The sequence below is a fragment of the Gossypium hirsutum genome, chromosome A04, assembly GCF_007990345.1.
Source record: "Gossypium hirsutum isolate 1008001.06 chromosome A04, Gossypium_hirsutum_v2.1, whole genome shotgun sequence".
NCBI lineage: Eukaryota > Viridiplantae > Streptophyta > Magnoliopsida > Malvales > Malvaceae > Gossypium > Gossypium hirsutum.
The window spans coordinates 13,060,586-13,120,114 of record NC_053427.1 but is presented as its reverse complement, the minus strand read 5'-3'; the positions used below and the strand labels follow the sequence as shown (position 1 = coordinate 13,120,114).

Sequence of the window (59,529 nt, the reverse complement as noted above, 5' to 3'; positions counted from 1 at the left end):
GGATACTTTGAACAGGTATGTACTTAACCCTCGGGTTGAAAACTCAATATAACAACAATATGGTAAGATGATAAATGAAAATATGATATGAATGTCTTGGTGATGATTATGCAAATGATGTTTTATGTTTGCTTATATGGTTATGTTACTTGCTATTTGCATGTGAACTTACTAAGCATTTATGCTTACTCCCTCCTTTTCATTCCTTGTAGTTTTGACAAGTCAGCTAGGAAATCGGGAACGGTCGGAGGCTCGCTCACACTATCCGTATACCATCTTGGCATAATGGCTTGTATATTTTGGGTATGGCATGTATAGCATTATAATCATTTTGTATATATGGTCTTATGATATGGTTATTGAGTGGTATGGAAATAAGCTTGATAATGATTAGCCATTGGAATGGCTAATCATGATCATATTTGGAGTTATGTATGTCAAATTGCTAGCTAATCTATGGAAACCATGAAATAGATAAAATTTACCATAAAATAGATTCAGACAGCAGTAGTGATGTGAATTTGAAAAATCACTAAAAATAGTAGAAATGGAATTAAATGATGAATAAGATATGTAATCGAAGCTTGATGAGTCCATTTTCATATGAAAGAAACAAAACAGTATATGAGTTATATTTTGTGAGATATTTAAGTTTTGGTGGAACAGGGTCAAAGTGATCTCTATATCCCCTGTTCTGACTTTAAAAATTCACTATAAATTGTAAAAGAAAACAATTAGGAGTTTTGTTTTACATGTATGAAATCCTTATTGAGTCTAGTTTTATAAGAAACAAACATCATAGTCATTGAAACTCTGTACAGGGAGATATCTGATTCGTAATACACAGGGATCAGAGTAGTCGAACCCTGAAATAGGGGAGCCTTTAACTAATAAACTGTACTAATTGGCTAGACCAAAAATTATAGAAAAAAATTAGTAGATAGATATATGAGTTTAGTTTCAGGAAACATTTACGGAATTGGATTTTGAGTTTCGAAATTTGAGATATGAATTTTTAAGCGACTATAACGCAGATTGCCAGCTTGTCTGGAAGTTTTAAAAATAAATTGTTTGAGCTGTTAAATTGATGAATTAAGTTTAGTAACACCTCAAGCTTGACTCTGGCGACGGTCTCGGGCGTGAGGGCGTTACAAACCCTAATCCGGCATCGAACACAGGTTAGGGGTGTTCATTCCCAAACTATTTTTAAGCTCCCATAAGCTCGGTTTAAGGACCGTAAGTGTAAATTTGCTATGAATGAGTTGTAGTTTGAATATTAGGTATTTAATTTATAATTTGAAAGGTTTTATGGTGTAATTTGTTTCGTTATGTGCCATAATACTTTGAAACCTAAATCCGATGAAGACGGGTTAAGGGTGTTATATTATGCTTTTAACTCACTAAGTTTTTGAAGAGTTTTGTTGGCCAAAAGAGGATGTCATGAGGAGCAAAGCCAGGAATACACCAAATTTGTGGCAAGTTGGGAAAATTTGCATACAAAGGATCTGCCATAGTAATTCGCCAGTTAGAGAATTGGCATATTCGTAATTAAGAAAGATATAAGGGTTTGACGATCTGAGTTTTGTCTGTGTTATGTGAAAATGAAATCTGAATTATCAAGTATCCACTTTATCTGAATAGCTCTATGTTTCAATCTGAAATTGTATGGAATAGGAAATGTATGTCATCTGGGTATTCTTGAGTTTTTTAATAGAGGTGTATAGGAATTCTTCTGAATAATGTGAGTAGTTCATTGTCAGTAGGGGAATTAGTTGGCTTTGATCTATGGTAATAATTGATTGGTAGATGGATAGTGATAAACTCAGTACAAATTTCGCCAAAGAAAAATGAGTAAAAAGGTATTCGCCAAGGATGAGAGTCTGTGAATAGCCATTTTGAGATGAAGGAGGATCTGTCATTCGAAGAGTAAAATGGTAGGAAGTCGGCTCTATATGAGTATCCTTTTGGAGAAATATCTCTGTCGTTTTAAAAGATAAGGAAATGTAATATTGTTTCAAAAGATCTGAAGTTAGCCATGAAATAAATCGAGAGCCTATACGATAAGTATAACTGATGACGTATTTGCGTTTATATGTCTAATGCATAAGGAAGTTCGCCGAAGATAGATTGGTCAGCCAAAATATGCATATCACACTGATAAAGCATGTAAGTTTTGATTATAGTGGCCTAAATTCATCCGGCCCAAACAAAAACCAAAAAATAAAAAGTCCAATAATACTAAGTCCATTTACAAAAATAGATTGGCCCAAATACAAAAAAAAGCCTGAAAGCCCAAAACCTAATTTTTTGTTTGGAAACCCTAGCTAACTCTAAGCCCCTCCTGCATCCTAGCCTCGCCACGTCGGCAAGCGTGATGTCTGACACCTTCTCTACCTCCATCGCCATTGACTTCAGCCCCACCACCACCTGCAAAAAGATAAAGATGACAAAAAGAAGAATATAGGGAAACAAAACAAAGACAGTGAACAAACAAAAAAATAAAGAAAGAAAAAAAATAAAATTGTACTTTGATTCGGCTATAAAAGCCAAACAAAAATAATATGTATTTTACACACCAGAGATTAATAGAATACAAAAAAAAAGTTCTTAAAAAGGTTGTTCCTTTATTTTTATTTTCGACGCAAACATAAAAACAAACAAACAAACAAAAGGTTAAGTTTTTTTTACATGTCTCTGTTCGCGCTATCGTAGGAACCCATCTCCGACTCGAGAAGCCTCAGAATCCCCTGGGGTTCCATTGAGGACCTTGTCGGAAAGGGAAGAAACTGAAAGGTTTCTTTCCTTTCAGTCGGATTTTGACCAAACTTTTTGGGGAATTTTAGCCTGGATCAGGGTTCCATGTGAAAAGGGGGTCAAAAAGGGTATTTTGGAGAATTTTCGACCGATGATCGGTGGCCATGGCAGAGCCATGATAGCCCGATGGCTGAACATAAAGGAGGCTCGAGAGAAAAAAAGAGAGAAGAAAAGTTTTTTTTTTAAAACGAATGAGAAATGATTTTTTTTTTGAACTTTTTGGCTTATAAAGGGTCCTGGTACGACGCCATTTTGGGCTTGACTTTCAGACGCCCAAAACAATGACTTTTGAACCTGACCCGATAATCCGACCCAAACCCCTCAAGATATGCGTGTTCTTAAAGGGAAGGGTCAACTTGCCATTTTGGTCATTCCGCTTTTTCTCTATTTTCCAATTTCGTCCTACAGTTCACTATTTTACTTCTATTTTTTCCCTTTTATTTTTTTCTTATGCAATTTAGTCCCCTGACCCACTATTGACCCACTGAGGGAATGGCACGTGTAAATGTGGTTGAGATAATTGCCCTCTAAGTCCCTGTATTTTTCTAAAGTATTGTCATTTTATTTCATTATTTATATTGTTATTTTGTTAATACCATAATTTTGTCATGATCATACATTGTATATATTGCTACATACACTTATCCTTTTTTTGGCATAAGCGCATAAAACAATAATTTAGGACCGAGTTAATACTCTTTATTTGGGAATCTGAGAGGTCGTGCTCCTAACTTACGGAGTATGATTTTCTCCTTAAATCGAAGTAATCAAATATCCTGTTTAAAATGAAAACACATAGAATTTAGGTAATAATCAAATGGCGATTATTATTGTTTTCGAGGATTCGAGACACCGTGCCCTAACTTATAGGGCATGATCTTTTCTTCTCGATTAACTCAAAATAAAGCCTTCTCTACAAAATTTAATTTAGTTAGTGATATTTTAATTAAATAACATCATGCAAAGTGGGGATCGTATTTTAAATGCTCTTCGAATTTTCAATTATCAACGTTAGGACATCAAGTAATCAACTAGATACCAATTTTGGGTATTATGAGAGTATTAATCTTTCCTCATACGTAACCAACTATGATCAAAATAGTAACACGCTGATTAATTATATAATTTATCCAGCTATTTATAAACAAGTAACATGATAAATATTTAACATATTAATTGGATTTGGAAAGAGGATAAAAGTAAGAGTAGTAAAGAAACAGAAAAATAAATCCAATATTTGCTTATATTCAAAAAGAAAAATGCAATACATGTACTCTTTACAATTGCATGAGTAGTTATCCTTTTACGTAGAAACATTTTTACATCTCTCAAGTTGTCTTGCTTTTGCTGCTGTTCTTCATTTATCCTGCCTTAATTACCGGTCTCTACTCTGTCTTCTTCCTTTGTTCCTCATCTTCATTCTCCGCGTTAACGAGCTTCCTTTTCATGGCGGAAGTTTCAGTTCCAGATTGATTATTCAGAAATCGGTTGATAGTATCTCTAAGAGTCATATTAGGAAGAATATCATCAACCACTATTCGTCTTCTGCAAACACAGGTTTCCATTGAAACAATGCGATCTCTCACGCATTTTTCACAGAAACTAGCGAAACAGCACATCGTCAAAGCAGCATCTTCCATTACTTGTTTGCACAAAGGGCAGTGAAGTTCGAGTGGTACTATCGTGGACTTACAGCTACTCGAAGTTGTTGAAATCGAAGCGTACGAAATCCCAGAGCTTTTAGAACTCGAATCGGATGTGTTGGAAGCCCTTTTACAATCAAATTTAGGGTCACCATTAGTAGGACAATGGTGAATATAATGTTCACCCACATTGGGTCGATGCCAGACATAACTCTGCGGCGAAATTTTCCGCCACTTCCCCAAGGTTTTAACAGATAAAATTTTAAACCCATGGTCGATTTTGGTTTCTTTACAATGGGTATCTCCTGGTTTCGCAATTGAGTTGTTGGAAATAGAAGTAAAATCAAGTCCGAAATCATCGAAATCGAAGCCTTGTTCTTGAAGCTGCTCCTTCACAAGAATAGATGGTGAGTTGCATTGGATATTAGGTTTTTCTTCTCTGCCGATAGCGACGGGTAATCCAAGCGGTCGAGGAACACGACAGATCAAAAGGAAAGAGTTTGTGAGGATCAAAGAAAAGCCATTGGCCAACTTTTGATCGATTTTGGAATCGGATATGAGTAAATCGAAATCGTTGCCATTACCGTAGCGTTCGGAAGCGAAGATTTGGTGTTTGAAATCGGAGAGTGATCGGAGAGTGAAATGAAAGGACCATCGATGGGAAGGGAATGGGAATCTTTGGAGCTCTTGAACTTGTAATACACCACCGCCATAGATGGAACAGATGAGTAATGTTTGATCAAAAAAGAGAATTGGTGTTTTCTTTTTTCTCGAGATGTTAGAATGAAACTTGAATTTGGTTTCACAATTTATAGGGAAAAAAAGAGGGAATTTGGATAACAAGATTTTCATTACCATTTGGATAATAGGTTGGTTTGTCTAAATTAATTTTTTAACTTTAGGTTTGGTTGGGTTTAAAAAATGAGTTTATTTTCTTGTTTAAGTTTGATCAAATTTAAGAAAGATAAATTCGGGCTCCATCTAGCTTGTTCATATTTGATTTTTTTAGATTTGTTTTGATTTAAATAATTTTTTTATAAAAATATAATACACTAAATGTATTAAAAAAATGTTAAAATAAAGCTTAGACCTGTTCATAGGTCGAGTTACCCGGCCCGGCCTAAATGCTCGCTTTAAAAGTGGGAGGATTTTAACAAAAATATAGGTCTAAAAAATAGGCTTGGGCAAAAAAAAAGACTCATTTAAAAAATAGGTCGGGCCTCAGTTAAGGCATTTTTGGCTCGGGTCCGGCCCGAATTCAAAAAGGACAAAAAAATCTGTCATTTTTGTTGTTGTTTTAATGCTATTTTCTTGTTATTTTCTCTCTATTTTGTGAATATTTCACTATTATGTTCAGGGATTTAAATTGTGGTTGCAGTCGTGTTTTCAATCGCGTTACGTTTATCGCGGTTGGGGACATAACGGATGCTATTGCGATCACTGCGGGCACCGTGATCTTAAATTTTTTTAAAATTCGCACAACTTATGGTAAAACATAATAATTATAATTATAATTATAAAAAGTCACTTTTAATTATCTTTAGAGTGTTTTTTAACACTTATGAACTTTTAATAATATGAGAACACAAATTTTACAATATTAATTATTCTTAAATTTATTTACGAATTTTCTAAGAATATTATATTAACTAATAACAAAGTAAAAGAAAGTAAATATTAAACATTCATCATATTTAATAAGTTTGAAAGTTTTTATAGATAAAATAATTAAAAATTCATACATGAGAGAGGTCTTTAATATTTCTTGAGAGCTTTGAAGATGGTAAAGATATCAAAGCATTTTATATACTGTTAAAAGGAAAAAAAGGAATAGATAAATGTATAGATTCTCATTAATTATTTATATTTCCTACTAGTTATTCTCACTCTCATTCTACTTTCATATATAGTTTAACATGCTTCAATTTTTAATTATCTTTTCATAAAATATACTCCATTCATTTATCTATAGATCTATTTTAAATGTTTTAATATCATTATAATTAAAAAACATTAACAAAAGTTTTCTTTAAAAAAACATACCTTACAAATAGTGGTAGTGATACAATTCAGTTTTAACCAATTAGTGGAATGACCAAGAGGATCAGATGTAACACCTCAAATTTTGGGCCTAGAGGTTCTGGGATTTGAGTATAGGGACAGTGAAGAGGCTACACATATGAGTTTAGTTGCGCATTTTAGTGGTAGAATGGGCCTGTTGGTCTGGTGGTTGAGTGAGTGTTAGCAGACCTCAAGGTTCTAAGTTCGAGTCTTTCTGTGGACATTTTGGAAAAGGTTTTATTTATTTATGTTTTAAGTTAAGATAATTATTTTATTAATTTTGCTTATTATTATTATTATTATTATGGTTATCTTTCTTTTGCACGTTCATTTCTGTTCTTCTTCTTCTGGGTTTTTGTTTCTTTTTTTGTTTTCTTCCCCTTTATTTTTGAATCGATAGTGTTGTGATGTTCGAAGGGCTTTGATTTTCAGCTTATCTGTCATTTTCTTCGTCGTTGAAACAGGTGTGGGATTTAAACTCTTACTACACTATTTTGTTTTTGCAAAGTTTGTGTTCGGTTTTGCTTTATTGTTTGCTATTCGTGGGTTCTGGGTTTTTAGTCAATGGAAGTGATGGGAAATCATCACTTTCTGATGGTTATTGATAAGGCAATGGTTAGGAACGGTTTGGGTGGCCAAAACGATGTTTTAGGGCTGTTTTGGAGTGGTTTCGTGACCTCTCCAGCGGCCACACGGGCGTGTGTCATGGCACACGGCCTTGTGGATTTGGGAACTAGGGTTTTTGGATGAATTTTGGTGCTACACGACCTGGCCATATGGGTGTGTGGCCGATTTGAGGATTTTTGTTGGAAACCACACGGCCGTGTCCATTGGACACACGGCCGTGTGACTGATTTGGGCAATTAGGGCTTCCACACGGGCGTGTGTTATGGGACACACGGCTATGTAACTAATTTTGAAAATTAGGGTTCCCACACGAGCCTATGCTTCGGGACACATGACCATGTGACTGATTTGGGGCCTAGGGATTCAACACGGGCGTGTGTTATGGGACACATGGCTGTGGCTAGTGGCCACACGGGCGTGTGACACCTTCACACGGCCGTGCTTGCCTGTACCTTATTTAAGCGAATTTGGACAGTGAGTTACACGACCTTTCAAACAGCCGTGTCCCTACTTCACTCGGACGTGTGCCTCTGTCACACGGCCGTGTACTACCCTTCACATGGGCGTTTGGACCCCCACAAGGCCTGAATTGCTGCACCCGAGTGTGTGGCCCTAACTCGCCAAATTCTGAATTTAAGTCAATTTGATTGCAATTGCAAATCAATGTGTTCCTACTTCAACTAAGCTTGACTGAGGGTAATCGTGACTCTAAATTAGGTTGGATTTGTGTGATACTTGCGATTGATTTCGTGAATAATTTGTTACTGAAATGGAATACATGAGTGTACATCTTTCTGACTGATTGAATGTGATTGACCGTTTCTGAATGACTGCTTCTAAATGATTGTCTAAAATTGTACTCTGAGTTGTTACATTTGCATACATCCATTTGCATAAGCCATCTTGGGTTGGGATGTTGAAGAGAAGGAAGATTGATTTGATCTGGCAGTTCAATTGCATAGGTGATCATCGTTGTCGGGCAACCCAGGATGACATCGTATAGACGGTATAGCAGAATGCCGCATTGCACCGTACTGCACGTACATTAGCTACGCTACGTACTTATATATGATCTGGCAGTTCATACTGCATGTCTATACTGCGGTATTCCACATTGCACCTTACAACTTATACGCTGGCATTGCTGTGTAATATATGAGACTTGTAGTTTATCTGCACACTGATAGTCCTTAATACCCTGAGCGTCGCGGACAATGCTGATGATCATTGTTGCCAGGCAACCCGGGATGACATCATATGGAGTGCAGGGTTGGATGGGCTTTTCGAGGTCCTACTTGGAGTGTAAGGATGGGTGGGTTGATTAAATCCCCACAATAAGGGCAGGGTTGGATGGAAAGGTGTGTTGGCTGGTTGGGTGGGTGCATTTTGTAACTCATCCGCACTCATATGCATTTGATTGAATCTGATTGATTGAATGTGTTACTGTGACTGAATGTGACTATAGTGTTTGTCTGATATGTCTGACTGACTATTTGTGAATGATTGATTAACTGAAAGGCACTCGTGCCTAATAGAATTCTGTAGACATGACTACTACTGTACTGAGATGGGTTAGGGCCTAAAAACTGGTACTGATTCTGAATAGGGCTTAGGCCCAAACTGTGACTGTTGAGAACTACCATTACTGTGTCTGACAGAGCCATATAACTGTAAAGTTACATATGGTCTGTATTTGTTTTAATCAGTCTGTAAGTACGTTCTATTTCCAAATGGCTTCTAGTTTAATTGGTTGATCTCACACTGAGCTCGAGTAGCTCACCCCCTCTTCTCTTTCCCCTTTCAAGTACAGATTTGGAGTCTGGATACTGGACTCAGTACGCGGAAGTCTCGGTGGAAATTAGTTATAGGTTTCTATTTTTACGTTTTAAATTGCTACTTGTTTAAGGTTGTATTGTAAAGTTTCATAATACTGTGGTACAGTTACTGTTTAGAACTTTTACTCATACTTTTATTTTTGTTAAATGCTTTGATTTGTTTTGAGATAAACAATTTCGAAAATGGGTTTTCAAGCAACTCATTTTATGGTATTTTCTCACGATCACTTCGGTGGTCAATGTAGCATTCCGAATTCGGTCTAAACTCCTAGGCTGGGTTTGGGGTGTTACATCAGATCTTTCACATTCATTTTAAGAGCATTGGAGGATGCATTTAAGGCTAATATGGCACACCATAATTAGGAAATGGTGGATAATAACCATATGGTTGTGGATAACCATGTGAAGGTTGAAAATATGAAGGTTGTTCCGGTGGATAAAAACCTTAAGCGCTAGTAGATGAATCACTATACCCAAGGTTACTAGAACTCGATCTCCTACCAGATGAAGAGCCTATAGAAGTATGCTTCTTGCCTTTTCCTTTTGATGGAGCTCTAGGTTCACTTCTATCTCTCCTATGTTCAAGAAACATATTTCCATCAAATTCTAATCTATCACGGAAATGTCCACTAATGGTACCAACCCCATATTCTCTTCCATATCGACTAGAAAACCTAATTTCACCTTTATCACCACTATGTCCATCATCATCATCAATTGGACTTAAACCACCACCATCGAGTCCATCGCCACTCTGACTTGGCATTGCACTAGAACTTGAAAAGGACAAATTTCTTTGTTGAGATTGATCAACATTCATTTCATCATCAGAGGTATCCACAGGCAACACAACGACATTTTCACCATCTAATAATGAATTCTATTTCTCTTGAAGCCATTCTGATAGTGGATCAACATCTTCAAAGATATGATCAAGGCTGATAGGATTAAAACTAGCGTTTATATCAACAATGTTTATTCTTTTTTATGCCTTATCTGAAGCCTCATATTATAGTAGATAAATACTAGTTTCTCAAGTTTTTTATACTTCAACCTATTTCTTGCCTTGGTGTGAATATAACTAAATGTGCTCCAATTTTGTTTGCTATTTGATGTAGAAGTTGTTTGACTAAGCACTTTAATTGCTAATCTTTGTAACTTAGGAACACATGTCTCATATATTATCTACCACTTAGCTGCATAATCTTATTTAAATTTCAAAATAACTTCAAAATGTACAATATAATTAAATAATATAAATTAAATTAAATTAAATAATTTAATTAATTATATACCCGGATTCATTTGCTCCAAGCTCTTTGTGCTTGTGGAGTACCTAATGTCTCATGTCTATCTCTAAATAGTAGCAATTGCAAAATAAAAGATAGAGTAAAAATTAAATGAAAACAATAATTCCATTTCAAATTATGTAACTAAGTTAAAAGTAATAGTACTTGAATCTAACTTGATTAACCATTATGACTTGAGTATCAAGAGAAGGTTCTAATATTTCAATTACTGGTCTTGTACCTTCTAAAGTTTCTATTAGTACATTCTCAAAATGCTCCACCCCAAATTGAAATTGAGGATTGAGAAAATAACCTAAGCATAATTATAATAATATCATCATCAAATAATAATAATCTAAAGCTTAAAATAATACAATATAAAAATAGTTCTTAATTATATGAAACATTTTATCTTACCAGCTGAAGGTAAGTCAGAATGCATAAAATTTCATCTATTGTCAATAATCTTTTCGTACTCTGTGAAATATCTATAATCTTGTTGAATTGCTCATTTAGCTCTATCAACAACCTCATAAATAAAGCTCATTGTTGGTTTTTCATCACCATCCATAAGTTTTAATACTTTTACTAGGGGCTCGTAAACTTTTATGAGGTCATTGATTTTCTTTCCAAAAATCTGTTCCCAAAACAATTTTTTGGCTTCATAAGCAAGCCCTGACTTTTGCTATCCCCAATTTGATTCTTTAAATTCCTATATATTCATAAGAAAATTTTTAAAATAATATTTAAGTAATTATATTAACTAATTATAAAATGCTAACCTTTGAATTAAACATTTCTCTCAGACCTTGTTTTTGCCTTGTTATCTCTTCAAGTTGAATGAAATGAGTTGTAAATCGAGTAAGAGCAGGTCAAAGTATTTGCTTCCATTGTGTATACTTCATCAAATCAACAATCCAAATGTGATTGTATATAAAGCAAGTCACTTTCTTATCCTCATCTAACACTTTTGCTACACTGAGATTTTTCCCAATATCTTTAAGGCATATATCTAAATAGTGAGCTGTACATAAGGTCCAATATAGATGCTTTCTTTTCAACATTAGGTTTTTTTTTCTAGCGGCTTTCATTGTTGCCTTATTATTAGTCACTATTTGGACAATGTAACATTCCCTAATTTCTTTTACAACTGAATCTATCAAACTGTAGTAGAATTCAACATCTCTACTACGAACACTTGAAACATCCACAAAATGTCCAAAAAATGGTTCCTTTATTGCAATAAACAAGGAAATTAATTATGTGCATTTGATTCAAATTGTTAGTCTAACCATCACACATTAGAGTTGCACTGAATTCTTTCCAATGAGTCTTCAATCCATTTTTCATCAAAAAAGAGAGAGTTTTTAGTCAATTTACCCAATCACGAACTCGTTGATACTCTAACTCCAAATACACATCTGAAACCTCATAAGATGTTGGGAGTTTTGCATCTTGTCCAACTTCTATTGATACTTGAATTAAGTTGTACAACTATGGAGAGCTTGCTAATTGAAAAGGAAGTCATTCATATATTAAAAATTTAGATACTACTTCACCTATCTTCCTGCGTAAAGTATTTAAAAAAGAGCCACTAATCTTTAGTTGCTTTGAGCTTTTGCTTCTCGCCAATTCAGGTATAGGTCCTTTTAAGGTAAACTCAGACTCACTTGGGATGGATTTACTTGCTTTTTCTCCATGATATTCTCCTGCTGATCCATGATAAGATAGCCCTTCTTCATAAATATTACTCCAACCACTAGCACTTCATTTGAATTCTTCCCTTCTATGCCACTCTTGTTGTGATTGAATACTTTTTCGAGTTGCTTGCCTTATAGCAGAAATCTCATCAATGAATTCCTTGTATTCATCCTCCTCTCCTCTTAATTGGGATAAGAATTCATTTGTTCTCTTTTTTTGTCTATTTTCTTTGTGTTGCTTTCTTTCAGTATATTCATCGTACTTTCTCTAATGGCGCCTCTTAATAAAATAAAAATAATTCACACTTTATATTATTATCAATTATGTATAATCTTTATTGATAAATTTACAATAACATTTAAAAATAATAATAATAAAGTATCACATACTAGTAATATTAGGGCATGGTGCAACATTGCTGGTTTTATGAGCAATGTGCTCTTTAAATCATGTTATTCCTCCTTTTACAACTTTACCACAAAGTTTACATACAACATTGCCTTTCGTATTTGGCATTGGAGTTCCAAAGTGCCAACCTATATCATTACTTGGTGCACCCTCCAATCCTTTAGTTGGGAACTCTTCATGTGGTGGCATGCTTTATTTTTATTTATATACAAGAAACATAAAATTATATTTAAAAATATAAACAATTCATTACTTATATTATCAACAATATAATACAAAAAAAAGTAAACATCACTAACATTGAAAAATTAAATTTATTGCATAATCCATAATTTTTTTAAAAAACAACAACAACCCATCGTAACCCATTATTACCTGGTCACCCAAAACCAAAAAATAAAAAATACAACAAAAAGTTCCCCAAATCCCCTCAGGGTCCAACCCCCTTCGTCTTCTTCTATCGTAAGGCAGAGAGCAAAAAACAAAAGAGGAAAAAAAATAGGTTTTCTTTTCAAGATCTATCCCTTCTTTCTCCATTTTTTTTTCCAATTTCTTTAAACTTAGGCCACCATTGATTCCTACCAAAATACCCAAAAATATAAAGATGATTTGCCAAGATTTTGTCAAAATTTTCTCATCAATCTTTGCATGTTACAACAAAAAGAAGCAAGAATCAAGACAAAAAAAAATTCAAGTACTTACTTGAAATTTATAAATTTTTGAAAGTGCAAGTGAGATTTTGTTTAGAGATTTTTGTGATTGTGTTGTGATTTTGTTTGATTTGGAGTTTAGACAGTGAAATTTGAGAGTGAAAGTTTAGAGTTTGGACCGCTTTTCTATTTTTTGAACAAATTTCTTGTACCCATAAGTCGATAGCCAATTCATATTTTTCTATTTCTTTTGGATTGCTTTTTCTCATTGATTTTGGAATGCTTTTTCTTTTTTTGATTGAAAATTATTTGATTTTACAGGTGAATAATATATTCCCTTTGTCTTATTATATTTCTGTTGGTTCTTTTTAAAGGAGTAGGATTTTTTTAAAATTTTACTATAATGGAACAATAACGAAAATAACAGCCCATTATTGTCGTAATTAGCCGTTACCCGTTAAATTCCAGCCGCAATCCACCGTTATTGGTGTGATTCTGCTTCACACGGCTATTTTTGGCAGTAGCGGTTTCGGACGCAATCACTTCTGCTATATAGAGGCCACTATTTGACCGTTATTTAAATCCCTAATTGTGTTACTACTATTTTGTTGTTATTCTTTAGAGATTATATAACACTTGTTTTATTGTTAATTTTGTTATTATTTTAGAGTCATTTGTTTGTTAAGTTGCATCTATCTTGGTGTTATTTTGATGTGTCTCACGTAACTAACTAAAAATACGACAAAGGCAAGTGCACCTATCGATAAATAGTATAGCTACTGTGAGTAGAGATATTGTATCCACGAGAACTAAAAGTATTAATAATTACCATTTTTCTATTATTTAGCTGACAATTTAGAATGATGGGTTTTAAACTAAAATTACTAAATTTAACTAAGAACTCAACAGAGAATGAATTAAGAAAATAATCAAAAGATACAATCCTATAAAAAATCCACCTAGACTTCATCTATTATTATGAATCTGTATTAAACAATTTATTCACTTAGTGACTTGATCCCTAGAAATCGCTAAATTATGCTAATATCTTTTTTGAGAGTAAGAGCAACTGACTCTAGGTTAATTAATTGAAATCTCTTTCTAATTAAAACCCCTATCGTCGTATTAATTTGATTTATGGAATCCCTTATTAGATTTTACTCTAATTCGATATATTTATGTCACCCTATTTTTAGGATTGCATGCAACTCCACTCAATTATGCTAGATCTACTCTTAAATAGAGACTTTTCCTCCACTGAATTAAGCACATTAAACATGAATTAATATCCCGAAAATATTAAAACAAGAAATAAGCACACATAATTGAAAACAAGAATCAAGTATTTATCAAGTAAAATAGAAGTTGAATAATAGAATTCATCATGGGTTTCATCTTCCCTAGGTATCTAGGGAATTAGTTCATAATTCTATATGAAAACATCTAAGGTCAGAAAACCACAAGAAACAAAGAAACTCATAAAAACTTCAAAAGAAATTAAAAGGAGGTCTTCGATCTTGGTGGGAATCTACTTTAGAGTTAGCTCCAATGGTGTTCTTTGAGTTGTTTTCTTCAATATTCTCTGATGGCTCTCATATCTCTTCTTCTATTTGGTATTTATAGACTTTAAAATGCTCAGAAAGCCTAAAAATTGCGTTTTCCCACGTGTTTGGGAGGTGAATTGCAAAATCGACACGGGCTGACACATGGCCGTGTGGCTCACAGGGGAGTGTGTCCAACCCATGTTGGAAGGCCCAGCCCGTGTGGCTCTTAAAATCTACTGTTTTTTTATTTGTTATCATTTTTCGCTTCTTTTGCTCCCAAATGCTCACCTAAGTATAGAAACATGAATTCAAAGGATTAAGAGCATCAAATTCACCAATTTGCATAAATAATCATCCAAAAATGCATTAAGAACGGGATTAAAATATGCTAGTTTTATCATTTATCTAGTATCCCTAGACTTAAGCGTTTGATTGTCCTCAAGCAAAATTCTCAACTCACATTAAAGTTAATCTTTCTCAACTTGTAATTCTCATCAATAATGTTTCGAAATAATTCACAAATAATCATGCATTGACAATTCAACTAAAAGGGCACTAAAGATTCAAAAAATCCAAGTCGAAAATTTTTAAAGCACGAAAAAATAGGTATCTCCCCTTATCTAAGTAATTACCTTTAATTCAAAATCGAAAAGAATTGACATCCTTACTAAAGATTCGCTCAAGGCAATCAAAGTGTTTAAGGCTCAAGAAATAAGCACTCAACAATCGAACAAGAAATATCATTACCATAAGCTTGCTTGAAAATCAAATCTCCACCACTATAAAATGATATGACACATCAATCAAAAGGTCTTTAAGATGTTGTAATGAGACTTAGGTTAAGGGTGTGGAGCGGCCAGAAAAGTTGGTTATAATCAAGATCGAGTTGATAAATTACTAGATAATTAGAAGAAAAATAAACAAATGTTGAATTAAAAACAAGTGCATCAATCAAGAGTATTCAAAAACAAAAACGAGCTTCTTCTCAAAATATGAATTTAACTATTCAAGCTCAATCAACAAATAACTAATTAATAATCAGTATTTTTTTTATCTAGAACAATGAGAAATAATTCAGAAAAAAAAAGAAAAAAAAAAGAGCATAGTTAGGCAACTAACCAAAGCAAATCTCGACAAAAAGGGATAGTCAATAAAACAGAAAAGAGTAACAACCAAATCATCCAAACTCACTCATATTTTAGGGAATGTTTCCATTTTTTTTTTCTTAACTTGGGGCTGGTTATGTTTAGCTAAAGAGGTGAGTGAAGAGCATTGTGGGAAAGACAAGGTACAGGCTTGAGGAGGTAGGAAGCAGATTGGGAAAATGTTTGTGAGTTTTCTTTGAATTAGTTTCTATTTATTTCATTCTCAAATTTCTATTAGGTCAACGTTGATGATTCGGTTTTGGGTTAATGGTTGGAAAGTACTTTAAATATGCATGGCTTTATGCTGTCTTGTAATGGCTAATTTTGGTTATTATAAATCATAAGTTGTCTAAACTGGTGCTTAGGTGCTGTCCATTTTTGAGCATATAATTGCTGTCCAAATTGGTGCTTAAATGCTGTCGATTTTTGTACAAATTAATGCTGTTCGAATGTTGTTACTGCTGTCCAAATACTTGTGAATTAATGATGTATGAATATTGCAAATCAGTGCTGTCCGAATGTTGTTACTGCCGTCCAAATGACTGTGAATTAATGTTGTCTGATTTTATTTTATTTTTTTGAAATTAAAGTTGTTGGAATGCATGATAAATTGAAGGGTTGAAGCTGTCTAAAATAGGACATGTTTGCTATGATCACCGAGTGTAAATACTTGTTTAATTGGAGTATAAATGTTGTCTAAAACAGGGTAGGTTACTTATGTTTTGTCGTATTTAATTGCTTGTGCAAATTTGTTAAATTCACTGTCCTAATGTCCCGTCATTTATGTTGTTTTATTAGTCAATAAAGCTATCCAAATGTGCTAAATTCACTGTCCAAATGTGCTGTCAATTATGTGGTTTTATTTAATTAATTAAGCTGTTCAAATGTGTTGATTTTCACTGGCCAATTGTGATGTTGTTATGCTGTCATATTGTGTGATTTAGCTGTTGTCCGAATGGAGGAATAATTATTGATTTAAATGCTAAATGTTGCTGTTGTTTATTGACTTTAACTGCAAAATGTTAAGTGCTGCTGGAAATAAAATAGGGGTTGTCCGACTGCTGAAATTTCGGCATTTATCTTTTGGTTATAATGTGTCTCGCCCCTGCTATACATAGAATTATTTATGCTGATCATATGCCTAAACTTAGCTATTAATGAATATTAGTTATGTTGATGATGGGTCCAAATTATGCTAGTTTCGGTTGCATTTATGCTGTCAAAGTTGAGAACTATTAATTGAGATTATTTCCCGTTTAATGCTTGTGTTATTAGGTTTGAATGGTGTTTTTTGGTGCCAATTAAGACATGGTAATAAAATTTGTTTTGGTATAGATGAATTGTTGAAGAATTTTGGCTTGTTTTATAGATCTATGAGGATACCTAAAGGTCACCATTAGGGAATGATTTGAGTTTAAGCATGAAATTTTATACTTAATGGTTCAATCATGCACTACACGACCTGTGACCCATGTTTAATCCTTGTTTGTTTATGGAGCTGCTAGATTTTAAGCCTGATTTTGTTTGCAAAGAATGATTTATATGAATGTAAGCGATTATTCAATGTTTAATTGAATTTTTGGAGTTTACAGGTCAGGAATTTGAAGATGAATATGTGACAACTAATCGGTATGACTATAAATGCGATTTGGAAGGATTATGTTCTTATAATATAATTTAACATATTAAATTGCTTACGTACCTTTGATTTTATTTTATTTTATTTATGTCTTTACATAATTTATGTCATATTATAATATTAGTTATAGAAATGCAACTGAGTTAATTGCTCAATGTTCGGTTTGTTTTCCATGTGCAGATTAGGTTCAATCATGTGCATTCTTATCAGCATCCATTAGAAAATCCCACTCATTGAGTGGGTGAAATTTTTGTTAATCTGGTAGGCATGCACCTATAGGATTTTATGTTATATTAAACTTAGTTGGAGAATTATTACATAATTTGAGATGTTTTATAAATAGGCATGTATGATAGTTGATAATGGTTTATATCATGTATACGTTTGGTGTTGATGTTGCTATGCAAGTATTTAGATGAGGTTATAATACTTTAGATGTGAATCGGTATATATATAATTGGAATAGAGGATGCATGAATTGAAATAAATAAATAGGAAATAGTTAAGATATTGGTATATTAATTATGACATGGCTATGTGTCTAAATGTACAATTTGAGATTTTTTTATGGAACGAATGATGTTGGTTGCTCCGGCAACAAATGTGATATCCCGTTGCTCAGACTCGGTGATTGGGTCGGGTAATTAGGTGTTACATTTTGGGCAAGGTCTAACTAAAATTTTAGGCCCGTTTGTTAGGTTCAAGTCAGTCCCAGCCCGAAAAATGTGCCTAAATTTTTGCCCAAGCACAACTCGAATAAAAATGCTAAAACTTGGGCCCTGCCTGACTCGACTTGTTCGTATTAATTTTTAAAAAATATAATACATCAAAAATACTAAAAACATTAACATAAATGTTTCCCAACAAATTGAAAATAAATTTTAAAAAAATATGTATACTTAAATAACATTAAGATAGATGTAACTTAAAAAGGAAATGCCTCTAAAATAGTAAAAGAAGTAACAATAAAACAAGAGATGTACAATATCCAATAACAACAAAATAATGATAATATAATAGTGAAATTGTAGCAAAATAGTGAAAAAATAATAAGAAAATAGCAACAAAATAGTAAAAAAAATAACAGTTTTTGTTTGCATACTCGTGCCGGTATAATTTGTTGAGGTGAGAGTATAATTTGTTGTCACCAAAGGAAAAGTCAATGGCTTTACAATTTGTTTGTTTTAGTAAAAATATATGTCCGTCCAGTGTGTGGAGGAATTTGGCGGTAAAATAAAATAAAATGTGATTGGTGAAAAAATTTGGTAATTAAATTGATAGAATTTAAAAATATAGAGAATTAAATTTATTAAAATTTTTAAAATTAATTAAATTGATAAAGTATGTAAATATTGAGAATTAAATATGTAATTATAAGTTTATAACAATTAAAAAAAAATCATATAAACATATACAAGAAATGCCATAATTGGATTTGGAAACACAAGAAAAGAGTAGAAAAAGAAACAGAAAAATAAATTCAATATTTGCTTATATTCAAAAAGAAAAATGCAATACATATACTAACTATTTTACGTACAGCCTATACATTCAAACATTTTTACTTCTCTCAACTTGTCTTGCTTTTGCTGCCTTTCTTCATTTATCATGCCTTAATGACCGGTCTCTGCTCTGTCTTCTTCGTCTTTTTCCTTTGTTCCTCATCTCCATTCTCTGCGTTAACGAGCTTCCTTTTCGTGGCGGAAGTTTCAGCTCCAGATTGATTATTCAGAAATCGGTTGATAGTACCTCTAAGAGTCATATTAGGAAGAATATCATCAGCCACAATTTGTCTTCTGCAAACACAGGTAGCCATTGAAACAATGCGATCTCTCACGCATTTTTCACAGAAACTAGCGAAACAGCACCTCGTCAAAACAGCATCTTCCAGTACTTGTTTGCACAAAGGGCAGTGAAGTTCGGGTGGTACTGTCGTGGAATTACAGCTACTCGAAGTTGTTGAAATCGAAGCGTACGAAATCCCAGAGCTTTTAGAGCTCGAATCGGATGTGTTGGAAGCCCTTTTACGGTCAAATTTAGGGTCACCGTTAGTAGGGCAATGGTGAATATAATGTCCACCCACATTGCATCGATGGCAGACATAACTCCGCGGCGGAATTGGCCGCCACTTCCCCAGGGTTTTAACAGATGAAATTTTAAACCTATGGTCGATTTTGGTTTCTTTACAATGGGCATCTCCTGGTTTCGCAATTGAGTTGTTGGAAATAGAAGTAAAATCAAGTCCGAAATCATCGAAATCGAAGCCTTGCTCTTGAAGCTCCTCTTTCACAACAACAGATGGTGAGTTGGTTTGGATATTGGGTTTTTCTTCTCCGCCGATAACGATGGGTAATCCAGGCGGTCGAGGAACACGACGGATCAAAAGGAAAGAGTTTGCGAGGATCAAAGACGAGCCATTGGCCAACTGTTGATCGGTTTTGGCATCGGAGATGAGTAAATCGAAATCGTTGCCATTACCGTAGCGTTTGGAAGCGAAGATTTGGTGTTTGAAATCGGAGAGTGAAATGAAAGGACCGTCGATGGGAAGGGAGTGGGAATCTTTGGAGCTCTTGAACTTGTAATACACCACCGCCATGGATGGAACAGAGGAGTAATGTTTGATGAAAGGAGAGAATTGGGGTTTTCTTTTTTCTCGAGATGTTAGAATGAAATTTGAATTTGGTTTCTACAATTTATAGGGAAAAAAAGAGGGAATTTGGATAACAAGACTTTCATTAACATTTGGATATCAAGACTTTCATTAGCATTTGGATAATAGTAGCTCGGTTTATCTAAATTAATTTTTTTACTTTAGGTTTAGTTTGGTTTAACAAATAATTTTTTTTTAATTTGATCCAATTTAAAAAAATAAATTCGGGCTAGCCTTTTCATATTTTATCTTTTTAGATTTATTTTATTTAAATAATTTTTTTAAATATAATACAATAAACGCATTAAAAACTCTAAAATAAAAATTTTCTAACACATTAAAAAAAACTATTGTAAATAAAATAAATATTTTATTATATTAAAAATAAATATAATAATTGTTATATTGTATTAAATATAATTTTTAAAATTTTATATATTGGGTTGGGTTATTTTGTTTGGTAAGCTTTTTTAGGTTTTGGGTAATGAATTTTATTTGTTATTGGGTTAGTGATTTAATATATATGTATGTATATTGTTAAACTAAGACTTATTTGATAATATGTTTTGATATAACAAATTAAAGTGTTTTTGAATAAAAGTTAAGTTGAACACATTGATAAAATCAATTTGAAATGGTTTCAATTAAATCAAACATTTTTAATCATGTTAAAACTGTTTTTAAACAAGTCAGAATTGTTATACTTTTTAGCCTGGCGTATCGATAGTTTTGAAGATATCGATACTAATTCTAAAATCGATACCAAATTGACATTCTATTTTCATGATTTTTCAAACAATGACAAAAAGTATTGATACCTTTTCAAAAAGTATCTATACCTTTTAGCAAGTATTGATATCTCTGCTCCAACGGTCATTGAAATCTGCATTGATTAAAAAAAATCGATACCCTTTTAGTATGTACCGATATTCGATGTTGCAAGTGAATTGAATGAACTGGTATTTCAATACCAATGGCTATATTCAATTCATCAACAACCACAACAGTTGGAAATCAATTAGACATTATAAATACCATCTTCCAAAGGTCCTACAACAACATGAGACATGTGTAAAGCTTAAAGACCGATCAAAACATCCTAAGAGCTTAAATTATTTCATACCTTTTCTTCTGAACACTTGTGAGCTTTTATTGAATTCATTTAGCTAAAGTGTTCTTCTTTGTATTAGTGCTTAATTGGCAAACATTTTGATCTTGGAATGGTTACTTCTTAGTTTACTTATTTGTTTTCTTTGAGAGAGGGTTAATTCTTAAGGTTTGAGTAGAAACCTTAAGGGAGTGCAATCTTAAGATTTTGGGGCATAAATCTTAAAGGAGTTGTAAGGTTAAACTTTATCCTCAAAGGTTACCAAATTAGTGAATTTGGGAAAATCTTTAGTTGTGGTAAGCTAAGGTAGTGGAGTAGGCAATTTGGGCCGAACTATTATAATTCATTGTGTTCTTTGTTGCCCAATTTTTATTGCTTCCACCACAACATCTCAAAGGCCAATTCAACTTCCCTATCGGCGATCTCAAGTTGGTCCTTCCGAACTAACATATATATAATTATTATTTAATATACAATTAATATAATTATTTTTTATAACATAATATCTTTGGATCGAGAAAATCTTGCCCAAGATTCAGTCCATATAGAAAACGAACCTTAAATTTTACCCAAACTCATTTTTAGGCATTGTATTTTTGCCCAAACTCCCTCAGTTTTTGAGTTGGCATTCAAGCTTGGACAAATGACCTGACTCATGAGCAGGTGTAATTTGGAGTATACAAAAGATAATTTAGTCAATAAAATATAATGATTTTTTATAACATAATATATATGATATAATATAGTAGCATTTTTCACAAAAATGGAAAGTAACCATTTTTTTTTGTTTAAAAAAGGAGCATTTTAGACTATTACATGATAATTAATCTAGGAATAGATAAACCGGTAAGGTCTTCATGCAACACATTCAGAGCAAAATCAAGGGTTTTAGACCAAAGGTGAAAGCAAATGTCCATTCCTTCTACAACCTATGCTAAACAATCAACAAGCCTATTGTATTCCCAATACACATGAGTTAAGTTGACATTCCAATCATACCTCAACAAATCTCGAATCATATTTACAGCATGCGATTCCAGCTGGTTAAACATCAAGTTCCCCTAAATATGGTGTAATGCTTCCAAACAATCTAATTTTAATAACACATCTTGACAACCAAGGTTCTAAGCATGTTCAAGACCATCAAGTTTGTCCTAGACTTCTACCTCACATTCTTTACACAGCCCTATGTTCCTAGCAAATCCTAGAAACCACAAACTATCTGCATCTTGGATCACATCATTAGCCTTACCTATTATGTATAGAAAATTTTGACCACTATCAAGCTATGTATAAGCCTGTAAGGAAAAAAAACTCATGGCACCATTTGTGAAAGTCCATCGAGATAGTAAACACGTGATTTTTTGCACTGTTCTTGTAATGTGATTCACTTAGCCTTTCTAGTGTATTCTGTGTAATTTGTATGGCAAGAGTTCTTTATAGTCTCATTGATGTATCCAATGTTACTTGTGCGGGAGATAATGGTTAGTCGCTTGTGTGGTAAGTTTCGCATATGTTTTGAGAGTTCTTTATCAGATAAAGTCCGTACTAAAATATGTTATGTCTAAAGTTAATTTCGCTTGATTAGTATTTAAATGTAATCGAGTGTATATTAAGGGAAGTTCCTGAAAGAAAGTATATATGTGCATGTGTATATGTTGATTAAAGAACGTATCACGACACAAAGTTTCCCAATTGACAAGGCTGATCCCCTTTGGGTCATCTGTCTTTCCCCACACAAAATTACGTAACAATATTTCCATATTCAGCAAAGCCTATTAAGGAGAACTATTGTTTGCATTACATATATCGTTATAGAAGCTAACATCGCCTTTACAAGGGTGATACACCCTGCAATAGACAATGTATTTTCTAAACCACATAACTATAAGTCTCTTTGGTTATTCATTTGTGCAATAGGGGAACTCCCAAATATTTTTCAAGATTATCAACAGTAGCAAAGCCCAATCTAATTGTTCACATGTGTAATGTTATGTCTATCTATTATTTTCACATATTGCTCACAAAAAGATCAGTTAATAGATTTGATGGATGATGTTTGCAGTAAGACTAAAATTTTGAAATTCAAAAAATATAGTCGCTAAGAATCATCCAATTGGTGAACTGGACTAAATCTATAACTTTAGGCATAATACAGGACTAATGACATAATTGAACCAAATAGATTTAATTGTTACTATTGGGTTAGGACTAAAATTTCAAAATCCGAAAAGTAAAAGGACTAAAATTGATCAAATTAAAATGCAGATACTAAATCCACAGTTTACGTAAAGTACCGAGTCTAATAGTAGAATTTAACCTTTATTTTTTTCCTTTTTCAAATAACAATATAAAAAGGAGTAAACTACACAGATAGTCACACAATCCAAACTACGTACCGGATAGTCACACAATCCGAACTACGTACCGTGGATGCTTGAATTGCAAACTTTTTTATTTTGAATGTCTAGAATGAAAATTTTGATAGTTGAGTGACTATATGTGTAATTTACCTTATAAAAAATTTTATTAAATTTTAATTTCCAGTAATCTTCTTATTTAAAAAAAATCAAAATTTTAGACAAAAATTAGACGCTAACTATAGTAAAAACTTTTTTAAATGAGAATCACTGGAACCAAAATATTTCCAACTTTTGGATCAAAATGAATGTATATCCAATCTCACTAAAATAAAATGTTTAGTTTCCAGTTTTTTTTTTATGATTTAAATAAGGATATAAAAAATTTGTAGAATTCTAATTTCCAATTTTTTTTGGAAAATATATATTGACTAAAAAATATGAAAATTTATTTGATACATTGTCAGTGGAGATTGTAGATTCCACAAGCAAAGTTAGGGATTGCCAAGTATCCTATAAGAATATAGTCAAATATTAAAAAATGTGACACATGAAATTTTTTAAGATTATTTATAGAATAAAAAATTATACTGACAATAAACTAAATACTAACCCTTGATTATTTATTATTATTCAATATAGTTTAATTATAAATAGTATAAGCATGTTACTTCATAATATTATTTAATATAATATCCATACTTCCCCTCATTTTTTAAAAAGAGGATCTTCATAATATTTCTTAAAAATTAAGATAAAAATATTAATAATAGTTTAATTAAGTAATAAATGCCCTTTTAAAAAAAATCATTGAATTAAGCCATTATTTTAAAAACTTACAAGACTAGACTAACTTTACCAAAACGTTGCCAACTATCAACACTAGAGGTGACAACAACAATATTTTTTAATATCTATATATAAAATATTATAAAAACTTTTTTTTCTCTTTTATAATTTTTTAATTCCACATGAAATATTAATATCGATCTATTTTTTTAATTTATAAATAGGACTCAAAGGTATATGATAATTTTCCATTTATTTGTGAAATTAAATTCTTTTTTGTTGTTAACGCACCAAATAATTATTTATAGAAATTATATAGTTTTGACATATAAATAGAAATTTATATTATATTTTTATATGAAAAATTGATACTATATTTATATTTATAATTAATATAAGATATGACATAAGAAGATAAATGATCGAATACAATTCTAATTAATATAGTTTTTCTTTTATCACAAAAAATTGAATTCTAATTAATAAAAAGGGGAAATTTACCCTTAAGTTAAATAGTCAACCATCATTATTTTTCTTTTTCTATTTAGATAAATTACAATAATATGGTAAAGCCCGAACAACTAACGCGATTAATACAATTCAAACTCAGGCCATACCTAGGACGGTGAACATTCTTAACCATCAAACTACCGCATAGGATTCATGATTATTTTTCTTAATACAGTATGTAATGTTTTATTTATTTCAACGAAAATTTTTATTTGTTAATTAATTAGATAAAAATTACTAATTTAAGTGCATGCATAGGATAATTATATTCAAAGAAATGTGATTTGGAATGATTATATACTTTTTCAAAAAAATCATCAGTATTGGCCTACGGTTCAAGAATTTAATATCTATATATAAAATATTATGTGTTACTACATGTGTAAGTTTGTCTTCTTTTTTTTTTTAATTAAGTTTATATATAATCATATCTCATATACCATATCGCTTAAGAAAATAAGCAGTAAATGAATTATGAGTCTATATATGCCTATATCCAACATCCCACATCGCTTAAGAAAACATGTGAAACCCTGAAATCACCTAGTCTCATAATTTTTCAAATTCGGTAAATTTTTTAAAAAAAAATGGTGTTTTTTTAGTAATTTAGTTTAATCCTTGTACTTTTTGGACTTTTAAAATTTAAAACATTTACTTTTAATTTCAAGAATGTAGTCCCTTTGTTTGATTTTAAAAATTAAAGTCCAATTGATAGTACTATTAATCGATTTTCGTTAAATTTAGATATGTATCATCAATTGGACTTTAATTTTTAAATGAAACTTTGAATATTAAAACACCACATATTTAAATTTAATGAAAATCTATTAAGAGTTTTATAAGCTTTAATTTTCAAATTAAACAAATAGAAAAAAATGAAATTCTTGAAAATAAAAGTAAAATGCTAAATTTCAATAGCCCGAATAGAATAGGGACTAGAGTAGGAGTGAGCAAAACTTGATTCGATTAAAAAAATCGTATTCTAAGTTAATCAAATCGAATTATTCGAATTATTCAAGCCAGCTCAAATAAGTAATTTGAATTTCGATTCGAATCGAGTTTTACAATTCGAATAACTCAAATAATTCAAATAATAGGTTGATATAAATACCCTTTTGGTCCCTGCCAAGTTTGAAAATGAGCACATTGGTCACCCCCTCAACAAAAATTACAAAAAAATAAAATAATTTTAAAATTTTAAAATTTTAAAATAATTTTTAAAATTCAAAATATTTATAAAAATTCTAAAATTTATATTTTTTTAAAAATTATAAAATATTATAAAAAATATATAAAGAAATTAAAACATTAAAAATTTCTAGAATAATTATTTTTAAACCTAAATAAGTTAATTAAAGATTTAAGTTTACCATATTAAAGTATTTTTTTATTTTGTTTTGAAAAAAGTTATTAAATATATATGGTTTCAATTTTATGTGCTATAACATGAATTAGTTATACTATAACAATATGTTAATTTGACATGTTTAATTTTTTAATTTAACCCAATTTGACTTGACTTGAATTTCATTTCACTCTGACTCTATTCGAAAAAATTTCTAATCAAGTTAGGATAATAAAATAGGACTCGTCAACTCAAAATTTTTTCACTCGATTCAATTGAATGCTCACCCTTATATCGGAGTAATATTTAGACCTTAAAATATATACATATTATTTGCAAATAACAGAGACAGTTAAGCTAAGCCATGGAATTATTCTAAATGACAATAGTACCCTTATTGAGTTAACAATTTTACTGGTCTCATGTTTGTCGTAGTATAAAATGCAAAATTACTACTACAATAACTGTCAATCCTTTCGTAATCAAATTCAGACAAACAAACTCCCTTCAATTCAAGTCATTTCATTCACATTCCTTCTTTATTGTTTCTTCTTCCATTGGAAATTTCCAGGAAAGTTCTTTTCTTCTTTCTTAATGGTGGTGGTGGTTTGGGTTATTGAAAGTGACTGAAAACGCTAAGGATCTTTTCTTAATAAGTTGGAATATAAAGATGATTTTAGAAATGGAATTCATGGAGGTTTCAATAATGCATCACATTGGGTTGATTTTTATGCTGCTTTGGCTGCTCTCTTGCTTCAATCTTTGCAATGCAGTTGCTTATTTTGTCTCTCTCGTTTATCTCTACTCGGTAATTTCAGAAATTTCTTTTGATTTTTTTATTGGATTTTTTTGTTGCGCAAATTTCAGTTAGTTTATTCATTTCTTTGTTGATTGAAGGTTCATGCAAGGTATATAATGAGATTGAGGAAGAAATTGGAGTATGAGGAAAGAAAGCAATCTTATAGGAGAAGGGTAATTTTCAGTGTCTTTCTTTCTTTCTTTTTTTCTTTTAATATTCTATAGATTTGTAATATTCTGATTGTGTTTGTTTTATTTATCAGTCATTTTAGATATAATTTTGCATCTGGGTAATTCTTATTCATGATTAATGGAGTTTTTGCTTTCTTTACATTGGCTCTAATGGGTTAATTTATTTTCTTTTATGTTGGTTTAATGGAGATGGGTTCAAGTTTTCGATTCTTGATTTTGATATTGTAATATTATCTGTCCCTTGAATGCTTTGTTGGCCTTATCTTTTATCTTCAGGTGTTTTCGGAATCGGAGTCGGTTCGTTGGTTAAACCATGCTGTTGAGAAGATATGGCCGATTTGTATAGAACGGATTGTGTCCCAGAAGATTCTGCTTCCGATCATACCGTGGTTCTTGGATAAGTACAAACCATGGACTGCTGTATGATTTTTTTTCTTTCTTAGTAATTAACAATACCGACATTCGTGTTTAGGCCTGTGAATGTTACTTGCAATGACCAATAGATGATCTATTTCGATCCACTTTGTGAGCTTTTGATGTTATACATGCAGAAAAAAGCTGTGGTTCAGCACTTATATTTAGGAAGAAATGCACCGTTGTTTACAGGGATTAGGGTTCTTCACCAATCCCCGGATGACGACCACTTGGTACTTTCTGTGATTTCCAGTCTCGAATTGTATGGTGGTAGAAATTACAATAAAATGCATGCAGGTAATGGAGTTGGGAATGAATTTTCTCACAGCGGATGACATGAATGCAGTTCTTGCTGTGAAACTAAGGAAAAGATTGGGATTCGGGATGTGGGCAAAGTTGCATATAACAGGCATGCATGTTGAAATTAAGGTACCGATAAATACATGACTGTTATTTTCGCCATAGTATTGACTATCAATGTTTAAGAACTGTAGGACTGCATCTGGATATATGTACATAAGTGTCAGATTGCATTAAGATTCAAGACATGGCATTACTTAGTTCTAACTCCATTTTTTTGCAAATATATATTTCTTTTAAGTTGTCATTATTTAATTTCCGTTATTACTCTTTTCGTTGTCCTTTCTTTGGTCTTGCAGGTTAAAATTGGGGTGAAGTTTCTCAGGCAGTGGCCTTTCCTTAGTCGTCTGCGATTATGTTTTGTGGAGCTTCCATATTTCCAGATGACTGTGAAACCTATCTTTAATCATGGACTTGATGTTACCGAAGTTCCAGGAATTTCTGCATGGCTTGTAATAATCATTTCCTTTAGGCTAAATCTTTATCTTCTCTTTTTATTCTCTCGTCTTTTCTCTGAGTCATATTGTGTATCCCCTTTTTCTAGGATAAGCTTCTCTCTCTAGCATTTGAACAGACACTCGTTGAGGTCAGTTTTGTCAACTTTGTGCACCAACCATTTTCTCATGCAAACAAGTTGCATTTTCAGATGCAATTAGCTCTAAATGTTTCCTTGTTTTGCAGCCAAATATGCTCGTTGTTGACGTTTTGAAGTTTGCTTCACCCCAGCCAGGTATTTCTGATTTCATAACCGATTAATGATTGTTGCGAGTTAATACGTGTTACTGGTTATGTACTCCAGAAAATTGGTTTACTGTTAATGAGAATCAACCTCGTGCTCATGCCAAGGTTGAAGTTGTCGAAGCAGCAGATATGAAACCTTCAGATTCTAATGGTTAGCTATAAATCCCGTTTCTCAACTTTCCCATTATGTATTGTCTGGTTTTACAGTCAATGATGGGAACTGGATACAAGTTTTCAGGATTGGCTGATCCATATGTGAAGGGACAACTTGGCTCATATAGATTCAAGACGAAGACACATAAGAAAACTTTGTTTCCAAAATGGCATGAGGAATTCATGATCCCCATCTCCTCATGGAGGTCACCTAATTTACTAGTTATCGAAGTTCGCGATAAAGATCATTTTGTCGATGATACCCTTGGGTTTGTCTCTGAACCTCTATAATAACTGCATTCTGTACTCATGTTTGAATTCTTTGAATGGCATCTTCTTTCCGATTACCTTGGCCTCAACACTTCAAGAAAATTGTGAAATGCACATGTTTCCATATCTTATATTTAATTCTATGAAAATGGATCTATTCTTTGCCCCGGTTTTACACAATTGTGGCATTGTTGCAATTGAAAAAAAAAAGGGATTTGTTACCAGTAGTAATCCGTGAGGCTTGCGATTATTAATTGTTGCTTTGTGATCTTAATGTTCATTTCCTCTTAGGTTGCCGTTGTTGCTTAATCATACTACTTAGTTTTGGATCTTATTGGACATAATAATTTAATTTGCTACAATTTACAGTAAATGCACAGTGAATATCCATGATTTTCGTGGTGGCCGGAGACATGACATGTGGTTAACTCTTCAAAGTGGTAAAACCGGAAGGTTGCATCTTGCAATAACCGTGGTTGAAGATAACACTAAGGTAACTTATTCTAACTTCTCTTTGCAATCTTAAATATGAAAAATGCTTTTAAGAAGTAAAGAGTAGTGTGTCAAAACTTAAAATCGAGTCTGTGGACAATTTACACAGGGAAATAATGGCACAGTTGATGCCGAAGCATTAAACAAAGAAGACACACAAAAAGCCTTACCAGCTAAAGCTTCTGATAAAGGTTCATCCTCACCTGTACCCTTGAAGAAACCTCAGAACTTACCAGATCATTTTGAGCCTATAAACATTGAAGGACAACAAGAAACCTCTATATGGGTTCACCAGCCAAGAAGTGAAGAACCGAGAAAAGGGAAGGGTAGGAGCAGTGAAACACAGATTGATGGGGCGTCTACTGATTCTTTTGGCGGTACCCTTTCAGGAGGATCTGAATCCCCTAAAAGTGACAGCAGCAGTTCCCCCGAAGCGAAAATAAACCGAGTTAAGCGCGGTCTTCAGAAGATAAGTTTGGCATTTAACAGTTCCAAAAGTCACTCGGACAGCCTAGAAGAGGTGGTTCAAACTCCAAATTCTAACCTCAGAGCTGTTAATGACAAGGAAGATGCTGTGAAGTTAGCCCCAGATGACAATCTTCCAGTACCTTCGACCGAAAAGGTCTCAAACAAAGAAAGCTCGAGTTCTAATGAAAGCAGCTCCGAAAGCCCTAGCAGAATGAAAGGTATGGCAAAGAGTTTTCTAAAACATGCCGAGAAATCTGCTAGTCGGCTCAAATGTGTTCTTTCCATTAAAGGAAGCAAATTACTTGAATCATCTATGGTCGACCAAGAGTTTACGCTAGAATCCGAATCCTCTGGTGATGAATCAGTGTCATCCCCCGCGAACAAGAGATTACCAGCGGCTTCCAATCCTGTTTCCACAGCTTCGAGTGGCAATACCGAAACTCAGAAGCTTGACATCGTGCTGGATTCAAGCAACCAAGTTGATCAAGCAATCACGATTGAGCGACGAAAAGAAGATAATAATGAGGTGAACAACTCCAATAAACTCAGTAATGCAGTGACTGATCAGTCTTGGAGATTAAAGTTCCTAAACCATACTTGGAGTGTAAGAAACAAGTCCAGAAGAAATTCTATGGGGGATAAATAAAACATGGTTAATATATATATATTGAAAAAAGGCCTCTGAACTTTACTGCTTTATTAAGATAAGTCCTTGTTTACACTTAAATAATCCTTTTAGGTTTATACTTAAGTAAGCTCTTATTTCAAGGGAAAGGTTGATTTTTGTTGGGGGTTATTTAGTTATAATTGAAGTTAAAGGGCTTATTTGAGTATAAGTGAAAAAGTTTAGGTTTAGCTATAAAATATTAAAGTAAATTTTGAAGAATAGTGGTAGTGGTACAGCAAGGGTAGTCAATACCATATAAATATGTGTAAAACGACGTGGTATTAGTACCACAATGTTTCGATTTTTGTATGTACCTATATATGTCGTGCAATCTGTACTATGTTCATACTAGTTATACAAGATTTTGCTCTGGCTTTTTTTTTTTTTTGCTTTTCTTTAAGATCATTCAATTATTTGATAGGTAAAAGTACACCATTAATCAATTAACTTTAATTTTAATAACAAAATAATAAATTTAACTTTTAAAAAATAACAAATGTAACAATTTTCCATTATAGATGGAACAGAAAGTTAACTTGACATTTAACCTGTCACGTTGAAGTGCTTGTTGTCAATTAAACAGTCCAATTTAAGAACCTTAGTTGGGCAGTAGAATAAGAAGAAGAGAAAAAGAAGAAAAAGAGGAGGAGAAATGGAGACGCTGACTTAGATTCCGGTGTGGGCAATTTAAGGGAAAGCAGAAGAGAACACCCAGGCAATGGCCATAACAATTAATAGCGGCAATGGAGGAGGCAAGTGAAGAAAAGAAAGGAGGCGGCGGCGGAAAGAAAGAAGGGACCAATTTGCTCGGACCTGCAACCTTCTCGGAACTCCCTAACGGCAGACTCAAGTGCGTTGAAACAGGCCACGAGATGGCCGTCAAAGATAAGGATTCCTATGCTCACAGCAAACGTTTTTGTCTAGGCCTTATCGACTTTGCTTTGTCTCACTCTAAGCCCCCTCTCAACTTGTTCAAACAAGACCCTCTTTCCAGGTAAATGAACCAACAAAAACCCAATGCCTTCCTCATTTTTTTATTACCTTAATTGAACCTATTGCTTTGTTTTTTTCTTAACCAATTCTCTTGTTGTTAACTATTTTATGTTAAATGAAGAAAAGGGTTAACAAAGATTGAAACTTTTAGCTAAAGTAAACTATTTTATGGTGACCCAGAATCAAATAAGTCGAAAAAAAATTATGTTTTTGAGTTAGAAATTGGAAATTTTCCCAAATATTTTCAAGCTGAAAATAAGGGTAGTGGGGAGTTACAATATTCTCTAGAAATCTATAGGCCGATTACCAATGCCAAGATTCTGTTTGGAGGTTTCAGACTTTCATTATAGAGAATTTTATTAGGGTGAATCTAGAGCTATAATAGAGATGAGTTTAGGTTTATCTCAAAATTCAGAGTTGGGCTTGAGTTAGATTAGGTTTCCACTGCTTGGCACATTAGTTAGTTATCTGGTTTTATCATTTGTTCGGTTAGGCCTATAACGGAAAATATAAATGATTGATTTATCATTTTTCGATAACATTAATAATTAATTTGTCATTTTTTAAAAATTAAGTGATTATTTTGTTATTAAAATTAAAGTTAAGTGATTGTTAGTATATTTTACCATTGTTTGATTTTTTAATTTATTTCTAATACATTGTCTATATTTTTTTTTTCATAATTGTATGTAAAAGTAGGTTTGTTATGTTATTGAATTTTTTTAACAAAGTTTATAGCATTGAGTTTAAGGTTAACCAAAACTTGATTCAATTTGAAAAAATAAAAAAAAAATTAAATTTTGAGTTAATCGAACCGACTCAAATAACTTGATTCGAGTTGAATTTCACAATTTAAATTACTCGAATAATTCAAATAACATATTAGTGTAAATACCCTTTTGGTCCTTGTCAACTTTGAAAATAAGTAAATTGATCCTTCTCTCAACAAAAATTACAAAAAAATAAAAAAATAATTTTAAAAAATTCAAAATAATTTTTAAATTTCAAAATATTTGTAAAAATTTCAAAATTTACATTTTCAAAAAATATAAAAATTCTAAAAAATATAAAAAGGTTAAAATTTTAAATTTTTTTAAAATAATAATTTTAATTGTACCCTACTCATAAATCCGCGCATGCTTTCATACAATTTGATTCAAAATTATCTATTTTTGAAACAGAAATTAAAATAGCCGATCTTTTAGCTCCTTATCGTCATGGAGGAAAAATCGAACTATTTTGGGGGGGGCTGAGTAGGTAAAACAATTCTCATTATGGAATTGATCAACAACATTGCCAAAGCTCATAAGGGCGTATCCATATTTGGCGGAATAGGTGAACGGGCTTGTGAAGGAAATTATCTTTACATGAAATGAAAGAATATGGAGTAATTAATGAACAAAATCTTGCAGAATCAAAAGTGGCTTTAGTCTACGGTCAGATAAATGAACCACCAAGAGCTCATATGGGAGTTGGATTGACTGCACTAACTACGGTGGAATATTTATGAGATGTTAATGAACAAGACGTACTTCTATCTATAAACAATATCGCGGGATCCGAAGGATCTGCCTTATTGGGTAGAATGCCTTCCGTTGTGGAATATCAGCCCACCCTTAGTACCGAAATGGAATTAGTTATTTTTATTATTTTGCTTTAAATTTTTTTCAAATATATATAGTTTCAAATTTATGTGCTTTAACATAGAATTAGTTATACTGTAACAATATTTTTATTTGACATGTTTAATTTTTTAAATATAACTTGAATAATTTTACTTGATTTGACTTGACTTGAATTTTATTTCACTTGACTCTGATTTGAAAAAATTTCAAATTGAGTTAAGATTATAAAATAAGACTCGCGAACTTGAAATTTTTTCACTCAATCGAACACTGAATTAATTAATAATTAATTATAGATATATACAAGTCATGTTAATAATTCTTTTATATATATATTTATATATTTGCAACGTGTTCATATAATTTATTGCTTCAGGTTGAGTGTTTTTATTGATTTTTTTTAATCTCAGTTCGTCTCATTTTATTTATTTAAGATATTAGAATGTAATAAAGTAATTAAATAATTTTTAATGGAGATTTAATTCTTTTAAAAATTATTACTTAATAAATTTTATTTTTTAAAAGATGCATTTAAAGTTATTGTTTTGCTTGCTGACTTAATTTACAATCCACATTCAAAATGTTGAAATATAAAATATTTAAATAATTATTAAGTAATAAATTTTATAAAATTAAATCTCTATTAGTTTTAAATGATGTTAGTAAACTTTTTATTATTATTTATGATGTGTTTGAAAATTTTAATTGATTTAACAATGAGTTTAAACAATTAACCCAAATAATTGTGAATAAATTTAATTTTCATTATTAATAAAATTTGAAAAATTAATTATTATTTAATAAAAATTGAATTTTAAATTATTTTTTACTATTAATCAAATAATTAAAAAAATAAGAGAGGAATATTTCTATTTATAGTTGAGCTCCTTTAGATTTAACGGTGTAAATTGAAATACCTCAACGATTAAGATTAATTCTCATCTACAATAAGAAATTTATAAAGGATTAAAACTCTATACATCTTTATCCTCCAGGGTTTACAATAATTATCCTAATAAAAATAAAATTTACCTAGTATTTACATTTTACTTAAAATTCAAATAAATGAACCTTCAGTTTCTTCCAAGCAATGTGTCAGTCATACCTCACCAAATGACCCCAATAAATAAGAGGGATTAAAGAGTGCCTTGATTCTGCAGCTTGTGACACAAGGAACAACCTAATGTCCACACATTTATTATAATCAACAACCTTAAAATCCAGAGATATTCCAACTAAATAGGTAATATGTTCATCTTCGACATTTTTTTAGGCCTTATTATTATAATATTTGTTATTAACATTCATCCCTCCCTTTTAACTTCAGAATCTGAAAGCGTACTAAACCACAAACTCGGGCCATTCTCAAAAACTACCCTCAACCTCTTATTCTAACAAATCATCATTATCATTTGCACTGCTGACAGAATGAGGAAAGAGCTATGGATCTCGCCATTAAAACTAACTTGATTCCTGAATTTGAAATAACCCTCCCAACAGTGAAACCAATCTTCCTAACAAATATTGTGATAGTCATGGCACTTAAAACCCTACACTCCAATCCCAATTCACTTAGCCCTTCAGCTATCACATCTACTCCACTGGAGTTGGTCTTACTATAACAACCATTAGACCCCATTCTCTTTCACATCTTGTAACGCACCAATAATTTCGGTGTTATTAAATATATAAAATGTTGGTAATATAAATACAAAATTTTCTGTGAGAATAAATTAATATTGCTCATTAAGGCATTAAAAAGTGATAAAATTATAAATTGCAAATTTTGGGTATGGATTAAATTGAAATTGGATAAGCAATTGAAAAGATTAGACGGGTAAATTATTCAAATTAGCAAGTTAAGCAAGACCATAAGGGAATAAAATATATGAGGACCTCAAGCGATATTAAACCGTGAGAAATGGAATTTTACCTAACTAGGAATATTCCCGCACGATGTGCGAGTTATTTTTTTTTAATGTAAAAATTTTATTTAATGTTCGTAAACTTAATTTAATTCAATAAAATTAGAATTATATTTTTATATTTTTATTTGATTGTAATTAAATAAATCATATATTTGATAAAAATAAATTTATATTTAATTAACAAATAACGAGGAATTCTTTAAACGTAGCACAAAGTGCATTATAATTATTAACTACTAGTTATTATTAAATGATCGGTATTTAAAAAAAAAAGATTTAACCCTCAATTTAATTTATCACTTTTTTTAACTTTTAAAATTATATTATTTGTCAAATTATCCAAAATGAATTTATTAATTTTGTTAATGTGGCATACGCGTTAATTGCCATATATATGCCACTTACGCAATTAATTAATTTTAAAAAATTAAAATGATAAAAAAATTTAAAAAAATTATTAAAATTATTTAGAAGATATAATATTAAAATAATTTTTTAATTTTTTTAAAAAATTAATTAATTGCTAACATGTCATACACGCGAACATCCACATGTATGACATGCGACCATTCACATGTATGACACGCCACCAAAGTTAACAAACGTTAACTTTTCCATCTATTTTTTGGGGTGAATTGACAAACAATGTGTAACACCCCATTCTCGACCTGATCACAGGGTCTGAGCTACAGGATGTCACATTCATTGCTAGAGTAACCACAATTAATCGTAACATAATTTCTATTGATTTATCACATTATATCCATTGACATGATCATTACATCATTATTTTATAATATAATATCCTATCAGGGGTTTATACAAGCTTACGAAAGCTATTTTCATAACCCAGGTTATTGGAGTACTAAACTGCAAAGTTTCAAAACATTTCAAGTTGGAGTCGCAACTTTAGGGGTGCGATGTCATAACCTCCAAAATAAGTGAGGACTAAAATGTGAAGTTTCCAAACTTTATCGAATTGGCGTTGTGAATCAACAAGGGGCGTTGCAATGTTGAAAGCTAGTGTTGTGACATCCATGGGGTGGTGTCGCGACTCTGTAGGTAGAATACAACAATTTCAATCCTATTTGGTTTCAACCATCATTTAACAAAATAAGCATAATCTCAAGACTCAAAATGACATCAACAACATATATATGTTCAATTTCATGGTTCAACCCAAATAGGCATCAGTTATGTATAAACTATTACATTATCATTCATCCATTACTCAAGTACACAAAATAGGCCATTTGCAACCTAATAATCGGTTCAACCCTAGGTACCCGCCATTTTTCAAATTATAAAGAACCATAAAAACTTTATAGAGTCGAAGATTGTTGATTGGATGCTGAATCAAGTCTTGGGACTTCGAGATCCACCTAAACTTGTGCACAGAATAAACAGACCGTACGCTGAGCGGTAAAGCTTAGTGATACTTTCATAATTCAAGTCAATGAAACATTAACAAGTGAACACAATCAATTCAAGTCTAATGTTAACTAATTCACATACCATTTATGTCAATAGTTTCCATGAAGACATGACATGAATATATATAGCAAATTTGCACACCAATTCACTAAACATTTGCACTTAAACTTACCATATCATACCATTCAACATTAGGATACCAACATTTTCATTTTATAGCATACCAAATTAAAGCATAATCTAATCCACCAATTCATATGATTATTTCATACCATGCTTTCTAATACTTACATAATCGCTTTCCATTTATTTCAAATCCTACTTATTCATTTTATATCATCATCAATGCGCATATACATAGACATAAATATTCATCACTTTAAATGCTCAATTTCATTTCATCGTTTCAATCACTCTCGGGCCTATTGGCTCGTTCATACTCAAATCAGCCCCTAAGGCTTGTTTAAATTAAATATATGGTCTTTCACATGATGTCATTTTTCCACATATCAAATGTATACACGCATATCATTTCAATTACATTCACTTCACTTATCATGTTACCATTTCATGTTTTTATAACCCTGTCAACCAAACACGGAATTAGAATAGATACATGGATCTAATACTTTGTCACCTCGGGTTGCCTGACAACGATGACTCTGAAACATGTACATATTATCACCATGGGTTACCTGAAAATATGGTTTACATAATTTGATTATTCTGTCATTCCTAGTTGCCTGAAAACGATGACTATATATGAACATTCTACCACCCCAGGTTGCCCGGCAACGATGGTCTCAAATTATTAAACGTGACCTTATGGCATGGCAACTATATCCGACCCTGTACTTACAACTAATAGGGTAATCAATGTTTCATTTACATTATATAACCAATTTGGATATCATAATTACCAATTCACATATAAAACCAATATCACATAGCATAGTTCAAACCATTTTCATTTAACATATTATGTTTCAATTGAATCTTGCTACTTTTTATTTTGTTCAATTCAGCCCACTATCTCGAATTCAATATCAATTATAACAAATAAATTCATATAACCATTATATATTCATCTCGGTTCTCAATCATGCAATACACAAAAATTAAATTGATCTCAAATCATAAAAGTACAAATCGGAATTTCACGTCACTTGTTGAAAACTCTCACTTTTCGTTTCCCCCTCGATTGCTCGATCTCATCTTTAGCTACGCACGATAATACAATAGATAAACAATACCAATTTTCAACCAATTCACATTTAAATACAAAGTCAAGCATATTTAGTATTTTATTCAATTTAGTCTCTAAACTCGGGATATGCATATCTTTTTATATTTAGCATCGAATTAAAATTTGATTTTACATTCTTTCATTAGGGACCCTATACTTTCTATTCCTAACATAATTTCATAATAGATTTTTAATTTATTCAATTTGGCCCCTAATATTACAAAATTAACAACCAAACTTAATAAGATTTACAATTTAGTCCTTATCATAATCTAAACTTAATTCCTATCAATTTCAAGCTTAATTCATCAATTTCTCAACAATGAAAACTTGATAAAGTTTCAACAATTGAACAAACTGACACATGGTCTAGCTAAATCAAGTTCCCATAATCATAAATTTATAAAAAATCCAAAGAAAAATGACTTAGGGACTTAAATGCAATAATGGTAAAATGCACTAAATGGGTTTGAAGCTTTCTCAGTTGTTTAGAAATGGTGGATGGTGAGAATTTAAGGAAGAAGATGATATTTCTTGTAACACCCCTAACCCATATCTGTCGCTGGAATAGGATTATGAAACGTTCTCGTAAAATCGTAACTAAAAACATTCGATTCAAAAAATTTCATAATTCATAGAAATTTCATTCAAACACATGCATATTGTCCCTTATTCGAGCCCTCAAGGCCCAAGAAATACATTAGAATCGATTCGGGACTAATTCTGAAACATTTTGAACCTTAAGGAAAAAGATGAAATTGTTCATAGTGCAGGGGTCATAGGGCCATGTAGACATTCGAAGTAAGGACACACGACTGTGTTCCAGCCCGTGTAACTCTCTAACTTGGGTCACTAATAGTCTCTAAACTAACTAAAAATTTGACTAGGGCAAGCGCACTTATCGAACAATAGTATAGTTATGGTGAGACTGGAAATATCATATCCACAAGGACTAAAAGTACTAGTAATTACTATCTTTTTATTATCTAGCCTAAGAATTAAAGGGATATTTTTAAACTAAGATTAACTATCTAATTAACTAATAACGCGACAGAAATAAAAGTTGGAAAATATTTTTTTTGAAAAACCGATGGAGAAGACAATACGCAAGGAAGAATACACTTAGACTTCACTTATTACTTTTGAATTAGACGATTTATTCACTTGACTTAATCCGTAGAAATCCCTAGCCTATGTTAATATCTCTCTCGAGACTAAAAATAACTGACTCTGGGTTGATTAATTGAAATCTCTTTCTAATTAAAACCCCTATTGTCGCATTAACTTGATCTATAGATTCCCTTATTATATTTGACTCTAATCTGACAGATTTATGTCGTCCTATCTCTAGGATTGCATGCAACTCCGCTTAATTATAGAAGATCTACTATTAAACAAGGACTTTTGCTCCACTGAATAAGCACATCAAAACCTGAATTAATATCTTAGAATATTAAAGCATGGATTAAAACTCATAATTAAGAATAAGAACAAGTATTTATCATATAATTCAAAAGATAATAAGATTAGCCCTAGGTATTTAAGGAATTTAGTTCATAACAATGGGGGAAAACATCTCAAAATTGAGAAAATAACAAAACATAAAGAAACCCAAAAACTTCAGTAGAAATTGAATGGAGATCTTCAGTCTTGAAGTAAATCCTGCTTTCGAGCTGATTCCAATGGCTGTCTTCGAGTATTTTCTACCTTCTACTCTCTGTGCCCCCTTTGATCCTCTTTTTATGTGTTTAAATAGACTTTGGAATGCCCAAAATAGCCTAAAATTAGCCTTTTCTGAGTAGAATTAAAATAGGTCTCGATAGGGACACGGCCGTGTGGCACTCCCGTGTGATGGTGCTCAGGCTGTGTGCAATTTTGATATGGTTTTAAGTCGACACCGCCATGACACACGGACGTGTGGTCTTCTCGTGTGTCTCACACGGGCATGTGGATTACCTGTGTAGAAGTATCTGGGCAGTGTGCAACATTGAAATAACCTATTGTCTGTTTTTGGCCTTTTTCTTGCACTTTTCGCTTTCCTATGATCATCTGGATATAAAATATGAAATTAAAGGATTAGAAGCATCAAATTCACTGAATCTTATGATAAATCATTCGAAAATATGCCAAGCATGGGATTAAAATATGTTACATTTGAGGTTTATCAAATATCCCCACACTTAAGCATTTGCTTGTCCTCAAGCAAAATCCTCAACTCACAATTAAAATGCATTCTTCTCAACTTATAATTCTTATAAAAAATGTGTTCGAAATAATCCACAGATAATTATACATTGAGAATTCAGTTAAAAGAACATTAAAAGTCTCAAACAATCCAAGTTGAGTATTTTAATCATAAAATCGTAGGAACCCATATTTATCTAAGTAATTACCTTTAATTCCAAATCGACAAGGGTTGACATCCTCACTAAAGATTCACGCAAATCACTCAAAGTGTTTAAGAGTCAATAATTAAACACTCAATAGTTAAACATGAAAAGCTATTACCATAGGGTTGCATGAAAATCAAATCTCCACCACTATAAATGAGATGATACACAAATCAAAAGGTCTTTAACAAGGTTGTAATGGGGCTTGGGTTTAAGGTGTGGATAAAGGCTGAAAAAGAGGGTTAGAATCGAGATTAATTTAATAAATTGCCAAACTTAGAAAAATAAAGCTAATTACTGAATTACAAACAAGTGCCAGAATTAAAACTATCCAAAACTAATGAAGTGAGCTTTTTCTCAATATAATAACTTTAACTTATCCAAGCTCTTTATAACAATATATAATTATATGAATATAAATATACGTTTTTTTTAGGAATAAGAACAAGTATAATAATGGAAAGTACATAATAAGGAATAATTCAGCAACTGAAATGAATGAACATAGTTAGGTAACTAATCAAATTAAATCTCGATAAAAAAGGGAGTCAATAAAAAAGGAAAAATTCTTAACGAATAAAAAAAGGTTAAGTTGTGGGTTATCATTAAAGGGAAATCAAGAAATGATGTTTAAGGCTTAAAGGGGTCCACTAAAAGTTAATTATGTGGGTAGGCTTTTTATGGAGTAAGTGGGTTAAAACCTAAGTGCCTTCATCATCTTAGTATATCAAATCAAAGGTGTGGTCTCGACATTTATAATCGCTGCAAGTTTTAGAATAACAAATCAGTATTGACTCACTCATAATCATCAATAAAAGTGAGCAAGAAAGATATATGCTCTAAAAGGCTCAAAATCTCATGAAAATTATGGGTATTTGATATCAATCCTGTGAATTCAAAACTTTAAGAGAATACATCAATTCAAGGAAACAACTTAGAAATTTTAATTCTCAAAATTTCAACTTATCATGCTAGATTCTCTATTGTCCTCAAGTTTAAATAATCAATGCATAATTACCTACGTTTTAATCCGAAACATATCAATAAAAGTCATAAATCAATCAAAATTTATTCTAATAGTAATATGAGGAAATTATTTGAGAACAATATATAATTCAGGGATTTTCTGATAATCATAATATCATAACCTCCCCACACTTAAGATGTATATTGTTCTCAATCTACAAAGATAGATAATAACAATATAAGCATAATATCATAAAAGAGGGGGAAAAGCGACTGCCCTGAATTTGGATGTAGTCCTTGGAATAGCGAAAGCGGGTTTATAGACATTGTGAATGAAGTGCATGTGGAACGAGGCAGAGGTGAAGGTGGTGGTAGAGGTTGGGTTCCACAATCACAGCGCCAAGCGAAGAGGTTATCTTGGTGGTCGGTTCGTGGTGGCTATGGTCGTGATCGAGCAGGACATGATAGTCGTGGATTATCTTTCCCCATAGGATTGTTTGTATATTCCTGAGTAGCACCAATCGACTGAACCTTTTGAAACTGCGATATCACCAGTAATGTTTTAAGGAGTTATATTGATGGGGTTGTTATGGTTACTCATAAAGGAATAGCCATAAAATTAAGAGGTTCAAAATATGCTAATAAAAGTCTTTTAGAACATGAAAAATGAAAATAAAAAAATAAAACAAAAGGAAAAGAAAAACAAAGTGAAAATAAATGGACTCAAAAGTCCTCATCGGCATCTGGATCGTGAGGTGATGGTGCTGAAGGCGAGATGTGGAAATGCTGGCAAATCTGCTGTAGAGTAGCCTCTATGCTGTCGAATCGTTGAGTGCAATATTGCTCGAATCGAGCCAGGTGGTCAAAAATTTCTGTCAATGAAGCAGCCGCATGAGTTGGTCTGTGACTTGGCGATGGCAAAGAAGGTGGGTTCTCATGAAAAGAAGGGATATCGTCAGTAATATCCTCGGGGTCATCCTGATCTATGGCGGCGTTTTTCACCTAGCGCCGCTAATACCACTATAGAAACGGCGCCGTTTTGTTTAAAGTAAAATGTTTTTTTTATTTTGCGCCTTTGATAGTAATAAATTTTTATAGTTTAATTATTTCTTAAATTCCTTTAAATTAATTTTGTTTTGTTTCAAACAATATATTTAATTTGTAAAATTTTATAATTGTGTACGAAAATAATAAAAAAATGAAACCAAACTTCCTTACGAAGAGTTTGTGTCCACGAGTTTAATTTTTTGTGAAGCTAATAGAATTTATCCAAATTGATTTTTTATAAAATTTAACTTCTCAAATTTTATCTCTAAACCCTAAAGTCTAAACACTATACCCTAAACCCTAAATCATATACCCTAAATCCTAAACCCTGAATCATACATCCTAAACCCTAAACCCTATATATATTACAAAGTATAAAAGTAATTAAAAAAAGAACCTTATTGCTTACCTAAACCCTAAAATAACTTTATTTTTTTATCACTTTTATCAAAATCCCTAACCCTTAAACCCTAATACCCTGACCATTAAAACCTTAAACACTAAGACCCTAATTACAATACACTAAACCTCAAACCTCAAACCCCAAACCCCAAACTCTAAGACACTAAGCTCTAAACCCAACATACTTAACATTAAACTTGAAACCATAAGCCATAGACCTTAAACCTTAAACATTAAATCTTAAAACCTAAACCCTTAAATAAAATTATTTTTTTACGGCGTTTATGCAGCTACTGCTTGACCTTTTGCGGCGTTTTCCTATTAGCGCCACTAATATATAACTTTTGCGTCATTTTTTGTCCAAACGCCACTAAAAATGCCGCTAAAAACCTATTTTGCTATAGTTCGTCTCTTTTTCTCCTAGTTTCCATCCAACTTCTCTTTTATTTCCCATCATGTCCTTCCTCCATTGTTGAACCATTCAAACTTCAAACCTTCTTTTTTTTTTGGAAATTCTTTAGTAAAAACTAAAAAGAAGACTAGTGAACAACTTTATTTCATGAGAAAACTTTCATAAATGGGTTAAAAGAGAGAAAAGTATGAGTTAGGGTTTTGAGTTTTCAAAGAGCTAAGGTAAGAGATGATGAAATTATCATACCATACATGTTTATTTATTTTAAATAGTATGGGAAAGTCACTTGATTGTGGTTTTTAACATATAAATATTATATATTTGTTATGAAAATTGAAGAGAAAGAAAAGAAAGGAGAGGACCTAATTGAAGGAAAAGGGAAAGAGAAGGCTAAAGAGTGAAGGGAGAAGAGGATATTTCATCTCAACTTTTTTTATAAGTACTACAAGATTTTTAAGTTATTTTTATTTAAATGTGAGAAAATATATAATATCGCTAATGACAATATATAGCAAAGAAAAGAGAAATAAAAATAAAATAAAATAAAGAACACACAAATTTTATGTGGAAACCCTTTCGGGGAAAAAAACCACAGGCAGAGGAGAAGAAAATTCGCTATGTCAAAAATTTGAATCAATACAAGAGAAATAGACTATGTCTATTTATAGGCTTGTAAAGCCATATTATAGTAGGATTGAAACACCTTATCCTAATCAATATAAAATAGATGGAGTTTAATAAGGTTTAAAAAACCTTATTCTAAAATAAAATAAAAGAAGTCTAGTTCGATATGGATTTTACTTTTATTTTATTTTCCATCGTATTTTATTTAAATAAGAATTCGGGTCACTTAATTCTAACAATCTCCACCTTGACAGAAATTCTCAATGAACAAGTTCTTCATCGCGAACTTTCAATGAACAAGTTCTCCACCTCTTCCATAAAACCCCTTAAGGGTTTAACTTCAACAATGAACACCAACCAAGTCTAAGCAATGCTCAAACTTGGTTATAGGAAGTGACTTAGTCATTATATCTACAGGATTTTCATGAGTACTAATTTTGCTCACAACAATATCACCACGAGCAATAATATCACGAACAAAATGATACCGAACATCAATGTGTTTTGTTCTCTCGTGAAACATTTGATCTTTTGTAAAGAAGATGGCACTCTGACTGTCACAAAATACTGTACTGATTTGAAGGTCTTCATTGAGTTCACTAAATAGTCCCTTCAACCAAATAGCTTCTTTACAAGCCTCAGTAATCGCCATGTACTCAGCTTTAGTGGTAGACAAAGCGACTGTAGTTTGCAAAGTGGCTTTCCAACTAATTGTACAACCTTCGATTGTAAAGACGTAACCTGTGAGAGATCTTCTTCTATCAAGGTCTCTAGCAAAATCAGCATCAACATACCCTATGACTCCATCTTTAGTTCTTTCAAACTGTAAGCAAACATCAGTAGTGCCTCGTAAGTATCTTAAAATCCACTGAACTACTTTCCAATGTTCTTTACCGGGATTCGTCATGTATCTGCTAACTGCACTGACTGCACTAGAGTATGGAACGTGTGACATGTGCTCAATCTCATCATCTGATTGTGGAGACAAAACCGATGAAAGTCTAAAATGAGCTGCTAAATGAGTACTAACAGGCTTAGCACTTTTCATATTGAACCTGCAGAGAACTTTCTCAATATACCCCTTCTGACTTAGGTACAATTTACTTACTTTTCTATCTCTGAGAATTTTCATACCAAGTATCTTCTTTGCTGGTCCCAAATCTTTCATCTCAAATTCTTCACTTAGTTGGGCTTTGACCTTTCTTATCTCTCCTTTATCTTTTGCTGCTATCAACATGTCATCAACATAAAGGAGTAGATACACAAAAGAACCATCATTGTTTTTCTTAAAGTAAACACAACTGTTAAAGCTATTTCTTTTGAAATCATGAGAAGTCATAAATGAATCAAACCTCTTGTACCACTGTCTTGGTGACTGTTTCAAACCGTAAAAGGGACTTTTTCAACAAGCAAACATAGTCCTCTTTTTCTAAGACTGTAAAACCCTCTGGTTGTTGCATGTAAATATCCTCCTCAAGTTCTCCATGCAAAAATGCAGTTTTTACATCTAACTGCTCAAGCTCTAAATCATGTATGGCCACAATGCCAAGCAAAGCTGGAATCGAACTATGCTTCACAACTGTGGAGAACACATCTGTGAAGTCCACTCCTGGAATTTGACTGTAACCCTTTCCAACAAGCCTTGCTTTATATCTAGGTTATTCAACTTCTAGAGTCCCTTCTTTCTTTTTTAAACACTCATTTACAACAAACAGTCTTTTTACCTTTAGGAAGTTTCACAAGATCCCATGTTTTGTTTTTGTGAAGTGATTCCATCTCCTCTTGCATAGCAAACATCTATTTTTCTGAGTCTTCACAGCTAACCGCCTCAAAATAATTAGATGGCTCTTGGTTTGCATATATATCTTCAGCCATATTTAAAGCATAAGTAACTAAATCAGCTTCGACATACTTCTTTGGAGGTTTATTTTCTCTTCTAGTTCTGTTTTTGGCGATAGAGTATTGTGGTGAAGAAACAACTCTATTCTCAATTTTTGTACTGGCTTGAGGAGTTGACTCTGTATTAATCTGATGCTCCACCTATTTTTTATTTTCTTTATTAGAAGATTCTTTAAGAGATAAGTTAGGTAGCATAGCAGTTTTATCAAAAACAACATCTCTGCTAATCACAACTTTTCTATTTTCAGGACACTATAACTTATACCCTTTTACACCAGCTTTATAACCAAGTAAAACGCATTTAATGGATCTCGATTCCAATTTTTCATTATCAACATGAGCATACGCAGGACACCCAAAAATCTTTAAATCAGAATAATTAGCAAGATTCCCAGACCATACCTCTTGTGGAGTCTTTTTCTCAATGGCAACATAAAAAAACATGCAGTAGAGGCTGCTTCTGCCCAAAATGACTTTGGTAAGTTGGCATTTGACAACATACATCGAACCTTCTCCATGATTGTTCTGTTCATTCGTTCTGCAACGCCATTTTTCTATGGAGTATCGCGAACTGTCAAGTGTCTCACAATCCCTTCTAACTTACACAATCTATTAAACTCATCAGAATAGAACTCTAAGCTATTGTCTGTGCAGAGGTATTTTATTTGTTTTCCCGTCTGTTTTTCAATCATAATTTTCTAAGACTTAAATGTAGAAAACACATCGCTTTTCTACTTCAGAAAGAACGCCCAAAATTTTCTGGAAAAATCATTAATAAAGGTTAGCATATAATTAGCTCCACCTCTCGAAGGCACTCTGGATGGCCCCCACAGATCAGAATGAATATACTCCAACATTCCCTTCGTGTTATGGATTCCTCTGGTGAATCGAACTCTCTTTTGCTTCCCAAAAACACAATGCTTACAAAAATTCAGTTTGCAAAATTCCTTGCCCATCAAGAAGTCCTCTTTTGCTCAATTCTGCTATGCCATTCTCACTCATATGCCCTAGGTGCATATGCCAAAGTTTAGTAATATCATCATCTGACAAGGAAGAGGAAGCGACAGCTGCATCACAAGTAACAGTAGAACCCTGCAAAACATATAACTTGGCAATTTTTCTCTGCCCTTTCATCACAACAAGGGAACCTTTGGAAATCTTTAAAACCCCACTTTCAGCTGTATATCTGTACCCTTTTGAATCAAGAGTACTCAATGAAATTAAATTTATTTTCAATTCTGGAACATGTCGTACGTCACTAAGTATTCTGACAACTCCATCAAACATCTTAACTTTAATTGTTCCAACACCTGCGGTTTTACATGAAGCATTATTTCCCATCAAGATAATACTTCAGACACTGTTTCGTAAGTTGTAAACCAATCCTGATTGGGACTCATGTGGAAGGTGCAACCTGAATCAAGTATCCACTCCTCGCTTACTTTAGAATCATTGATAGAAGCAACTAGAAGTTCACCATCGCTGTAATCTTCTACAACATCAGCTTCACCAGAATTTTCTGGTTGTTTTCCCTTTTGATTTGCAGCCTCTCTTTTAATCTTATTCTATAGCTTGTAGCACTCAGATTTAATGTGCCCTTTCTTCTTGCAGAAGTTACAAGTTTTACCTCTGTTTGAAGTCTTTGACCTACCCTTAGATTTACCGTGAGGATTCCGTTCCTGTGTCCTTCCACGATCAATATCAGCATTCCAATCTTGTCTCCTATGAATAATGAGACCCTCTCCTTAAGAGTCGAGTTTAACCACAAGATGCTTCATCTTATCATACAAGGTCAAAGAATCATAAACCTCACCAACTGTGAGAGACTCGCGGCTATATAAAATCGTGTCTCTAAAGGTTGAATAAGACAGGGGCAACGAACAAAGGAGAATCAACCTTAGATCTTCCTTATCATACAGAACCTCTATGGCCTCCAAGTTTGAGAGAATTTTTTTAAACACTATTAAGTCTTCGTGTACAGACGCACCTTCCTCCAACGATGAGCATAAAGGCGTTGCTTCATATGCAACTTGCTTGTTAAAGTTTTCAACATACATAATTGTTCTAGCCTCTTCCATAATGCAGCGGTGGTCTTCTCTTTCACCACATCCTGTAAAATTTCATTGGACAAATGCAGATGTAATTGTGTTAACGCCTTTCGATCCTTACGCTTCTTCTCTTCATCTGTTAATGTCGAAGGTATCTTATCTATCCCTAGCAGGGCATCCTCCAGATTCATCTGCGCGAGAACTGCTTGCATCTTAATCTGCCAAAATGCAAATCTGGTGTTGCGATCCAATAGCGGAATTTCATACTTAAAGACACCATTACCGTGATCGAGATGAACAACCCGGAAGCTCGGATACCAATTTGAGAAAATATATAATATCGGTAATGACAATATATCGCAAAGAAAAGAGAAATAAAAATAAAATAAAATAAAGAACACACAAATTTTACGTGGAAACCCTTTCGGGAAAAAACCACGGGTAGAGGAGAAGAAAATTCACTATGTCGAAAATTTGAATCAATACAAGAGGAATAGACTATGTCTATTTATAGGCTCGTAAAGCCATATTCTAGTAGGATTGAAACACCTTATCCTAATCAATATAAAATAGATGGAGTTTAATAAGGTTTAAAAAACCTTAATCTAAAATAAAATAAAAGAAGTCTAGTTATATATGGATTTTACTTTTATTTTATTTTCCATCGTATTTTATTTAAATAAGAATTCGGGTCACTTAATTCTAACAAAATGCTTATATTGTAATATGAAATTACTTAGATTAAAAATGTAAAATATATATTTATATTTGTAAATAGATAAAAAAAAGGGGATTAGATTATGAAATTATGAAATTTGTAAAGAAAATTATAGGTGGGAGAATATGAAATGGTATATTTGTTTGAACACTAAGTAATTATGTTGTGGTAAAAGTATATGTATGAAAAAGGTGTGATATTTATGATTTGTGAAATGGGGACTAAATTGTAGATGATGGAGAAATGTGAAATCTTTTCCGAAATACTTATGTAAAGTATTTAAATGTTTGAAATTCAGTTTTAATGCCCAAGTAGACGAAATTTAGAATAACTAGGATATTGGTGGCACGCCATTAAGGGACCTTAGCGCGCTCCCCGATTATTAGCACATTAGTACTCTTCGTTTAGCACATTTGTGCTATCTGTATAGCATCTTGGTGCTCATTGTTCATTAGTGCATAATAATGCACCTCTGTATTTGTTTTGTATATTCGGTATATTCTATAAAAGTCTACTATGTGCTAAACATATGAAATGTAAACAATGGTGAATCATCAAAGTGTTAAGGTAAGTTTAGTAACTTTCAAAGGTAAGTTAAATTTTGTTAAAGCAAGATATAGTTATATGAATTTAGTATGTGTGTAAGCATGTATTAAATTGAATGGTTTTAAAACAATATGTTACGATTCATTTACCTATTTATTCTTGTCGTGCTTACTAAGCCTTTACGGCTTAACACGTTTATTTTAATGCGTAGGTATAGTTGACTCGAAGAGATAGAGTCGGGCTAGGAGATCTCTCATCTCATCACATCCCCAAGAGCTGCAAGAGTAGATACTATAGTTTGAGTTAAAATGGCATGTACATAGGTAGACTAAATGTGTTCCTATGTGTGTTCCTATGTGTTAGGGACTAAAATACAAACACTACACCAAAACAGGTCTTTAGCGGCATATTTTGTGGCGCTTGGACGAAAAACGCCGCTAAAAACCGATCATTAGCGGCGCAAAGACCTAAACGCCATAAAAGAACATCATTAGCGGCGTTTACCACAATGCGCCGCGAAATCTCTTAACCAAAACGCTGTGTTTTCGTCTTGATGTATCTTAAAAGTAGTGGCGTTTACGCGAAACGCCATTAAAGGACAGTAATAGCGGCGCTTTCTGGAAACGCCGCAAAATAGCTTAACCAAAACGCAGAGTTTGGTCTTGAGGTATCTTAGAATTAGTGGCGTTTATAGGAAAACGCCGTTAAAGTACAGTAATAGCGACGCTTTATGGAAGCGCCGCAAACTATCTTAAGCGAAACACATCGTTTTGGTCTTGATTTATACTAGAACTAGTGGCGCATATGGTCAAACGCCGCTAAAGTAGTATTAGCGGCGATTTGTAGCTAGCGCCACAAAATATCTTAACAAAACGCAGCGTTTTGATCTTAATGTATATAAAATTAGTGGCGCTTACGGTAAACCGCCGCTAAAGAATATTAATAGCGGCGCTTTGTGAGAAGCGCCGCAAAATATCTTAACCAAAACGCATAATTTTGGCCTCGATGTATAGTAGAATTAGTGGCGCTTAGTGAAACGCCGTTAAAGCATAGTATTAGCGGCGATTTGTAGCTAGCGCCGCAAAATATCTTAACAAAAACGCAGTGTTTTGATCTTAATGTATATAAAATTAGTGGCGCTTACGGTAAACCGCCGCTAAAGAATATTAATAGCAGCAAAATATCTTAACCAAAACGCATAATTTTGGCCTCGATGTATAGTAGAATTAGTGGCGCTTAGTGAAACGCCGTTAAAGCATAGTATTAGCGGCGCTTGGATAAAAGCGTCACCAAGTATCTGAACCAAAACGCATCGTTTTGGTCTTGATGTATACTTGATTTAGTGGCGATTTCGGTAAAACGCCGCTAAAGCATAGTATTAGCGGCGATTTGTTGATAGCGCCGCGACTTACCATAAACAAAACGCAACGTTTTGGTCTTAATTTATACTAAAATTAGTGTCGCTTTGTTGAAAGTGCCGCAAAATATCTTAACAGATTTTCGGGTTTTAACCATGCATTATGTAATGTAGGTTACTATATATTTAGTTTATCATATTTGGTTTAGGTATAGGGTATTAGGGTTCATTATATAATGCTTAGTATTTTTGGATTACAGTGTAAAGTTTAAAGTTTAGGGTTTACGATGTAGGTTTAAGGTTAGGGTATTAGGGTGTTTAGGGTTTAAGGTTTAGGAGTCTGGGGTATAAGGTTTAAAGTTTGGGGTTTAGGCTACTTTAGTCATGTTAATAGGTTAATATTGTTTCGAATTTTGGGGTCTGGTTGTTGGTTTTAGAGTTTAGGGTTTAACGATTTAGCAGTTTAAGATTTTAGGGTTTAAAAGTTTAGAGGTTTAGGGTTAAATCCTAAAAGCGTGCATGAACAACAGTTTAATGTTCAATTGTATACATGAACTTTAATTTGATCTAAATATTGTAAAATATTAACACAATTATTGATATAATTAACATCATTTTAATTTACGTATATTGCATACATAAATATTTATATTTATTCAATATAAAAATATATTTTGATGTAAAAATTTTTATAGATCATGAAATAAATTTTTAAAAATGCATTATTCTCCCATTTTTTATTAATTGATAATTTCATTTTATAAATTTTGTTTTAATTTTGGATCAATTTGGCTTGAATCTTGGATGAAGGCATTAGCGGCGCTTGAGCAAAAGACGTCGCTAAAGGTGATGTATTACCGGCGTTTTATGAAGAAACGCCGCCCATTTCCTTAAGTGTAACAAAGACACGGTGCCGTTTTTTGTTTTCATTTAGTGGCGCATTTGGAAAACGCCACAAAAATTTATAACGAGTTGAGGAAACGGCGTCGTTTCCTATTTTTATTAGTGGCGCTTTTGCTAATGCGCCGCAAAAATGTTACGGTATATAAGTGAAAACGGCACTGTTTTATTCTGAACTTGGAATTTTAGTGTCGTTTTTATTTAAAACGCCGCAAGTGTGGACTCAATAACGGCGTTTGTTCTCAACGCGCCGCAAATCTGACTTAAAAATTTCTTAAACGGCGTCGTTTCTTAAGGGGACATTTAACTTAATACCCTTCTCTCGTCCTCCAAAAACAGAAAGAGTGAATTTGCAGACCTCAAGTGTCGAAAGGGAACAAATTTCAGACTTCTTACAAAGGAAAAAAGAAGGTTGGGGTCGGTCTTGAAAGAAGTTTGGCACAGCTGCGAGATTTTTCGATTAAATAGGTAAGGCGTTTCTGTTATTTTTGGATTAAATTTTTAGGGTTTTAGGTCAGTCATAGTTATTTGGGGTTTTAGGGTTTCGATTAAACAACTTCAACAATGTACTATTCCGATTAAATATGTAAGGCGTTTCTGTTAAATAGGTAAGGCGTTTCTGTTATTACAGCCACTTATGGATTTGAGTTTCATATTCTGATTTCTGGTATTGATTTGTGGTATTGAAAAAATTTATATTACAGCCACAATATTGATTTGTGGTATCAATTTACTATTCCGATTTAGATTATAGCACATGAGAGGGTGGCAAAATTTATATTCCGATTTAGATTATAGCACATGAATTGGAAGGGATGGATAAAAATAAATAAATGAATTGCTATGGATTCTCTTGAGGATGTAAAATCCGAATTGGTTGGTCAATTAGAATTAGATTATGTTGTTATGTGCAGAAATAATTGAGTGGATTTGAAATAATTTGTTTTTGATTATGTTGTTATGTTCTGAAATATGCTTTGGATTTGAAATAATTTCTGAGTCTGAAATAATTTGTTTTTGATTATGTTGTTATGTTCTGAAATATGCTTTGGATTTGAAATAATTTTTGAGTCTGAAATAATTTGTTTTTGATTATGTTGTTATGTTCTGAATTATGCTTTGGTTCTGAAATCTGGATCTGGTTTTTGTCTGCGTTGCTTTCTTAGCTTGCTGGGTTGGAGCTCGTTTCATTGCTGCCAAATTTGGATATTCTTTGGCGTGGAGGTAAATTTTGTAAAGGCAAATTTTATGTTGCAAATAAAAGGTTTTTAGTTAATCATCTTTAGTTAATCATCTTGCTGTTCGTGGTAGTTATATACCCGTTGCATTTTGGTCAGCCTGTCATGTATTATGCAAATCCCGAAATGGTTTTAAGCAAGTGGACTTTGTTTATTTAGTTATGCACATAATACTTTCATATTTTATTTGTTGTAGAAGTTGGTATCTCACAGTTTCTCATCAAATGTATGCGAGTAGTATCGAATGCAAATTGTTTTAACAGCCATTTGATCAATTGTTCTGTTTTTTTCTAATATTCCTTTATAACATATTGGAAGATATGTTATGTTTTAACTTAATATATTTGAAACATAATATCTTATGCCTCACAAAATCCAATTTTTGATGATTGTCTTATTTTAAATAATGCTTCCAATCAATGGTATGTGTATTATTTAAACAAAATCCACGAAATAAAAATTACTTACTAAAACTTGTAATTCAAAATTTAATTTCAAGTCCAAATTAATATTTTACTTAAATATATTACTTACAATTTAATTTAACTTATTAAATATATATATTGTTAAGTAATAATTTTTTGAAATTTATATCTTAGATTACTTAAATATATATTTTTAAGTATATTTTACATGACTTACATTACTTACTAAAACATATTTTTTACTAAAATCAGAAATTATCAAAAAGGAAGCAACGATTGCGCCATTCTTGACAGTAGTTGCAGAATATCTGGTTAAAAGGTATGCGTTTAATCCTTCTGAAGAACATCGTCTTGATTTGGGGTTTTGGGTGCATTGTGTTTTTCGAATTTGGGGCTTAGAAAAAAAAATTAAATTTTAGGGTTTGCGGTTTAGGTTAAAACACCATTCTTGTTTGGGAATTTGGGGAACTTGTGAATTGTTTATTTAGCAATTTAAATAGAAGGGTTTGTTCGGGGTAAAATTTTGTCTATTTAGGGGTTGCCCGAATACAAAACACAGCCAATAATAAAACTAGGAGCATCAATGGCATGGCCATGAAAATGAAATTGTTAAGATTGAAGACAGGGACAGACCTTCCGATTTTGGGAAAGTCGGATATGATTTGTTGAAGCTATAAGAAAAGTGCTTTCGCCAATGACAAATGCTCCTTTAGTTGGTTTGAGTTATGTTTTGCACAACTCATGTTGAATATATAATTATTTATTGTGATTATTTTGTTTAGATTTTTTTTTGGAAGAAAACTCATAAAATAACTTAAAGTTTATTAGCGTTGTACATGATGGATTGTGGGTGTTCTTCAATAAGCAAAGTTTAAGCTAAGCTTGGCAAGTTGTGGGTCACTTTCTTTCCATCTCCTTTAATAAGGAAGATTTGGCATTCTTCAAAAGTATTCATCTTAGCCTGCTGTTTCTCCATTACAGCGATTTTTGGAGAAGCATAAAAGGGTAACTAATGGTAGTATTTGGGTAACTAATGGGTAACTAAATTTGAATATCTCAAACTATGGGTAACTAGTGGGTAACTAATGGGTAACTAATGTATTATCATCTTTATGGCTGTGGATTCTAGAGTTTAATCTGGGTTCCTTTTAAACATATGTGGCAACTAGGACAATAAGCAAAACTGTTTTATATGTCAGTATATATGTAGTCTTGGTTATTGTGTTATCGAGAATATATGCCTTTCTTACCAAATTGGGGAATCTAGTTTGCCTTTAATACATTAAACAACCTGATATTGTTCTGTTCTTTAGCAGATTTTGCTTTTTCTGGTTTGTTTTCTTTTGGAAACAATGTTGGCAAGGGATGAAGAAAATGATGAATCATGTACAATATGGGGTTTCAAAAAGTTAGATTTTGTTAAAAGCCTAGGAATGAACCAACTTGGAAGAGCCTCAAAACGACTGAATCTGATGTCGATTATAACTAAAAGAAGCCTACAATTAAAGAAGTTTAACATGTACATGTTCCTTTGGTTAAAAGTTGGATAAAGGGAGTGACTAAGTTAAACTATGGACGGCTGAATAATCTCACTTGAAAGATTGTTCATAAACTGTCACCCGCCCCATATAATTGTTTTATGAATCTTTATAGTTAATTTTAAAACTTCATATATGATTCAAAATTGAGTATTGAAGATAACATTAATTATTTTTATCAACACATGACATATGTCCAATCATGATTGGTTTAATTCTACATTATAATTTATCAACGCATGACATATTGTGATTATTTTGTTTAGATTTTTTTTTGGAAGAAAACTCATAAAATAACTTAAAGTTTAATAGCGTTGTACATGATGGATTTTGGATTTTGTTATATTTAAGTTTTATACTAATTCTTTCCTGTTTATTTGGAACTAACTTACTTATGTTTTCCTTTTTATTTTTATTTTTTGCAGTAGTTTGCTTCGAAGTCCAGGAAATTGAGGTATTTATTCCTATGTTTCCCACCTCGGTTTTCTTAAAAAAACACCTCCAAATGTTTAAATTTTGGATTTTGTTACTTTAATTATTATTTTTGAGTTTTAAAAGGGAGTTTTAATTAAAAAAAATTTTTTTACGCTGTGGGTATTGGTTTATTTATCATTTTTTATTTATATGTTGCTGGCTCAATTTGCATGTTACTTTGCCAAATTTTTCCATAACTGCAAGGTATAAACTATGATTGTAATTCTTGTACGTATTTTTTACCCAAACAAAAATAATTACGCAAATGATTAAAATTCTTAAATCAGTTTATATATTTGAGTAAGTGAATAAATTATGGGCAAATAGTGGATTCGTTTTAAAGTGAACAAATTATCGATTTTCAAGGATCTTGTCAATTAATAAATTATCGACGTTAGTTCTCATTTATGCGATTGAATGTTAAATTTATTACTAAAATACATTACTTACTAAAATAAATTACTTACTAAAATTTGTTTAAATTTATTACTAAAATACATTACTTACTAAAATACATTACTTACATAAATTTGTTTAAATTTATTTCTAAAATACATTACTTACTAAAATTTGTTTAAATTTATTACTAAAATACATTACTTACTAAAATACATTACTTACTAAAATTTGTTTAAATTTATTAATTACTTAAATACATTACTTACTAAAATTTGTTTAAATTTATTACTAAAATACATTACTTACTAAAATACATTACTTACTAAAATTTGTTTAAATTTATTACTTAAATATGTTACTTAAATTTATTACTTAAATATGTTACTTAAATTTATTACTTAAATAATTATAAATAAGATGCATAAAAGTGCTATACTTACATCATACATATCTTACGTAACCAAAAGATTGCTATAAATAAACCATTTATTAAAGAGTATACCTTATAATTAAATTTTGTTATCATGTTATCATAAAAGATAAAATAAAATATAAAAAAATATGTGGAATATTAAAATTGACTATTAAAATAAAATGTTATTTTATTAAATATTATTAATAATTATAAAAAAATATGTGGAATATTAAAATTGACTATTAAAATAAAATGTTATTTTATTAAATATTATTAATAATTATATTAGTAATGTTATTAAATTATATATTATTTTATTAAATAATACATAATAACTTACAACTTACATAATACATAATAACTTACAACTTACATAATACATTTAACTTACAACTTACATAATACATTTGACTGACATAATACATTTAACTTACAACTTACACAATACATAATAACTTACAACTTACATAATACATAATAACTTACAACTTACACAATACATAATAACTTACAACTTACATAATACATAATAACTTACAACTTACATAATACATTTAACTTGCAACTTACACAATACATAATAACTTACAACTTACATAATACATAATAACTTACAACTTGCATAATACATTTAACTTACAACTTACACAATACATTTAACTTACAACTTACATAATACATAATAACTTACAACTTACATTTAACTTACATAATACATTTAACTTACATAACTTACATAACTTACCATTGCAATTTCTGGTGAAAATCAGACTTCAAGATCTAAGAAATGGACCGGTCTTGGATGAATTTGTTAAGGGTAAGCGACGGTTATCGAAATGGAGTACAGACTTTTCTAAATTTTGCATTTCAATATGCAAGCCAAGAGAACATGATTCTTTGCCCGTGTAAGAAGTGTGTCAACATAAACTGGCATTATCGTGAAGTTGTATACGAGCATCTAATTGTTGATGGGTTTGTTCGGGGTTATAAACAATGGTTATTTTATGGAGAATGCCCGCCTAGTACTTCCTCTTCAAGTATGGATGTAACTTATCCTGATACTGCTTACCATCAGTCTGGTAGAGGGGATGACATGGAAGGTATGTTGCGGGATGCATTTAATATGCACAATCATGGTGTCGAATCATTCCCAGCGGACTTTATGGCCTCTGATGATTGTAATATTGGTGGAAATACTTTTACCGAACCGGGAAGTAGTGTACGTCATGAAGAGCCGAATGGAGAAGCGGCGAAGTTCTACGCGCTACTTAATGACATGAACGAAGAACTGTATGAGGGATCAAAATTTTCAAAGATGTCCTTCTGTGTTCGTCTTTTTCAATTAAAGTGTTTGGGAGGGTGGACGGGAAACTCGTTGACAATGCTGTTAGAGTTTTTGAGAGAAATGTTCCCGTTTGCAAAAATCCCTCGGTCCTGCAAAGATATGAAGAAGATGATAAAAGATTTAGGCCTTGGGTATAACAAAATCCATAGTTGCCCAAATGACTGCATGTTGTATTGGGGCGATCGGAGAAACCAACAGTGCTGTCATGTATGCGGCCACTCTCGTTGGACAAGTAGAAACACAGAAGATGGGAACGACGATGAAAATGATGCACAGTCACGGAAGAAGCCAGCCAAGATTTTACGGTATTTTCCGTTGATACCAAGGCTTCAAAGGCTTTTTTATCGTCGAAGACAGCGGAGTCAATGACATGGCACCATGATGGACGAACCGTTGATGGATTACTAAGGCATCCGGCAGATTCTTTAGCTTGGAAATCATTTGACAATAAATTTACAAGCTTCGCAAGCGATCCTAGGAGTGTGAGGCTTGGGCTAGCATCTGATGGATTTAATCCTTTCAAGATCATGAGCACTGCCTACAGTACTTGGCCAGTAGTGCTTGTTCCTTACAATCTGCCTCCATGGATTTGCATGAAGCAATCTTCCCTAATCTTATCTATGATTATCCCTGGAGAGAAAGGGCCCGGGAATGATATCGACATTTATTTGCAGCCACTTATTGAAGAGTTAAAACAATTGTGGGTTGGTGTTGAGACATACGATGTGCTGAGAAAGGAGAACTTTAATTTACGTGCAGCTTTAATGTGGACCATTAATGACTTTCCCGCTTATGCCAATTTATCCGGTTGGAGTACCAAGGGTCGTTATGCGTGTCCTTGTTGTGCTGCACAAACATGTTCGCAATGGTTATACAATGGGAAGAAGTTCTCTTACATGGGGCATCGTCGGTGGTTACCGAAAAATCATAGATTTAGATTTCAGAGTTCTGTATTTGACGGTACTGAAGAGTTCAGAGAAGCTCCTTCGCAGACCAGTGGCTCTGAAATCTTGTTCATGTTGGAAAATATGAATTTTATTTATGGGAAGATGAACCAACCGCCAAACATGCAAAGAAATAGAAGATCCAATGATGAAGCTGATGATGACTCTGATGAAGAGGACGATCCTAATGAGGCGGAGTTGTGGAAAAAAAGAAGTATTTTTTTTCAGTTACCTTATTGGGAGCATCACCTTCTACGACACAATCTTGATGTTATGCACATTGAGAAAAATGTCTGCGAGAACATTGTGGGTACAGTTTTGAATGTCGACGGAAAATCAAAAGACAATCTTCAGAGTCGACTTGATTTAGTCCAAATGGGAATCCGACCTGATCTTCATCCCAATCCACTTCCGAATGGGAAATATCGGTTGCCGCCTTCTATTTTTTCAATGTCAAAGACGGAAAAAGAATTGTTCTGCATGGTGTTGAAGGATATAAAGGTTCCAGATGCGTATGCATCAAATATATCTCGATGTGTTAGTGTTAAAGATAGAAGATTATATTCGCTAAAATCACATGACTATCACATCTTGATGCAAGATTTACTGCCAGTGGCTCTACGATGTTGTATGTCCAAGAAGGTGACGTCTTGTATAATTGAACTGTCCAACATAATGAAAGCCATTTGTGGCAAAGTTTTGGACGTTTAAGAACTTCAGAAGGTACAGGATCGAACCGCTTTAATTTTATGCAACATGGAGAAAATCTTCCCACCTTCCTTCTTCACCATTATGGTTCACTTGATAATCCATCTCCCGCACGAAGTAATTCTTGGCGGACCCGTTTTCTATCGATGGATGTATCCCATAGAAAGGTGTTAATTAAAAGTTTTAAAGTTTTCCTTCATTCACCTTTATGCCTTTAGTTTCAATAATTAAGAAATGTTGTATATTATGTTTAGGTTTCTATCCAAATTAAAGTCTTACTGCCGCAACAAGCGATATCCAGAAGGATCGATTGCTGAAGGCTACTTGGCAGAAGAATGTATGACCTTTTGCTCAAGATATTTGGAAGATGTTGAAATAAGGTTAAACAGACCAAATAGGAATGCTGGACTCACGGACCATAACTTAGCCGATACTTATTTGTTCCAAAGTTTTGGAGAACCAATCGGAAAAGTTGAAATTACAGAATTAGATCATTTATCGTGGGTACAAGCACATCGATATGTTCTGTTTCACCACGATTTATTGGAACCTTTACGGAAGTAAGTTCTACAAATTTGATAAATATTTATCAAACTAATAATTGTTTATCTTCTAACAAAGATCACATTTTTTTAACACAGTGAGTACAAACAAATATTGAGATCTCGTTTGCGCTCCCGAAGAACACAACATCGAGATATCAATAAGTTGTTTACAGAATCATTTTATGAATGGTTAAGCCAAACGGTATGCAGTTCGAGCTTCCGCTTACAAATAATAATGTTTTCTCATAACAAATGAATTACTCAGTTTACTTTCCATTCAATAGGTTTGG

General features: G+C 32.4%; 3 protein-coding genes across 3 annotated transcripts; 1 reads left to right on the top strand and 2 right to left on the bottom strand.

The window, feature by feature from the left end:
• Nucleotides 1-4,199: 4,199 nt before the first annotated feature.
• LOC107949873 (E3 ubiquitin ligase PQT3-like) lies at nt 4,200-5,315 on the bottom strand. Its single transcript, XM_016884641.1, has one exon. It carries the CDS (start codon nt 5,313-5,315, stop codon nt 4,200-4,202), a length of 1,116 nt encoding a protein of 371 aa, XP_016740130.1.
• A 13,647-nt stretch (nt 5,316-18,962) lies between these two features.
• LOC107949872 (E3 ubiquitin ligase PQT3-like) lies at nt 18,963-19,952 on the bottom strand. Its single transcript, XM_016884640.1, has one exon. The coding sequence runs from the start codon at nt 19,950-19,952 to the stop codon at nt 18,963-18,965; it is 990 nt and encodes a 329-aa protein (XP_016740129.1).
• A 6,637-nt stretch (nt 19,953-26,589) lies between these two features.
• Nucleotides 26,590-31,058, top strand: LOC107949598 (C2 domain-containing protein At1g53590). The gene is made up of 12 exons (XM_016884316.2): nt 26,590-26,926; nt 27,016-27,090; nt 27,385-27,528; nt 27,660-27,755; nt 27,820-27,951; nt 28,182-28,334; nt 28,427-28,468; nt 28,564-28,612; nt 28,682-28,774; nt 28,862-29,045; nt 29,416-29,539; nt 29,648-31,058. The coding sequence occupies exons 1-12, from the start codon at nt 26,789-26,791 to the stop codon at nt 30,650-30,652; spliced, it is 2,235 nt and encodes a 744-aa protein (XP_016739805.1). The 5' UTR covers nt 26,590-26,788; the 3' UTR covers nt 30,653-31,058.
• Nucleotides 31,059-59,529: the final 28,471 nt, after the last annotated feature.

Excerpts from the sequence above, each read along its gene's own strand:
- LOC107949873 (XM_016884641.1), bottom strand. The coding sequence starts at position 5,315 with ATGGTAATGAAAATCTTGTTATCCAAATTCCCTCTTTTTTTCCCTATA.
- LOC107949872 (XM_016884640.1), bottom strand. The coding sequence starts at position 19,952 with ATGGCGGTGGTGTATTACAAGTTCAAGAGCTCCAAAGATTCCCACTCC.
- LOC107949598 (XM_016884316.2), top strand. The coding sequence starts at position 26,789 with ATGATTTTAGAAATGGAATTCATGGAGGTTTCAATAATGCATCACATT. Across the intron at positions 27,756-27,819 it reads CCCCGGATGACGACCACTTG|GTAATGGAGTTGGGAATGAA; the intron begins GTACTTTCTGTG and ends AAATGCATGCAG. Across the intron at positions 29,540-29,647 it reads TGGTTGAAGATAACACTAAG|GGAAATAATGGCACAGTTGA; the intron begins GTAACTTATTCT and ends CAATTTACACAG.